Source organism: Glycine max, chromosome 15 (genome assembly GCF_000004515.6).
Source record: "Glycine max cultivar Williams 82 chromosome 15, Glycine_max_v4.0, whole genome shotgun sequence".
NCBI classification, from domain to species: domain Eukaryota; kingdom Viridiplantae; phylum Streptophyta; class Magnoliopsida; order Fabales; family Fabaceae; genus Glycine; species Glycine max.
In genome coordinates this window covers 51,371,686-51,423,436 of record NC_038251.2, presented here as the reverse complement: position 1 = coordinate 51,423,436, position 51,751 = coordinate 51,371,686, and the positions used below count along the sequence as shown (strand labels likewise).

General features: G+C 33.9%; 5 protein-coding genes across 9 annotated transcripts; 3 read left to right on the top strand and 2 right to left on the bottom strand.

Moving 5' to 3' along the window:
• Positions 1 to 3,546: 3,546 nt before the first annotated feature.
• On the bottom strand, positions 3,547 to 7,087 carry LOC100801951 (putative phosphoglycerate kinase). The gene is made up of 6 exons (NM_001360374.1): positions 6,457 to 7,087; positions 5,578 to 5,655; positions 5,191 to 5,451; positions 4,586 to 4,903; positions 4,260 to 4,418; positions 3,547 to 3,962 (listed from the first exon to the last, which is right to left on the bottom strand). The coding sequence occupies exons 1-6, from the start codon at positions 6,880 to 6,882 to the stop codon at positions 3,753 to 3,755; spliced, it is 1,452 nt and encodes a 483-aa protein (NP_001347303.1). The 5' UTR covers positions 6,883 to 7,087; the 3' UTR covers positions 3,547 to 3,752.
• Positions 7,088 to 18,258: 11,171 nt separating this feature from the next.
• Positions 18,259 to 29,219, top strand: LOC100800880 (uncharacterized). Its single transcript, XM_003546770.5, has 7 exons — positions 18,259 to 18,818; positions 20,979 to 21,038; positions 21,195 to 21,443; positions 21,591 to 21,667; positions 26,388 to 26,464; positions 28,790 to 28,922; positions 29,012 to 29,219. Exons 1-7 carry the CDS (start codon positions 18,410 to 18,412, stop codon positions 29,165 to 29,167), a joined length of 1,161 nt encoding a protein of 386 aa, XP_003546818.1. The 5' UTR covers positions 18,259 to 18,409; the 3' UTR covers positions 29,168 to 29,219.
• A 3,021-nt stretch (positions 29,220 to 32,240) lies between these two features.
• On the top strand, positions 32,241 to 38,191 carry LOC100804060 (DEAD-box ATP-dependent RNA helicase 36). The gene is made up of 7 exons (XM_003545886.5): positions 32,241 to 32,947; positions 34,483 to 34,805; positions 35,543 to 35,746; positions 35,833 to 35,914; positions 36,866 to 36,964; positions 37,093 to 37,275; positions 37,453 to 38,191. The coding sequence occupies exons 1-7, from the start codon at positions 32,300 to 32,302 to the stop codon at positions 37,687 to 37,689; spliced, it is 1,776 nt and encodes a 591-aa protein (XP_003545934.1). The 5' UTR covers positions 32,241 to 32,299; the 3' UTR covers positions 37,690 to 38,191.
• A 1,542-nt stretch (positions 38,192 to 39,733) lies between these two features.
• Positions 39,734 to 40,736, top strand: LOC100803525 (SKP1-like protein 14). Its single transcript, XM_003545885.5, has one exon. It carries the CDS (start codon positions 39,958 to 39,960, stop codon positions 40,507 to 40,509), a length of 552 nt encoding a protein of 183 aa, XP_003545933.1. The 5' UTR covers positions 39,734 to 39,957; the 3' UTR covers positions 40,510 to 40,736.
• Positions 40,737 to 44,421: 3,685 nt separating this feature from the next.
• On the bottom strand, positions 44,422 to 47,504 carry NF-YC13 (nuclear factor Y transcription factor). 5 transcript variants are annotated; one of them, NM_001254612.2, is made up of 2 exons: positions 47,331 to 47,454; positions 44,422 to 45,615 (listed from the first exon to the last, which is right to left on the bottom strand). In NM_001254612.2, exon 2 carries the CDS (start codon positions 45,561 to 45,563, stop codon positions 44,757 to 44,759), a length of 807 nt encoding a protein of 268 aa, NP_001241541.1. In that variant the 5' UTR covers positions 45,564 to 45,615; positions 47,331 to 47,454; the 3' UTR covers positions 44,422 to 44,756. The 5 variants fall into 5 exon arrangements, with proteins under 5 accessions (NP_001241541.1, XP_006597042.1, XP_006597043.1 ...); XM_006596979.4 differs by having other exon boundaries at positions 44,459 to 45,596; positions 47,331 to 47,504; XM_006596980.3 differs by having other exon boundaries at positions 44,459 to 45,589; positions 47,331 to 47,491.
• Positions 47,505 to 51,751: the final 4,247 nt, after the last annotated feature.

The window sequence follows — 51,751 nt, the reverse complement described above, 5'->3', positions numbered from 1 at the left end:
TGATTGCTTCTTCTTCTATATTCTGAGTCTATCATATATCATTTAAAAGGGGGTTAAAGTTTGTTAGTAAGAAAATTTTAAAAACTTAATTCACCCCCCTTTTAAGTTATTGAGACCACTTGTCCAACACTATCGATAATGGTTTTCGACAATGAGAAACGTGCCTAACATAAGAACAAACAAGAAATCGAGGTTGAGGTATGTGAAAAATGAATGTGAAGCAACAATTTTCTCTAACACTCACACTAGAATTATCTTCTTACCACGTGAACTTTATCTCTTTTAAAAAAAATCAAAAGCAAACTATCTTAATAGGTTTCCCTTTGAAACCACAATCGCTCCTTTTAAAAAGCATATATCTCAATGGCTGGAGAAACCTCTCACATTGTGGGTAACATTGTCTATTCTCCCATGCTAGAAGCTGTCGTACTTGAGAAGCGTGTATTCAAATGACCACTGTGTAAAAAGTTAACTTTTTCAAATTTTAATATATTAAACAAATTTGCTCAATGTTGCTAGTAATTTAAAACCTGCATAACGTGTGAGATTGGACCTTGGACAACGTTAATCTGTGTGAACTACTCTTGTGTAGTCCACCTCATTGGAAAGTGCAACAAATTTAAAAATGTTGGAGAGAGAATCCTGTTTCTGGAAGGAGAAAAAAAGAGAAAATTTGTTCAACCAATCCGGGTCACGGGTTGATCAGGTCACCGATTTTATTGAAAACCGATTGAGTCAATGTGGGCGAAACTGGTTAACATGCATTTTTTATCTAATTACTAGTTCAGACCAGTGTAAGAATCAGTTTCCAATCAAATCGATTCAACCGACTAATCTGATTTTTAATAACAATCACACTTCATGCCCTTAATATCAATTATAGAAGAATCCATATTATCATGATGGCACACCCATGAATGGCTAAAAGTCTAAAACCCACACAATAGTATGAAAAGAGAAAAAAGGACATCACAAAGCAAGGACTACGCACACATCCTCACATGCACACGCTCGGATACCCCCACATTCTCACACACCATTACCCACACCCACACACATGTACATGCAGATGCACCCACCCACACACTTATACACATTCACCCTCCAAGTGTGCATAATTACATGATATATGATCCACATATAATAATTTGTACAATATTATGTTTTATGCTTATTTCTTTATATCCTATTATTTAATAAATTTTAAATTTCAAATTTTTCTCTTTATTCTTTGTCTCTTTCTCTCTCTTAGTGGTACATTTTATTATATAATTTGTTGTAAGAACATGTTAGAACAAAGGAGAATGTGGATGAAAGTTTGAAAAAAAAGAGAAAAAAAAGGCTTTAAGTCCCACATCACTCAGGATAAACACTTGAATAGTGTTTCACTCCCTATATATAGAGAGCTCCTTTCTTCTTTTTTTCCTTGCCCCAGTTGAGAAGCATTTCCTCAACTCTTCTTTCTCCCTCCCATATTTCAGCCGATGCATTTCCGACAAATTTCTCCCTCTTTCTTTCTGTCGCTCTAAAATTTCGGTTGGCTATAATAGTGACTTTTTAAGTCATATTTTTTGGTTGACTATAAGAGTGACTTTTTAAGTCATATTTTCGGTTGACTATAATAGTGATTTTTAAAGTCATACTTTTCGGTTGGCTATTAGAGTGACTTTTCAAGTCATATTTTCGGTTGGCTGTTAGAGTAACTTTTCAAGTCATACAAGAAGGTTTAATTCTAGAAAAGGTTCCCTCAGTGCAGTGGAAATCTTATACAGTGATCTGGGCTATTTTATCCTGGGGACTTCGTGGTTGATAGTCTGCTTGCATATTTTTTGGCAGTGCTACGAAACGTCTTAAAGAAAGCGACATCGTCTGCGACTCAGCCAGTAATTTTTTCGGTTTGCCATAAGCTATTGTTACAACAATTTTAAGACGTTTCACATCTAATAATTGTTAGAACAAAGGAGAATGTGGATGAAAGTTTGAAAAAAAAAAAAAAAGCTTCAAGTCCCACATCACTCAGGATAAACACTTGAAGAGTGTTTCACTCCCTATATATTGAGAGCTCCTTTCTTCTTTTTTTCCTTGCCCCAGTTGAGAAACATTTCCTCAACTTTTCTTTCTCCCTCCCATATTTCAGCCGATGCATTTCCGGCAAATTTCTCCCTCTTTCTTTCTGTCACTCTAAAATTTCGGTTGGCTATAATAGTAACTTTTTAAGTCATATTTTTTGATTGGCTATAAGAGTGACTTTTTAAGTCATATTTTCGGTTGGCTGTTAGAGTGACTTTTCAAGTCATATTTTTGGGTGACTTTAGAGTGACTTTTCAAGTCATACAAGAAGGTGTAATTCTAGAAAAGGTTCCCTCAGTGCAGTGGAAATCTTATACAGTGATCTGGGATATTTTATCTTGGGGACTTTGTGGTTGATAGTCTGCTTGCATATTTTTTGGCAGTGCCACGAAACGTCTTAAAGAAAGCGACATTGTCCGCGACTCAGCCAGTAATTTTTTTGATTTGCCACATAAACTATTGTTACAACAGAACATTATATAATTTATTGTACAAACATCATTTCTGTAATTACATTGATTAGTAACAATTCTAACTTAAACATTTGAGTATTTGTTGTGGGTGTGCATCCTCATTCTGGCGGAGAGGATCACACCAAAGCTGGAGAGGAGTTAGTCCAAAGAAGATTTGAAAGTTTTCACTGTTTAAAATGTATCCCTGTTTGAGGTTGTCTTGTTTATTTGCAAATTGCAACATTAATTTTAAACAACCCAGCTGGGAGGTTTACGAATCCCAATTCCTCAACCACAAAAGAGGGTAGGCGTGCAATTCTGACGAAGAAATGGAAGCCTCACAACAGGTGCAGAAGAGAAGAATATTGAGCTACAGCTTGGACCGCCTGAAGATGGTGTAAAGCAAATAAAACTAAAAACTTCCTAAATAGTGACAGAAAATGATGCCACGCATGTCATATAGTAAATGAACAAAAGAACAATGTAGCCACAAAAAAAAAAGAATAAAATTTATCCTAAAAATATGAATCAGGAAAGGCATAGTTGTTTCCATGTACCAAATGCCACAAAATGCCATTAGATGTTACTGGACGGTTTTTATAGTGAGAAGTGTGCTTCTCTTTTCGTGGTTCCAATTATGTGTGGCAGGCCCATGGTTTGAAAAAGATAGGATGCTTCTTAATTTTGTGGCTTAGGATCTTCTACAGAATATCAAAGTAAGAGAACAATCGTTCAAGGCTGTGACATGAATGCCAGCCAAAGATTTATGCAGCTCGGTTTTTATTTTCTTCTAGAACTCATGGGATCCACTTCTTTTTCAATCATTCAATGCCTTTTTAGTCTGAAATCTTCCACTAAAAGGTCTAGATTCACGAGAATTCATTGGTGTCCACGTTTATTGACAAATTGTAAGTCATGTCATTGGATACAACCAGTGCCAACTCCAAAGGCTAAACTTGGTTCATAGGTTCATATTCAAGAATCAGGAGTTGACATAATATAAAAGCAAAGTGCAAAAAGCTTCTGGCAGCAACTAAAAGATTTATTCGAATTTATGGCTCTCAGCCAGGGTTTACAGTTACACGCAATTTATGTGTGAAGCCAATAATAACTCAAGCATGATAAAATTTACACTAACAGACTCCGAAGGGTCCTACAACATATGCTCTTTTACAAGATTGACAACACCGAAATCTGAGGATGGAAAAATTTTCCAAGCTGAAAATTGTCTTACACGGCAACTGGGACGGCTTCATCGAGAGCAAGGACTCCTGGAAGCTCTTTGCCTTCCAATAACTCCAAACTGGCACCACCACCAGTAGATATGTGGCTCATGACACTAGCAACTCCTACTTTCTCCACAGCTGCAACAGAATCTCCTCCTCCGATAATTGTGGTCACCCCCTTTCCACTGAGATCAGCCAGCTTCTTTGCAATAGCCTGAAAGAAGAGCACAAAATGCAAATTATGTACAGCACACACGTTTATCAGTCAAACAGAATAGAATATGCTGTAGTAACTGCGGATGAAATTTGAATCATCCCTCATCTGACACGTGTATAAATGAACAAGCATATAGTTTACAAGATGCACAATTGACATTAGGAAGGTTAACTCTTACTGCATATTTCTGAGTATGCATTGCTTTAGAGTGGACATTTTTTTATATTGACTGTCAACGTGGTTTAACATGAAACTTGAACTGAATTCCATATGTGGGTGTTCTTGCATACATACCTCTGTACCAACAGCAAACTTGTCAAACTCAAACACTCCCATTGGTCCATTCCATATGATGGTTTGGGTAGTATCCAATGCTTCACTGAATGATTTAACAGAATCTGGACCAATATCCAATCCCATCCAGCCATCAGGGATGGCAGATGCTGGCACGACCTGAAATGGTAAATGCAGAATCTAAGTTATTACTGTAAATGTTTCAGAATGAATGAAGACTTATATTACAAAGGATTGCCTTCCATATCATTAGCATTTCAAGTGGTTCATTCAACCGACCATGGCTTCAGACCAATATCATATCTAAAGGAGCTTAGAAAACAAACCTTGCTGTTTGCATCGGGGGCAAATTTGTCTGCAATCACCACATCACTTGGTAACAAGAGAGACACCCCCTTTTCCTTGGCTTTTGCAAGTAGTGATGTAGCAAGATCCAACTTATCTTCTTCTACAAGGGATGAACCCACTGAAAGACCTTGTGCCTTGTAAAATGTGAAGATCATTCCTCCACCAAGAAGAAGAATGTCAACTTTTTCCAAAAGTGACTCAATCACTCCAATTTTAGATGAGACCTTGGAACCACCAACAATGGCAGCAAATGGCCTTTTGGGGCTTGATACCGCCCCAACAAGGTAATCAAGTTCCTAAAACATGAAAAATGCATGTGAAAAATAGTTATTATGATATTGATTGATCAAATATGCATATAATTTCCTTAAAAAATGAAAAATGGCATTTCCTTGAAGAGTAATTGACATTTGACATGAACTTTTATTTCACACCAAGTGATCAAACTTGTTAATATTATAGGATGACTTGCAATAAAAGTGATAATAATGAAGTTCAGGAGCCTTATCGAGATAGTTTGCAGAACTTTTGAGTTAGCTGATGATAACAATGTAGTAAAAGAGAAGAGAAGAGATAAACACACCTTTTGCAAAAGAAAACCAGCAACAGATGGCTTCAGGTATTTAGTAACACCCTCTGTTGATGCATGTGCCCTGTGAGCAGTACCAAATGCATCATTCACAAACAGATCTGCCAGAGAGGCAAGCTTTTTTGCATGCTCGGGATCATTCTTTTCTTCCTCCTTGTAAAACCTCACATTTTCTAGAAGAAGAACACCTCCATCTGGAAGAGAAGCCACCAACTTTTCTACTTCTGGACCAATACTGTCTTCAGCCTTGACAACCTGCAAGTTATCCATATTAAAACACATAAAGACAAGTCAAGGACATAGTAATTAACCACCAAAAATCACAACACTCAAAATGTCTCTCTTCCTACATATTCATTGATGATCAACACATAAACATACCTGGATACCAATGAGCTCAGAAAGCCGGGGCACAAGAGGTGCCAAGCTGTATTTGGGAGTGACACCCTTCGGCCTCCCCTGGAAATTTCATCATAAGTTGCAAAAATTCAGCTTACAAGTTCAAACCATAATAGTTAATGCAAATCTACTCTTACATCCACATCAAGAGAGCCTATCGCTACATTGCCAAAACTATAACAAAACTAAATTGTTCCAACTGTCCAAACATTACTACATTTGACTACAAATCTCACAACTAAAATAAGAAATTGGATTGTTCTACATATAGCAGCACCCTTGTTGCCCCTGATTGATCCCTCCAAAGTAACCACCTTCATAGACACAGACCCAAAACCTTAATCTAAGCGAAGAAAATAAATTAAGTTGCTTAATCTACAAACCAAGTTGCTTAAAAAAAAAAAAGAATTTTTCCCCTTTCAAAATATATATATAAAAAAAAACTCTGAAGTAAATAAATTGTAGTCGCGGTTTCATCACAGTTATTGATATAGATGGAAATTGAGGGCAAATGCGGCTGCAATTGAGGTCGCGAAGACCCCAATATACAATATGGTCTAAAATACTAATTATGTTACAAATTTTGAACAGATACTCAGATACAAGTTGATTCCGGACTGAAGTTATGAACTCACTAACAAGTAAAATTCTTGTACCAATTTGTATAGAACTCTCGAGAAGCTAATGCATAATCTAGAAGTAGGACCCACCAAAATTGGTGATTTCCAACAAATTTCAACCAATCAGATAGAGCATTAGAAAGCGAGTGTCAAAGATAGTGTTGCTAGCATTCCTCGTGCATTATTACGAGGCCAATTCTAGAGATAAGAATGAGAATGCAGAAAAGAGTGAAAGACATACCAAGTGGCTGGAGAGAATAACTTTGGCGCCGTTTTGGATTAGGTGTTTGATGGTGGGAATGGCGGCGCGAATTCTGGTGTCGTCGGTGATGTTCTGGTTGTCGTCGAGCGGGACGTTGAGGTCGGCCCTGACGAAGACCTTCTTCCCCTTCAGGTCCGCCGCGCTCAGCTCCCCCACGCTCTTCTTCGCCATCGACACCACCCCCCTCGCGCCCTTTCCTCCTCTCACCGCCGCGACGCGCGCTGCGACATTCGCCGCGAGCAGCGGGTCCGCCGCGGCGAAGCCAAGGCGGCGCGCGAGCGGGCGCGAGCGGAGGGAGGAGGAGAGCTGCACGCGCGAGGGGGAGGCGGAGGTGGCGGAGGAGGAGGAGGCCGGGGTGGTGGAGTGGAGGAGAGAGAAAGTTGTGGGGGCTGCGGCTGAGGCCATTGTAGAGAGAGAGAGAGAGAGAGAGAGAGAGTGTATGGAGTTAACTGGAGTGGGTTTGGAGGTTTTTATTGTTTGGTGGAAGAGAGAGGTGATGAAAGGATGAGGACGTGGAGGACAACGCGGGAACGATTGGGTGTGGTGAGAGGATTTTGGATTTCTCTTATCGTTCAGGAGAGGTTCAAGATCTTCCTTGCTTTTCACTCATGTATTTCACCACCTATACGCCCAAACTTTCTCTTGCAATATATAAATTTATCAATCAAATTGTGAGTTTTGGTTTTTTTTTTAAAAAAAAAATAGGAAGGTAATCCTATTCAAGCCTTTTGAGACTATCATGGTAAAAAAAAAATTAAGTGTTTAATGTAGTTATATATCATGACTTGAACTCTAACTTTTACTTAAGCTAGAATAATCTCGTGTAAGGTGATTTATGCATTTGATAGTAGTTTTGATCAATTTGATTTATTTTATGTCTTGTTAATTTGATGTCCATTGTAAGGATTTTATTTTATTTTTAAAATTATTAATGTTATTTTGGATTTAACTGATAATGTAATGTAGTCAAATGACATTAACAGAAAAAAATAGTTAATGGTATCATATGATGATTATTTACTGTTTGAAATTACAAAAATAATGATTGAAATTATTAATGCATGCTTTTGTTAATGTCAAAAGTTAAATGATTTTTTTAAAAGTAATATATCTTGATAGTTGAAAGTTATGAAACTAATATTTTGAAGAAGTAGAATATTAATTAAGAAACAACTCATTTTCTCACATATGTTACTTTATTGGCATGGCGAAATGGAAATTATGATATATGCTTAAAAGGTCCAAATTATTAGGAGCTTGTATCACACCTTAATAGATTGCTCAACTAGAATACCTTGATTGCTTTTCTAGACCTATTATTTAAATCTTAGCTTTTTTTTCTTCTTATTTCTCGTCAACAATTTTTTCTTTGACTATCATACATTTGTCATCACATTCTTTCTTCCAATTCATGTAGTCTTTCTCTTTCTCATTTCTCTTCTTTTCAACAACTCTTTAGAATTTAGAAATTTCAATTGACTAAGACACTTCTCCAACTCTTTTCTTTTAGAATCATCAAGATTTCCAATAACATTTTTGATTACTTGTTCAAAAGATATAAAGGATTTGATCAACTCCATAGTTTGTTGTACCACTTGGTCAACTATGTTAGCCTTAAAACAATAGTCAAGGTGAAGAGGATGTTTCATTGCAACCTTAATATTAAAGTTAATCTCCTCATCATTCACTCTTATAGTGATTTGTCCTTTGGTTACATGTATGAGCATATGACTAGCAGTATGGAAGGACAATCAATATCCTTCATATCTAGGATTACAAAGTTAGTTAGAAAGACATATTTATCCTACTAATTAAGACATGCACTTCTCCAAATTTTTCCTTTCAACATCATCAAGATTTTCAATAGCATTTACAATCACTTGTTCAAAAGGTGTAAAGGATGTGATCAACTCCATAATTTGGTACACCACTTGGTCAACTATATCAGCCTTAATGCTCTATTTAGTTGCAGAGAAATGGGAGAGAAAAGGAAGGATGAAATTATTTTTATTATTTGGGATATACTTTTAAAAGTGGTGGGACTCTTTTGTACTACTTCTCACCTATTTTCACTCATCTCCTTATCTCTTCTTTATTTTGCTTCAATTAAACACCTTTCGTTTACACTTTATTTCTAACATATTTCAATTCACTTTTTATTTTATTTTCTTCTATCTTATTCTTTCCTTTCTACGAGACATGACATAAAAATAATAATCAAGGTGGAGAGGATGTTTCATTACATCCTTAATATTAAAGTTAAAATCCTCATCATTCACCCTCTCAATTATTTGTCATTTGGTTACATCAATGAGCATGTGATTGTAGTATGAAAGAATAGTTAGTATACCCTTCTATATCTAGGACAACAAAGTTAGTTGGAAGGACATATTTATCCTCCTTCAAAATGAGATATTCAATGATTTCATTAGATTGAAGTCTTCCTTCATTAAGTTTCATGAAAATTAAATACGACATGAGATTAATGTTAGCTCATAAGTCACACAAGGTTTTACACACCAAGATATTCCACAAAGCACAAGAAAGAGTACAACTCCTTGGATAAGAAAGCTTAGGAGTCAACTCTTTATACAACATTACAACTTTCCTTGAATTGGATTGTTACTCTATATTCTCCTCACAAATTTGTCTTGTGAGTTAAGAGTTTCTTCATGAACTTGGCATATATGGGCAATTTCTCCAAACTTTAGCAAAAGGAATCCAAATTTGGAGCTCCTTCATAATGTTCAAGAATTTATCATATTACATATCTTTCTTTTTGGTCTCCTTGAAATGAAGATAAGGAAGCTTAAAATATGTAGGCAATTCTTGCTTCTTAACTCCATGATAAAAAGGTTTATTGCTTTACTACTTAATTAGAGACTTTTTTCACTTATTTATTTCTCTCCATTCTTTATTTCTTTTTCAAATTTTTCATTTTCTTTCTACATTACATTATTCTCTCAATTCTAATTCTTTATTATTTCAATCTCTCATCTCCAAGACATCATAAACTACACTTCAGTTTCTTTTCTTTCACCAATAAGATTTTTTTTCTATGCCATTATCATTTGTCCACTCCTTGTAAAGATAGCCTTGCATTGCTCCTTAGTATATAGTTGAGAATCCCACATGAGTTTGTTCACTTTAGCTCTTGAAAAGTTGCCCTATGCTATGCTTATATAAAAACTTAAACACCAAAAAATGAAAAAGAAATGACCTTGTCATTAGGGCATCCGTATAATTCCTTCTGAACATTTATAAGAGTGTAAGTTGTTTACATTGTCATATCCATGCATTAGCATATAGGAGACCATCTTTGAGTTCCACCACTAGAAGAGAAAAACGAATCCATGGCTAAATTGTTAATCATAGACAAATTTTGAGACAATTACAAGAAAAAGTTTAAAACTTAGACATTGCTCATGAGGGAGAACACATGAAAGGATTGTTGTGCCCAAAACTCTTTTAATGTAACTTTTCATATTTTGTAAAAGCACTTTTCATTTCTTTAAATCTTAGCTTCATACAAAAATGTGCATCATGAATGTACAACTTATCAACAACCTAGCACGAAACAAAATGATGAGAAAAGGAAAGATAGATGAGAGGGCCAGAGTCTTAAAGAGCAGGGGATGCCTAATTCTAGAAATACTTCAATTGTTGTAAGAAGTTGTAAGAAAAATGATGGTTGCAACACATTATATAAAATGAGGTCATATGAGTTTCTTTATGGTAAATAAGGTGAGTCTTTTAAGTTATCGACCCTCTTTTGATATTTTTCTTTTTTCTTTTTTCAACATGAAAAAGTATTCCTCCCACATAATTAAAATATTATTTCTCACACATAATTAAAAGTCTTATGCATCATAAAATGATTGAATTTATATTGTTGATAACGTAAGCAAATTCTAAAGGAATTGATTTCACACACACAAACACAAGACTTTAATGAGGTTCAGTAAATGTGTCTCCTACATCCTCAGGAGCAAAGTGATCACCTTTTCTTATTCATCAACAATAGGATTACATTAGAATATATAATAAAACAATACGATATCTAACCATGTACAATATTTTAACTACGTACAATATCTAGAGCTGACAATTTGGCCTTTAGCCTAAGGTCGACCCTTCCTCTCAACCATATTATAATCATCCCATTTAAGAGGGGTCTTAAGAAAGCTCCATCTTAGTCATCCTGAAAAAAGTGGGTCAAGATCAAGGTCAACCCCATTCTCATTTGTTCTCTTTGTTTCTCATTAATGACGTAACACATACTTAGCAATGCCACTCACATTTCATTGTCTCGATCTTACACACGCACCCACCCCACTCTCTCGTTCTCTCTGTTCTTCTCAGAGATACACTCACACTTTGCATTCCAAAACCAAATTTGTAAAATTCTCAACACCTCATTTTTGCAATCATCCGACAAACCACGAAACCAAAAAATTATTCTTTTTTATTTTAATTTTTTATTATAGCTTGGAAATTAGACTTCAATTTTCTTTTGAATGACTACAATTATGGTTATATTCCTTGTTAGATTCATATCCAATTTCATAGCAGATTAATACCAAATTCTTATTCTTGGGTAGAAAAGGAGTACATTATTTCATATATTTGGAAGGATACATATGAAGTTGTGTATGCGCCATTAGTTTACCTAATAGATGAAAAACATTTATGGTAGGAATACATGGTGCAATGATGGTTTATCCTAAACCCAACCAACTACATCAAGCCAAATCACCACATATATGTAATCCATTGCATTTAGCCTACTACAAATGAAAAAAGGCATTTAACAATTGCCAATAAGAAGGGCTCTACAATGAGACAAAAGTTACCAACAAGAAGAGCTTAGTGGAAGCCATAACGGTTTTGGAGAATTTAAAATGTATTTTGGTCTATACTTTGTAATGTTATGATGGAGAACATTCAAAATGTAATTATGTTCAATGCTAGATTTTTTGGAGTACATTTACAATATATTTTGCAAATATGTTTAAAATCTATTTTGAAATACAATTGGAATGTATTTTTGAATGTGAAATGTTTCGAAGTTATAAATCAGTAATGCTTTTTTTTAGAATGTACTTAATAAATTATTTGTTGCCAATTCAAGCAAAATAAAAATGATTGTTGTTATATCTTTGTATTTGTGTGTGTGTGTGTACAACCTTTACCTATTTTATCTATCATTGCAAGAAAAATGAGAAATAAAACTATTTAATATCTATTTTGTCTATTTTCATATACATAAGATTTTAATAAAAAGGAAATTAACATCCTTACATATTTTGGGACTTCATTAACATAATCAATGACCAAATTTGATTATTAACATTACAAAAGATAATTTGATTATATTTACAAAAAATAATTAAGACATTTGATTAAATTCAAATCATCATTCACAGTTCAACGGTAAAAGTGCATAATGTAAATTACAACTTACATTAAAATTTAAAACAAAAACTACATAAACTTAATATCAAAGCTACAATTTCAATAATTGAGAATGCCTACTTTAAATGTATATTTCTTCAATCTCTACCTCCTACATAGCATAACAATGTGATAAAAATAGCATTCATAAGAAAAAAATTAGAGTCAGTGATTATGAACAACTCTTGCCATTTGTTTGGTAAATTTCATGAACATTAAAGATTGTTAATCTTTCTTTTTTTGTCTCACTATGATGACATTTTTTTCATGTTATTTCATATGAAAACCATTGAAACAAATTGCATTCAAACTCTTCATCATTACCACTATGTTTTTCATAAAGGAAAAAAATATGCATTATGTATGGAAAATTAAACATCAAAAGATGAAAAAGAAATGACTTTGTCGTTAGGACATCCATAAGAATGCAAGTTGTTTGCAAAATTTTCATACCCTCGCATTGGCATGTAGTATACCATCTTTGAGTTCCACCACTAGAAGAGAAAAACAAATTTATGACTAAATTATTAATCATTGACAAATTTTGATGCAACTATAAGAAAATGTTTGAAACTTAGACATTATTCATGACAGAGAGCACATGAAACTCTAATTTGACCTTTAAAATGAAAGAAAAGAAAGATCCACTAGCCATAATGGTCACAAAACACAAAACCAAATTTCATTTGACCCATCATCAACTTGTGTCATATATACACTTTGTTTAAAGGCAAATATCACAAGAAGTATGATTGAATTGTGATTTTAAAAATTTTCATAAGCCTTTTTCATAAATGAGATTATCGTCTGATATGGCTAAAAGATAAATAATGAGATTTTCACAAACAAATTCGATTAGACAATTTCCAACAGATTTTGTAAAAACACTTTTAGAAAATAAAATCAAATTAAAACCCTCTATCATTTAAACCGAAAGAGATACAACAAATCAGACACAAAAATGTTCATCTCTACCATTGAAATTACATCTGGTTCTTAGTAATTTGTCAAGTTTCACCAACTTCAACATAATTACAAATATTCTTCACGGTCACTTCTAACTCTTATAACAAAACTTATCCTTAAGCTTAAAACAACCCTAGTATTCTTTATTCTACTAAGCTACTAATGGATGATTTGTTGAAGTTGGTTTGCCCATTAACTAGTCTTAACGTCTTATACACATACAAATTAAGCATTTAATCTTTTCTCTCAAGATTTACAAGGTATTTTGCGAGCTTTACAACTTAACAGATTTCAAATATAAGCTCTTAGGTTCCTTTTTTCATGTCTTCAAAGCTTCTTGTATCTATAACCATTCTTCAAAAATTGTTCGTTGTCTCTAAACGATATTCTTTATTTCTTTTCATAATTGAACTTGCATTTGAAGAGGTGTTCGTTGGTGCATTAAATGTATGTCCAATCCATGTGAAATACTACTTCTTTTTATCTTTCTTGATCCACATTTCAACAAAGACAAAAACTTTTGCTCAAAAAAGGTATTGTCCACAACAGGTGTAACAAGTCTTTTAAGAATAAAAAAAAATATTGTTTTTTGGGTCTTTGATGATTCAACTACTTTGCTAGCCTTCGACAAATCCTAAGAATAATGTTTCAAACATTCTTTGCAAAACAAATCTCATATATAGAGCATTAATGAAATCTTTAATGCTTAATAAAGCTTAGCATATGTATGCTTTTGTTTGATTAATCAGATGTAGATACAATGCATTTGTCAGATGGCATATAAGACATAATTTTTAAACTTTATAATTATTTACATATAATCAAAATTATTGAGGATTTTGATTCATCTTATGAATTAACACTTTTAGCGTAATTTGATAGAAAGGGCAACATTGAAACAATTTAGAAAACCAAAAAAATCAAATTAGTAATTTATCTTAAATTCAATGTACGAATTATTTTGGTTGATTTGAATGCAATATCAAATCTAACAAAATTGAAACTACTCGTTTGTAATTTTGTTTGGTTCAATTTTGGATTTTTAATTTTATGACTTTAATTTTGTATTTAATTTGACAACTACTAAAATAAAGCATAATCTGAAAACTATTTTAATCATGTAAATATGTTTATAAAATTAATATTCTTAAAAGACATATTTATACAAACTAAAGCGATATAAAATACTTATAAATATAAAATAAAATCATTATTTATAGATATTTTTATAAATATTTACATACATATCTCTTAATATATATTTTATAAATATGTATTAACATACATGTCAAACTAAAAAATATTAAAAATTGTAAAATATAAAAAATTAAAAATTATAAACTTAATTATGGCATATGATACAAATTATTGCACTAATAATTAAATATATATCACATAATTATCCATAAATTTAATATTTTTGTCGACCATAATATTGATATAAAGTTGTTTTCACTAGGAGCAATAACAATTTTTTGTCGAGATCATGAGCACACACAATATGGGTATTGACCCATTAAGATTTAAACTCTAAATCACTTGATTAAGAGACGCAAATCACTATCACATGTGTTAATTGTTGTTGGTTATTTATTAAAATTATGTTACACTATATTTAAAAATAAAATAAAAATACATGTTCTTTTAGAGTTTAAAAATATGTTATTCTTAAATTCTTATATTAGACTAGTTATGCAACATAACTAAAAAGTGAAATAACTACAATCACACTAGAAGGAGAGTTGAATAGTGTGTTAATAAAAGATAATAACTTTTTAAAACTTTTAACACAAATATAGACAAATATGTATATGTATGATGAGTTGTCCACTGAAAAGAAAGTGTTTTAATAAGGTCAAGCTTGATCGTGTAGTGATTGAATAAGATAGAGTTTTTAAAACAATTTTTCAAGCAAATACTTGATATGAAAAGAATGACAAAAAGTGTTAAGAGAATGCTTCATAAACTGTCAAGGAGAGAAGTAGAAACACTTGGTTTATACTTATTCACTCAACCTGTTTTATGTCCAGTTCTCTTTTATAGAATAGTAAAGAGTTCCACAAATCAAAGCTTGATTACAAAACAAGTATTCTGACCTACCACTCTTGGCTATACAAATATTCTTAATACCACTTCTAACACTTTCTTAGACTTCCCCTGAATCTAAGAAACTCAAGTATTGTTTAACATTAAGTCACTCCTATCTTTCAAAAACAGTAGTTTGAATGAGTACAAGTATTCAATAATACTCAATGAGTGAATATACAGTAAAACTAAAATACAAGATAACTTTAATTAGCGAAGGATAAACAAATGAAAACTTAAATTGTCGTCTAGTGATTTCAACAAAGTTTTGTTCCAAAGATATTTTCATTTTTTCGTAATGATTTTGTCATTTTTTGGCCTAGAGACTGCCTTTTATAGACTTCAGTGAAAAACCCATTATGAGATTAGTGTCGATTCCTTGAAAAGACTATTTTTTCACATTGGGAGATAAGACTATGCGACATGCTCTGATTCACGAGAAAATGAGCAATAGTACAAATAACTGCATGTGCTTCTTGTACTTGGTGAAATCAACCATGAGGAATATTCTGTGTAGACCTTCTATTTTCTTCTATTTTTTCATTGCCTTACATTCAAATGTTAACAATTCAAATAAAGAGAGACAAACTTAAAATCCAAGAGAGAGAATATGTGCACTTTCCTTTTCGGCTATCATAGCTTTTTCAAACTGTGTTGATCATTTTGAACTAGTATGAGTCTCATACTGATTGGACGCATGTGGTAATAGTACACAATGTATAACACTGTTTGTTGTCACGAATGGACGCTTTTGGTTTTAGCGTGTTAGACACCAGTTAATATTTAACAAAGCATTAACCTCTTGAGTGTGGACGATACATGTAGATTATAGATAAGTCCTTTATAAGGTTGATCTTGCGTACTTGTTGTAAACTCATTAAAACATCAATAGTTTATACTTATTGTTAAGCATCAAAATCCAAGATAGATGTGAAAAGTGGTCGTCCAGACACAACAAATCAGGTAAATGATCAATTTTTGTATTTTACATTCACTGTCAATTTAGTCTATAATTTTGTAAATATATGACAATTTAGTCCTACCATAAAGTCTCTTTCGTTTCTGTTAATGTTGAGTGCATACGTGGCATGTCCTTGTTGATGTGTCAAATCCACAGTGTAGGAGACGTTCCACATCATCGCATAATTTTTTGGACTAAAATGATAGTGAAAACTTCTTCTCTTCTTTCACCTGTTTCCTATCTCCTTCTTTTCTTCACCATCAAAGGCTATGAGCAAAACTTCCAAGCGACACCGAAATAACAACAAACACACTAAAGGGGTGGGGGGGGGGGGAGTTGAATAATGTTTATATCAAAGAAAAAAAAATTCACAACTTTTAATGTTGATATAGATAGAAATGTATATGTTTGGCAAGTTGTTTATTGAAGTGAATACAAGTTTTAATAAAGACAGGCTTGATCGTCCAGTGACATAATAAAAGAGAGTCCTTAAAATAGTATTTCAAATAAATACTTGGTAATTAGGAAGTGATAGAGAATGCTAATAGAACACTTAATAAACCATTATCGAGAAAAGTAAAAACACTTGATTTATATTGGTTCACTCAACCTGAGTGACGTCCAGTTTTATTTTACTCAATAGTAAAATGTTCCACTAATCAAAACTTGATTACAAAACAAGTATTTTGACCTACCACTCCTGGCTTTACTATTCTTAATATCACTTCTGTCACTTTCTTAGACTCCCTCTAAATCTAAGAAACTAAGTATTATTTAACACTAAGTCACTCATGACTTTTACAAATAGTAGTTTGAATAAATACAAGTATTCAATAACACTCAAAGAGTAAATAAACAATAAATCTCAAATACAAGATAAATTTGCTTAGCAAAGAATAAACTAGTGAAAAATTTATATCAATTGTCCATCAATTTCAACAGAGTTTTGCTTTAGATATATTTGTGCTTTCTCGTCAGTTTTTTCTTCCTTTTTGCTTTTTGGGTAGAGATTGTCTTTTATAGACTTTAGTGAAAGATTCGTTACGCGATCAACATCGATTCCTTGAAAAGACCATTGTCTCACACTAGATGATAAGGTTACATGACATGCTTTGATTTGCGAGGAATTGAACGATAGTACAGACAACACTATGTGCTCCTTGCCCTCGTCGAAAGCAACCTTTAAAGGAATATTCTGTGAATACCTTCCATTTTCTTCTATTATGTCATTTCCTTAAATTCAAATGTTAGCAATTTAAAATAAAAAGAGACAAAATGAATTTGTATAAGATATAACACGTGTACTCCCTTTTTCTGGTTATTACAAACTTTTTGCTCAATGTTGATCATTTTAAAAGGTGTGAGTTTCTTACTAGCTGAACGCGAAAGATAACCAAAACACAATGTATAACATTGATTACCATATTGAGTGCACGCCTTTTGATTTTAGCGCGTTGGACATTGGATAAATACTAAATCGAGCAATTTCTTTCTAGAGTAAGGACGATACAAAATATTGTTAAGTCCTTTAACACTTGATCCTATTCACTTGTCAAAAACTCATTAGAACATCAGTAATTTATACTTATTGTTATTAATCAAAATCCAAGATAGATGAGAAAAGTGGTCGTTCAGACCTACCAAACACTCTGATACATCATCTTGTTGTGAATTACCGCCTCTGACATCATCATCAACACCACAACGATAAACGTCGGCATAGACAACCGAACAATGTGTTTCTTGTTTTATCCTTTCTTCTCCTTCTCCCACCATCGCAAGCCACCACAAAGGATTTTTGAATCCTTAATAAGGCATTTTGGTTTTCGATTTTGAAATTTCAAAGGATAGCAATTGTTCATATTGTTCATGGTTTCCATAAACAAGCCAATATATGATATAATCAATTATGAACAAACTAATATAATGTGAATGGTATCACAAGAGTTTCAATAGAATGTGAAGGATGTCGATGGTGCCACAAAGAAGAGGATGAAGAAGGAGAAGAAACAAGGAAAAAAAAGTGCTACCGCTAGAAATTGTTTTCAATATAGACACACGACAGGACGCCAAAAAGAGAATTATAAAAAGAGGATTATAAAGGAAATTAAAGAAGGAATTCTTGTATAGAAGACACATGTAATATTGTGTGCTAAGATAAAACTAACAATTTGATCTACACAATATTGGATGTGAAAATTACTTCCTCACTTTCACATGTCATGTTGTAAAAAAGTTAATGGAAACAAATTTCACTCAACGGTATGATTATCAATATATTTACACACTTATGGACCAAATAAAGAGACAAAATTGGTGATTTACCTCATTATAAAGTATGTTCTCCCTTGTAGCATTCATCTACCAAATCAACCAAAAAAGAACTTATAACGTCGATCCGTTGTATCTTCATTGAACGGTTCACAAACTAAATACACACACAGCTATTCACTGCTTCATTGTTTCATGGCACTTCCCAACGTTTTCCCAAACCTCCAAATTTCTCCTCACTTTCTCGCCCCCCCTCCGTTTTCCCTCGGATTTTCCCGTACTTTCCCCGCCGCGACTCGAGTACGCAGAAGAGCCTTCCGCGAATGGCGGGAGTACGAGGAGGCGGTGAAGCGGAAGGACCTCGCCGGAGCCCTGCGGTTCCTCAAGTCCCTCGAATCGGAACAGCCGCTCGTAAACGGCGGTTCTCCGTCGAGCGAGTCGACTCGGCTCCGGTTCGGCGAGTTGGAGCGGTTCGGGCCGCAGAGGGACTGGGAGGTTCTGGACACGTGTTTGAATGCTGATGACATGAAACTTGTCGCTAACGCTTACAGGTTCCTCAGAGATAGGGGTTTCTTGCCCAATTTCGGTAAATGCAGAAACATTGGTGAGTTTGATTCATCTTTTTCTCCTTCTTAATTTATGGTAATTTTAGTAATAATAGTAGTATATTGTGTTATAATTAAAATTGTTAACCAAATTACACTAACACTGACACTCCACAAGGTTTAACATTTACAACAACTCCATGTAAGGGTACATGGTGTAATGTGTTTCTTGGATAACAAATAAAAAGGGGAGTCGGTGTAATATATGTCTTTTAATTCATGTAGCACCATAAGAGATTCAGAGGTTTACATTAATAGGAAGGGTACATGCTATCATATAAATTAAGGAAAATCTGTGTAAGATTAAGAAAAAAAAAATAGCGTATTGAGGGTAATGTTGCTAAATCTTAAGGGGTGTGACTGAAATTTGTCTTAATAGAAATAGTTTTTTTTTCTCCCCATAATTTGTTCTGCTCAAAATAGATAGGCACATAGTGTAAGCCATTTTTGTACCCTTTTGTATAGAAAGGAGGCAATACATTAGCTGTGCTAACATTGGATTTCGATCATAATTTCAATCAGAGTTTTGTTAGTTATAAAACCAATCACCAGTTTTACCTAACAGATCTTTAACTGAGGAGGAGAGTTCATTCTAAGTATTATATCAGGGCCTCTGTGATCAAGTAGTTTCCTTGCTGCCTCCTTATTGAATTTCGGCACAAGGTAGAGTTGTGTGTTAGATAGAGCAATAATAACATATCAGCTAACAACCTAACATCATAATATCATATCAGCGTCTCCATGATCAAGTAGTTTTCTTGATTCCTTGTATTGAATTTCAGTACAAGGTAAAGTGACCTGTCAGATATAAACAATCACGAGCCTTTGTTTAACACTTTAACTCCTTAGACCTTGAGCTTTCAGGGGAGGTGATCCTGGACAATATTAAGTGAAATTTTAAAAGTACAAGACATAGTATTGTTTTGGATACATGTGATGTGAGTGCCTATTAGGGCTATTGTTGCAATTTTTACTCCTACTGTATTGTTGCCATCATGTACTGTCCGATTTCAATTTTTCATTTACAGTATTACTCCCTTTGGTCATTATTATAAGACACTTTGGACATCAATCACACATACCATTAAAAGTAATTAATTTAGTTTATTTTATTAATTTTTTTAAAAAATGTTACTAATATATTAATTATGCCCTTATTAATAATTATTAACTTGTTATGGGGGATGTGAAAACATCAAGTCCAAGAGTATTGTGCACCACTATCAATAAAAAAACACAAATACTTAAAATATTTAATAAGGACAACTAATGGAAAAAAAGATTAAATATACTTCATAGAAATTCTAAAATGCCTTATAAAAAGGATCACCAATTCCTTCTAAACTATGCCTTATACTAAGGACCAGAGGGAATATTATTTGTGGGGGGATTGTGGCTCATGGAGGCAAGCCAAAATTCTTCCGTAAAATTATGGCAGATGACATTGTGGACTTTGGCGGAAGCATGGCAGCTACATATATAAAGAACAATAAACTAGAAACATATACAATTCTCTGAAAGTTTCATAATTCACAAACTTAGGGATAATATTATAAGTTCTCTTGAAACTAGACAGTAGAAACTATCACAATTCACCATGGACATCACATGTATTGTGTCTTCCATAAGCCTCCACACTAACAACGTCACACCATTCTCCTTTCATGGTGTTTTTGTACAGATTCCACCATTCTGTAATGCCATGGCGCTGCCGTGGCTGCTATTTGATAATGCTGGTTCAAAGTACCATATATGTGTATTTTCCTTCAGCAGTTGTGCTTTTGTTGGAGTTTCTGGGATCTGTGGACTTGTATTTAGTAATGTAGCTGTCTGCTGTCATTCACACAGATGATGTATTCTGAGAAATTAATGATTTTTTTCTTAGCATGTGATGAAAGTCATAAGATTGAGTTTTGTGTTTCTATCTGTAAATCAAAGCTATCATTTCTGGCTAAATGCCTAAATGTGTGTGTTGTTGTTTTTTTTTTTTTTTTATAATAATTTTACCAAATTGATACTTTTTAGTGATTTAGTATGGACTTTTTCCTTGTCTATTATTTGTTTCCTATAATCATTCTGGTGAAGCTTTTTCATGCGCTAACTGGTATTTTTTTCCTTTATCTTTTCTCCCCCTTTTTCTGGTGTCCATCTTGTTGCAGTTTTGGAGGGACCGAGGAAAGTGACACCAGATGTCTTGAGCTCCTCTACTGGTTTGGAAGGTCTGAATATGAATTTCTGCACAATATTTCCCCCCTAGCTGTAAATTGCTAAAAGTGCCAGTTCAGTCATGTTATGTCAGAATGAATAACATTTGATACAATTCTATGTAGCTGAAAAATAGTTGTACTATATAATTTTTCCTTCCTTCTGTGCAGTGACTAAACTTGCTCCTAAGAAGTGGGGTCTTTCAGATGGTTCAAGCATTGTTTTGGTTGCTTTTCTTGGTGGGGTGTCCTTTCTTATATCACAAGGAATTGACCTCAGGCCCAACCTTGCAGTGATATTAGGTCTAGCTGCTGCAGATGCTATACTTCTGGGTGGTACCTGCTTAGCTCAAATCTCAAGTTACTGGCCACCATATAGGCGTCGGATTCTTGTTCATGAAGCTGGACATCTACTAACAGGTTAAATACTGTTGTTTATTTTAATGGATTTTGATGGTCACGTATGGGGGATATACATTTTGGATCATGTTTGATTAATTGATTGCCGATCTCTTTGTGCTGCCATATATATTACATCTTACAAGGTCCATCCTTATGACATTTCAGCTTACCTTATGGGTTGCCCAATTCGGGGGGTGATTTTAGACCCAATAGTTGCAATGCAAATGGGCATCCAAGGACAGGTATTCATGATATGACACTATTGGTTCTGATGGTTCCTATTTGTAGTCTCCAAATATGTTATTTCTATTTGACTATTTTACATTTGTTATTTTTGAGTGAGATACTTGGTATATTATAATTGAGTCATTATCTCTGTTCTCTGTACACTGCCCTCCTCCCCCTTCCTTTCTCTTCCTTCTCTCTCTGTCTCTCATACTGTTCTGTTCATTCTTCATCATCTAGCACATTGGGCAGTTATTCACACATTATATTAACTGACAGCAATATAGGTAGGTCTAAATTGGGGGTCTTTTTCTTAGAGCTCACTTAGGTGAAGTGAAGGCCATTGAACTTGACCAACCCAATCATCCCTAGAGGGAGAACAATACTTCTACTTGTTCTTTCATGGCACAATATTTTGAAGATTTTCCTATAAAATGTCTCTGTTGTCCAGCACTGCATCAGTACATTAAATGAAGACTAACAAAAGCGAATTTAACTATTGAGAAAGAACAATGGGGAAGACAGTTTCTTTTTCCTTTTAATCCTTCACTGCAGAGTATAATTGTTTGTGTGCTGAATATGACTGAATATTATCCATTTTTTTTTTTTGCTCAGCAAAAATAGATATATTATATATTAGAAGTACCAGATGTACTAAGGATACAAATGATTCCACATTGTGCAGCTGATTGCTAGTACATAACCAAACTGCAAACTCGTGGAATTATTACATAAATTCATTATCTTTCCTCCCACCTAATTCCTAAACGCTTCCTTGAGGTTAGAAGACCATTGATTGAAGTGAATTGCAAAATCCTTGTCCATGGTTTTAAGCCATGTCCAAAGAGTTAGAATTGCATCTTCCATCAAAAATGGCATTTTGGAATACTATTCTGTTTCTAAGCTTCCAAGTTGTCCATGTCATTGCGATCCACCAACATTTCCAACTTATAAGTTTCTTTCCGTCTGCAAAGTCGGGCACGTGCTGCAAGTAATGATCCCTAGGACTTTGAGGTACTGCTGTTGTTAAGCCCATCCAAGATAAAGACTCCCACCATAGGGGTAGGATATTGCGGCAGTTGAAGAATAAGTGAGCAGCCTCCTCCTCTACCTCTCCACATAATGGGCACATCAAGTCATTGACCACCACTTGTCGCCTTGTTAGATTCATCTTTGTAGGAAGTCTGTCCCTTATACATCTCCAAGCAAACACCTGTGCTTTAGCTGGAATTTTAAGCTTCCATAAGTCCACAAAGTCTGAATTCTGCTCAGCTGCCATATGTTCTCTCCATATCAAATCATAACCACTTTTTGTTGAGTAATATCCACTTTGATTTATCTTCCAGCTCCATTTGTCCTCCACATTTGGCTGTATCTGCTGGTGTGATAATTCCTCAATAAAATTGTCTGCCATTTGTACTTCACAATCAAAAAGTGCCCTCCTCCAAACTAAATTCCATTCCCATTCATTGTTGTTGTTGGTCCCCGTATGGCTGATGATTTGTTTCTGTTGGGATGATATCCTCTACAGCCTTGGATATTTGTCCATTAGTGGTACAGCATTGTGTGTCCAAGGGTCCTCCCAAAATCTGAACTTATCCCCACCCCCCACCTTCCACTCAGTTTCCTTTTTAAGTACCAAATTCTGTTGCTGTTGCAGATTTATCACCAAGTCCTTCCACCAAATGGAGTCATTCCTTCCTCTTGTGCCCTCCTCCAACGCCCTCCATCCTCCATATTTTGACAACAGTATTTTTGCCCATTGCTCCTCTTGCTTATGAAATAAATCCCAGTGCCATTTACCCAACAAAGCTGAATTAAATGTCCTCAGATCTTTAATACCAAGACCCCCTTTATCCTTTGGTTGGCAGACTGTCCTCCATTTAACCCAAGCTATCTTTCTCTGCTCCATCCCTCCTCCCCATAAGAATTGTCGCTGAATTGCCTCCAATCTAGCTATAATTTTTGACGGAACCCTGAAAAAGGAAAAGAAATAAATAGGAATCGCTGTTAGGGCTGCATTAATGAGTGTCACTCTCCCCCCAAAGGATATGTGTCTGTGTTTCCATGTAGCTAATCTTCTCTCACATTTTCTGATTATAGGGTCCCATAACCGACTACGCCTTGGATTGTCCCCAATGGGGATACCCAAGTAGGAAAAAGGAAAGGACAGTATTCTACAATTCAGGTATCGTGCCGCCTCAGCCTGCCACTGCTCAGACTTCCCTACTACCCCAAAACTACTCTTCGCAAAATTTATCTTTAGCCCAGATACAAGCTCAAAGCTTCTCAGAATGGATTTGATTGTCTTCACATTCTGCATTGAGGCATCGCCAAAGAAAATGGTGTCATCTGCATATTGGAGGATGTTAACTGGTATATTGTCTTCCCCCACCAAGAGGCTACTGTAAAAGCTCTTATCCAATGCTTCTCTCATGAGACCAGTTAAACCTTCAGCAACAATGTTAAAGAGGAGAGGTGCTAGTGGGTCACCTTGTCTTAGGCCTCTATGTGGTGTGAATTCTTTTGTAGGACTCCCGTTGACCAAAACAGAAATTGTGGCTGACCGGAGACATCCCTCTATCCAACTAATCCACTTAGAGCAGAATCCTAGCCTCCTCATCATGTAGGAAAGAAAGCCCCAAGAGACTGAATCATATGCTCTTTCATAATCCACTTTAAACACCAAACATGGCTTGTGGCACCTCTTTGCTTCCTCAAGTGCCTCATTAACTATCAGCACACTGTGTATAAGCTGTCTTCCTCTAATAAATGCAGATTGTTTCTCATCTATTATATGTGACATCACCTTCTTGAGTCTATTGGCAAGGAGTTTTGCCACAATCTTGTAAATACAGCCTATTAGTGATATAGGCCTATATTCATTAAGATTTTGTGGGTCCTTCACTTTTGGGATCAAAGTGATGAAGGAAGCATTGCTGCCCCTAGGGAACACCACATTTGCATGGAATTCATGAATGAACCGACTGAAATCTGGCTTGAGTACCTCCCAGAATTGTTTTATGAATTTGAAGTTTAGTCCATCCGGCCCAAGACTCTTTTCACTTCCACAATCCCAAACTGCCGCCCTTATTTCATCCGCATTAAATGGTCCCACCAGCAAATCATTTTGTATCTGATCAATACTCTTGAATCTCACTCCATTAAGAACTGGTCTGCATTGGTCCGGTTCGCTGAAATTTTTATTAAAGAAACTCCGGATCTCCTCTTTCACTATTGCAGGATCATCTACCCAAGATCCATCTACTAGTACTCCTTTGACTGCATTATTTGTACGTCTTGAGTTCGTTAGTAAATGAAAGTACCGTGAATTACAATCCCCTTCTTTGATCCATCTTACTCTGGCCTTTTGTCTCATCAGTGACTCATGGGAAAGTGCTGCTGCCCATAATTCCTCCTGAAGCATTTTACGAGTATTCATCTCTTGAGGTGTCAACTGTCTGCTGATACTTTCTTCTTCCAGCCTGTTCAATTGTGCCTCAACTTGCTGTACCTTCTTGAGAGAGTCACCATTCAGATCCCTATTCCACACCTTCAAGGCCTCCTTAAGTTTCTTTATTTTTACCTTGAGAGTGAAACCCCCCCAGCCCCTTGGTTGATTGCTGGTCCAACATTCTGTGACTGCCTTTATAAAACTCTTATCCTTCAGCCAACAATCGAAAACCCTAAAAGGTTTTGGCCCCCAGTCAATGACTTTAGCCCTGAGCATGATTGGGCAATGATCAGAAAAATTTCTATCTAAGGTGAACATGGTGCAGGTTGGCCATTTTTGAATCCAATTGAGGGATACTAGGAATCTGTCCAGTCGACTCATTGTGGCCCCATTTGGCTTGAACCACGTGAATTTTTTTCCCACTGAAGGTACTTCTTCCAATTCAACATCAGCTATCCACTGATTGAAATCATTGATGTTGGTAGCTTCCACTCCCCTGTAAGACACATCATCCCTTTCAGAATGATGCCTAATACTGTTGAAATCTCCCATGAAGCACCATAGACCTTCGGGATCTAGTTGTCTCAGTTGCTTAAGAGAATCCCACTGTATCCGCTTCTGTTGGCTGTCACACGGAGAATATATATTGACTACACTTGTTTTCTGGTTTTCTTTTAGCCAGACTCCTTCCAATAGGATAAATCCACTGCCCACTTCCTTTCTTTCCAGTTTGAATGCCTACTGACTCCAAACACAAAGTAAGCCACCAGCTGTATTTATTGCTGGTTGAAATTCCCAGCCAATATCTGAATCCCCCCATAATGCATGACATGTGGCCTTATCAATTTACTCCCTCTTAGTTTCTTGTATACAGATCATATCTACTTTTTGATTCCTGACTAGTCTCCTTATAGCCCCCCATTTGACCCCTCTCCTAAGCCCTCTGACATTATAAGATACTATATTCATATTCATTAATACCAATATTAGTATATCTTCTGTTGATTGTTGAAAATTGACTCCGCCGAAAGATTTGATTAATTCATAGGTGACTTCAGTGATCAAGCTGCAGTGTCATCAATTATGTATTACTTGTACTTGTTTACACTTTTATACTTAACAATTATTAAGTCTAGATTTTTATTTTCTGTTTTTCTACTTTAATCTTTATTTGCACAGTATGCTTCCTTATTTACTTGCAGTAAATAGGAAATCCTTAATCTTTAATTTTTTCCTTTAAGTATTTAACATAATTTTACTTGCAGTAAATTTGTATTTTTTAGGCAGGGACTCAGTTTTGGGACGAAAAAGTTGCCAATGACCTTGCTGAAGGCCGACTTGATGGTACAGCTTTTGACAGGTGTGTATAACATTATAGTTATAGTAACAGTTAAAGTGATACATTAGAAAGTTTTAGGGATTATGAAGATGAATTTTCTGAATAGCTCAAGTGAGTTACTCGGGTGGTCTAGTATTTATTTCTATGGCAAATTTTGTGTTTACAAGTATGATTCTAGTTCCTAAGTACATGCATGGTAATGGTATATTCTAGGTACAAGAATAGCTATGTACGTGACTCTGAAAATTAATTGCTACAAATTCCAAATTTCCAATAGTCATTTAACTACTAATTCCAACAAATTTACATCCACATGGCTAATTTAGAACCACCATCCCTTGACACCACTTCCCATCCTAAAAAAACCATTCCTTTGGCCTTTCTAGGTCCAACTCCAACACCAGGGCACATTTTAAAGTGTTTGCATATTTTGTAGCACCACAAAACAACTTTGTGACAACAGCATCATTTCCATATACTTAGGGCTTATTGAACACAGATAAGAGAAACTCCTCTCTACATTCCCATACCATATGATTTAGTCATGATTTATGGACCCTTATCAGCATGATTGTATTGGATGCAACTTTTTTTCCGCCCTAGTGTTACTTTTATTCAAGGAAAATATGTAGCAAGAGAATGTAAGATGTGTTTAGTTTGTTTTCTTTTTTATTGAGTTGATATTTCAAAAAAACAAAGTTAACACCATATTTTTCTTTAACTGTCTACTTCATTTTCTCATCCTTCATCACTAAAGCCCATTTCTTTGCCTCACTTTGTTGAGTTTGGTCCATGAGTGTTTGGAGAGAACCAACTTCAATGGTTGGGGCCTGGTCCATTAGGTAAAACAATTGACCTTGTTTATAATTCCAATTTTGCCCTAGTCTCCATCAGCTCAGGAAAAACACCCACTTTCATCCTCATCTGTCTCCAAAATTATATCAGCCACCATATGAGCACCAAAGTTTGACAGTTCCGGCAGTGGGTGCTTGGTCAGCATATGTAAGACCCCAAGCTTCATCACATTAATGACCCATTGGCTCTCGTGTCTGAATCCAAGTCAGGTGGTTCCTTTGGTGGTGGTGGGTCAACTGAAATGTCCAAGAATTAAACCGTTGGTGGTGGTGGGTCGACTGAAATGTCCAAGTTCTGGTTGGATTTGCTTAAGCACAGCCTTCTCAAAGGTCCACCTTGTTGCATTATGATTGCTTTCCTTCCAGGAAACCCACCATTTGAGAGCTTTTCCTCTTATTGCAAATGCACAAACCAATGATAGTTCCATCTCTTCTGGTAATCTGTTCTCAAAATACTGCTCTGCATTGACCAACCACCAATAGCCCTCCTTTCCATTGAATCCAGGAATCATTTCACGAACAGTTCCCCGTGGCTCTAACATTGGAGCTCTGATAATACCAATTGATAGAAACTGACTCAAATTATAGAAAGAAAAGCTTCAATTAACTGAAAAGAGTACAAATGATTCCCAGGGCTTTGAGTGGCTGCACTTTCCCACACCAACATAAATTCCCTCTCAAATCACATGAAAAAAAATCCCTCTCAACCCCTCTTCCTATTTACATACATCATGACCTACTTGACTCACTAAGGAACCCTCTAAATGACTAACTAACCTATCATAACTAGCTTCTAATAGAGGTTATCTAGCAGAGTTATTGAGCTGATGTAGTCTTTATACACACTGGCAATGATTACTATTTGGTGTTTGCAAGGATGATTCTAGTTCCTTAGTACATCATGGTGTATTCTAGGTACAAGAATAGCTATGTACATTAATCTGAAAACAAATTTGTACAATTCTAATTTCCAATAGGCATTTAACCACTAATTCCAACCGGGATATATGTTGAATCAACAACTGATAGAAGAATTACTTGTATAATTGAATGATGCACTGGTTAGGGTGGATTTACTTTGTGATAGATGTTTAGAGGAAATTAATCAAGAAATTTGAGTTCAATTGTTCTTGACACTTTAGTAGTACAGTTCTCTTTGCCATTGAATTCAGAAAGCACACTTTCCAATTTATCCTTGCTTTCAAAGTTTGATATCTCCTTTAGCCAAAGTAAAAGGAGGGATCTGCATAACTGTAAAAGTGAAGTTAAATGATTTCATTTCTAGCTCTAGTTTCTTTGGTTGTCAATTAATGACTCCTGTTTCAATTCTGGTCACTGATCAGTATTTCTGTAGTCATTTACAAACTTGCCTTTTGGCCTTCAAGTAGCTGTGTCTATTTTTGGACTGAGTCCCCTTCCCCAGTGCCCCTGTGTTTTTTTAAGCCTTACAAGTGATACTGATGCTTTAAGGAACCACTAACCATTGCTTTAGGTACTGCATGGTGCTTTTTGCTGGCATTGCAGCTGAAGCTCTTGTTTACGGTGAGGCAGAGGGTGGAGAAAATGATGAAAATCTATTTAGAGGCATCTGTCTTCTTCTTGATCCTCCATTGTCTACAGCTGAGGTCTTTTCACAACTGATGCATCTGGTTTGATGGTTTATATTTTATCTCTGATGCTAAAATTTAAACCTTGACATTCTTGCATTGAGCAGATGTCCAATCAAGCAAGATGGGCAGTTTTGCAATCTTATAATTTGCTCAAGTGGCATAGAGCTGCACACCGAGCTGCTGTTAAAGCATTGGAAAGCGGTGACAGTCTGAGTGTTGTAATTAGGAGTATCGAGGAGACAATGTATTTTAAAAAATGAGCCTCAGAAGCTTTCATGAAAGAAACATTCTCTTTTTTCAAGTTGCTTACAGGTTATCACTTCTTTTGGTTTTTGGGTAAAGGAATCATGAGTGTGCATCCTCTCTCTATTTTTTCTTTTTTGAATCTTTCAAGTAATTTGTTGTGTTCATTTTCTCTGGTGCAGGGTTCTCGCTATGTATCTGAAGTGAAGCTGCTTTTACTCATCTGTATGTACTATAGCATTATTATGCAGATGGGCCACATCCGTTACGCCTTGTCTACCATGATAGACAGCAATCAAAGGAATAATTTTTGTTTCAACAAGTGACCGTTTTGTTCCCAGAGGCTGGTGCCAACTTGCACAGGACATGGTTCAATAAGTCATAGTATGACGACTCACTGACTCAGTAGAGACAAAGTCATTGTGAGAATGGTGGGTTATCTTCAGAGTAATTCTGAGCGTTACACAAGGTTTTGTGTAATTTTCACCTGGATTATTACCCGTGGTAAATCAATCACGAGGCTTAGAAAATGGTTTGTAAATAAATTGTATAAATTATTTCTAGAAATGAGCCATTTTTGGATAACTCAGTTTTTATTTATTATTATTTTTTTAATTTTTTCTTCTCTGTTCTTAATGGGAACACCTGGTCCCAAATCCAAAGTTCCCAACCTTGCATTATTACCCTGTTGTTGAAAATATAACCACTGGTTCAAACTCATGCATAGTCGTTTGAAATAAAGCCATATGCTATCACTGTTTGAAAAGTATTGTACGTAAATTGCCTATAATAAATTTGGTATTTTACTAGTATGATGATGACGCGTTGAAAGATAATAGTGTGGGGTTAAATCCCATCGTGCATTGTTTCCTTTCATTTTTCATTACTCTTAGTATACGCTGCTGCGCGTAATATAATATATTACACATTAGGCGTAAAAATGTTTTTATTTTTCTATCGATACTTTTAAGTTTCTATGTATAAATATAAACATATTCATAATGTGAAAAATTAATTTAAGGCTTCACCAAGTTTCTCGTAGTAATTAGTTGAAAGCTAGAGATCTCACCCAAAAGAAAATCACACTAGCATGCTACTTTGTAACATTGACCCTCCCTTTACTTCTCACAGGATCCATTGCCACTGTAGTTTTTGGATTCATTCAACTTCTACAATCTAAATTTTTCATGAAGGACTCGAGGCCTCTTCATCACTTCCGTGGCATTCAGATACTCTCGACAACTGATGGCCTCCATTCATCCTAGTTACACTATGTGCTTACCATCCTTGAATGAGCTAACATGGTTGATTGTAAGCCAATGAGCACACCACTTGAAGCTAAGACTAAGATGACGTCCAATAGCACTCCCCTTGATGATCCAAGTTACTTTCATGGGCTTGTTGGAGCTTTACAATACCTCATCCTTACTCTTCCTGATCTTTCATACAGTATTAATTATGTGTCTCAATTTATGCATTCTCTTACTATTATGCATTTACAAATGGCTCATTGTATCTTACTATATGTCAAATGAACTATTGATTAAGGTCTCCACTTTACTTCAAACACCACACTTGATCTTTTTACCTTCTTTGATGCAGATTAGGCAGGTTGTCCTACCACTTGACGCTCTACCACTGGTTATTGTATCTATGTTGGCAGAAATCTTATCTCATGGTGTGCAAAGAAACAATCAACAATTTCTCGCTCCAACACTGAAGTTGAATATAAGGTCATGGCAAACAATGAAGTGGAACTCACATGGCTTACCTTTCTCTTGAAAGACATCAAGGGATACTTTTTCTAATGCCTATCCGTGTTTCAAACAAGTTTGTCTTATAGGAGGATACATGTTAGAAACAACAAATAAATAAAATTGGATACTAAGGCTGCTAGGAAAAATATGCGTATTCAATTTTTTTAACTTGTTTAAAAATTGTTCATGAATATTTATAATATGTGTCAATTTGTTGAGTAAATTTTTTTTATTTAATATAAACCACATTAAATATTAATTAATATTTAAAATGTAAAATACTTTACATTTATATTTAATGATATGATATGAAATTGTTTAATAAGTTTTGTATTTCATGTAACTATTAACACAGGCAAATAATTAAGTTATATATAAATTAAGCTATTTTTTTACATGATTGACCTGACAAATTAAACTCTTGATATTCTCTATTTTAGCCTTATTTGAATAGCTAAATTGTGAATTTTTTATAATTAATTAAGTCAATTGGTTAAATTGTGAGATATCAATTATGAATGTGTAAATTTAATTTCTTTTAGTGAGTTTAGTCCATTTCCATTATCTTTTTCCCCTCTTTCAAAGGACATATTCTTCTTCTTCTTCTTCTTGTTTTTTTTTTTGCTTTTTTTTATAAAAAATATCTATTATAATATTGCCTCTTTATCTAGAATATATTTTTAGGTAAAATTAATTTACATACTAAATTTTGTAAAATATTCTTATGAACTTTTATGAAATTTAAAAGGTTAAAATAACCCCTCTCGTGCACCCAAGACTCTCTTGCTAAAGGCTAGTCTTCAGTAATTTCTTTGTAAATTTTTTTTGACGCATAAAAGAGGGTTTAACTATATAATTAATCCCTTAATTGTAACTAAAAGTTTAGTTGAGCTTCAATTATTAAAAAAGGTTCAATTGGTTCAAAGGATAACTGTCTACTAATCATTAAATCATTACAATTGTATACTTTTCCTCTAGTATGTTAGTTTGATTGATAGAAGTTTTGTAGTGCTTTTAATAATTGTAGTGATTTTCTTATGTGGGGTGAAAAAAGATAAGTCATGAAAGCATGATTTCATTGTAGACTTATATAACCGAATAATGTCTATGTGGGAAGGATAATTTTGAAAATACATAAAAACCCACCCAGGTGGTTAGTGGGAATAATAACATTTTTGGTAGTGTGAATAATAATAACCCATTAGTAACACCCTTAAGCCCGAATGCGAGCACAGCTCGAAATAAAGCCCAACCATTGAGTGTGAGCCCAACCTCTCCCCCCCCCAAAAAAAAAAAATACAAAAGCTTCTCTCACATTCCAAATCGATATTGAATGGTATTTATTGAGAGAGAAAAAAGAGAGAAACGTAGTGATTTCAGAATTAGCACACAATGGACCAATCACAACTCTTACATGACCCAAATTTCCCTCTCTTCAAAACCCCTCGCAAAACCCCTTCTTCACCCGCCGTAACCACCACCGCCACTAGCAAACCCCCTTCAACCGCCGCAAACCCCACCTCCGACGGCGAGCGCATCGAAGACCACCCCGACGAAACCGCCACCGTCGCCGACACCGACACCGATGCCGACGCCGAGACGTTCGGCGACCTTGGGCTCGCGGAATGGGCGGTGAAGACGTGCCGGGAGCTCGGGATGCGGAGGCCGCGGGGCGTGCAGCGGCGGTGCATCCCGCGCGTGCTGGAGGGCCGGCACGTGCTTGGCGTCGATGAGACCGGGAGCGGGAAGACGGCGGCCTTCGCGCTCCCGATCCTGCACCGCCTCGCTGAGCACCCGTTCGGCGTCTTCGCCCTCGTCGTGACCCCCACGCGCGAGCTCGCCTTCCAGCTCGCCGAGCAGTTCCGCGCCCTCGGCTCCGCCGTGCACCTCCGCATCACGGTGGTCGTCGGGGGCATGGACATGCTCAGGCAGGCCAAGGAGCTCGCCGCGAGGCCGCACCTTGTCATCGCCACCCCGGGGAGGATCCACGCCCTGCTCCGCAATAACCCTGATATTCCTCCCGTTTTCTCCAGAACCAAGGTAATGAATAATTGGATTCGGGTGCGTTTGGATAAATAATTAATTAGTTTAATTGGATTTGCTTATTAAAATAAGCGATATTCTTTTTTAAGCAAAAACAGTTTAGACAAACCTACTAAGTGCAGGGTTACGGTAACCATTGCAAACAGACGTTGGAATCAAACGGAGCTTTGCAAAAGCATCCCACCCTTCCTTTTGTGTTCTGTTTGTGTTGAGCCATCGAATTTGGTCTTGGAATTTGTTCACAACAACTTAGAATACATGCTCTAAGAAACCAGAAAGCTGCTTATTTTAATACTTATTTTATTAAAATAAGCGTTTTTTTAACAAATAAGTTTAAACCCTAAAACAAACTGGCCCTTTATCTCATCTAAATCCTGAATAATCGTGATGAAGTTTATTTTTCGGTATTTTTTTGTTATTGCTGTTCCTCTTGCTATGAAGCGCGAATGTAGTGGATTATAGTTGAATTAAGTGGTGATTCGGGTGATGAGGTTGATTGATTGATGCTTTATGCATAATTCGGTTAGTTCATTTTAGAGTGAAAATGAAATAAACTTATAATGTGCTTTTCTTTACTTTTTTTTCCAGAGGTTTTGGAAAGAAATGCGATTGTTATCAATGAAAAGTTTTGTGAGTTATGAAGTGAAAATGGTTATTTTTTAAAATAATTCATTTTCAAACATGCACTTTGGTTTGGTCGGAGAACTTTTTGAATGAAATGGAGGAAAGTTATACTAGAAGTGTTTGAACTGTGAAGAAAATTTGGCAAATGTTAGATTGAAGATGATCATTTGGAAAATTATTTCTTAGGGTAAAGTTATTTATAATCTTTTATTTCATGAAACTCTTACTGTTAACCTTCTGAAATGTTGTATTGTTATGATATCCTTTGTTATGATTAAGACTGAAAAGATATATGCAGCTTTGGCTGAAGTTTCTATAAGATGACTCAATGAGTGCTGCTATAGGTTCTAAACTGTTATCTTCCCTCTTTTTCTCTCCAAATTGAGCCGAAAGGGTGATTAGCAAGTTTAAGTGAAGTATTTAAATTTAAGGGTTTGCAATACCTTTTCAAATTAGGAAGGAATTAATTTGCTGTTTTAATACAATTTTTTATTCTTATTGTTTACCCCTTTTACTGATAAACATTAACATAGGTTTTTACAGGAAATGTAACCATTTTTCATGTAATACTTGACAAACAGAAAAAGTACGCTCACGCTGTATGCAGGTATAGAGGAGTGAGGACAAAGAATCCTCCTAAATAAAATGTTGAAAAGAAAATGGCTTGGCAATCCAAAGTGGCCAAAAAGTGAAGCAGCTTTCCAACTATTGTCTTTGGATAAGAACTCCTCCAAACTAAATTTATAGAAAGATAAAAACAAGCTTCTATGTCTCAAAGATGTGACTAATCTATCCATTGATTAGAATCTTTCTGCATACAAAATTGCATGCTGTATGCTTAATCATTGCTTTTGCTTTGTGTTCATAATTCCTTTCTTTGAATTAATATTTGATCTATGCTTCTGCAGTTCCTTGTCTTGGATGAAGCAGATCGAGTCCTGGATGTTGGTTTTCAGGAGGAATTGAGATTTATCTTTCAGTGCTTACCAGAAAATCGACAAAACCTGTTCTTTTCTGCAACAACTACAAGTAATCTGCAAAAGTTGCGTGGGCGTTACCAAGATAAGATGTATGTCTATGAGGCTTATGAAGGCTTTAAAACAGTTGAAACACTTAAGCAACAGGCTATATTCATCCCTAAAAAGGTGAAGGATGTATATTTGATGCATATTTTGGATAAAATGGAAGATATGGGAATTCGGTCTGCCATCGTATTTATCTCAACATGCAGGTATCTTTCTAGATGACTTGTTGCTACTTTTAGCTAATATTTTACACAACCCTGCCTTCTTATTCATTTGTTTGATACTATAGTTTGCATTAGCTGGTTTCTGTCTTGACAATTGATATCTAATATCAAATTTTCACATTTGACTACTTTTCTTCAATAAATGATTAGGCTTTTTTTTATAAACTTTCCCCTTCCCATTCTCATTCCAATATTGGCACGGTGAAATTTGACTTTATTAGTTATTGCATTGTTGACAAATATGTGTTCATTGACTTTGTTGGCTATTCTGCTTTCTTTAGAAAGGTTATTTTATTTCTGAATTCTGACATCCCAAGTTTGGGAATATTGACAGCAATTGATTACTTTCATCTATTGTTCCTGTTGAAATGATAGGGTATAGATAAGAAATGAGGAAAAAATGAAGAATATAGACACAGAATAATAGGATATTAAATTTATATGGTGTATTCTGATGTGTCATAAAACAAAGATAAAGCACTAACACCTATTCATGCTTAGAATTAGGTTATGCACTGAACTTCTAACCCTAATCAAAGGGTCAATTCGTTAACTATAAAAGCAAAAGAAAATCCCTTTGAACAAGGATCCTAAAATTATAAAATCTCTAAAAGCTAAGTAGCACAATTATCTGTAAAATAACATAAATTACCCTACCCTACTATTGCCATTCTGTTCTAAATATTTTGTAGATGTTCCTAACAGTTCCCAAATTGCAGAGATTGTCATCGTTTGAGTTTAATGCTGGAAGTGCTTGATCAAGAAGCAGCAGCTCTATATTCATTCAAATCACAAGCTCAGAGGCTTGAAGCACTTCATCAATTTAAATCGGGAAAGGTTTCTATACTTCTTGCAACTGATGTTGCCAGCCGTGGTTTGGATATTCCTACAGTTGACCTTGTTATCAATTATGATGTTCCAAGGTTACTTTCTCTTGGGCCAATTTCTGTATTTTCCTAATTGACTTTTGAAGCATTTGATTAAATGAATTGCAACTATTCATCTGCAGGTTTCCACGAGATTATATTCATCGTGTAGGCCGTACAGCAAGAGCTGGTAGAGGGGGACTGGCTTTGAGCCTTGTCACCCAGGTTTGCATCTAAGAATTTTTGCTTGAAAGAAATTTTTTTAGATAAATTGTAAGGACTATTGCTCATTCAGCACAACATCTGAGTGCCAATGTGGTGGCTCTAGCTTATTTAACACTGTACTCTAGCTTCTGGGTAACAAACAACCTAGCATTAGCACATGTAATCACACAACCCTCTTCCTTTTCCCGAGCTTGAGACCAACTATGAGACCATAGATGGAGTTATATAATTCATCAGTTGAATTAATAAATTTTTGGATCTGTAAAAGTTATTAAAGGTGTCATCTCAGCTAAATTTGACGCCTCTTGTCAATCTGGAATGTGAATCTGGAATTTTGAATTTCATTTTGGTTGTGTTGCAAACTCTAAAAATTTAGTTGCCTGCTTATCTTGTGTGTAAGGCAGTGTCTTTGGATATCTTCATGTATAACCATTTTTAATGTGTGATAGCTCTATATTTTGTGTATGGTATAGTTTTGTATGGACTCTGAATATAAATAAATGCATTCTAATGGGTGGAATTAACACTCGAGCATATTCAGAAAATATTTGTTTCTCGTGCTAACAGATTCTTATCAGGACTAATGTCACAATTAGTAAAGTTCAATTGAGACTCCTTATTGTACAGGTTTCGGTTTAAGGTTACAATTCCTGGAGTTTTGATATATTTTTATGAAGATATTGGTAGGAATCACATATTGTACTAGTAGCCTAGGTTGCAAATAGGAATATAGCATCAGTTGGGTGTTACGAAGTACAAACTCTGTTGAAAGTTGTAACATAAAGTTGTCTATGTATATTGATGTGGTTTTGCTGTTTGCAGAGGCAGTGTCTGTGGTTATATCAATTGTGATATGGTGTTTCTTATTTTAAACGAGATCATTTTAGGATTATGATATTTGTATTGCATTAGTTTCCTAATTATTTCTCTGTTTAAATTTGGGATTTGCAGAATGATGTTGATCTTATTCATGAAATTGAAGCACTTATTGAGAAGCAACTTGAAATGATTGAATACAAAGAAAATGACGCGCTTTCTCTCATGAAAAAGGTATGTTTTTGTTGGGGCAACTTCTTGTTCTAGAGATTGAATTGCATATTTAATTTAGTTTGTTTTTCTTTTGTGTCTAAATAATTGTGGTCTTTTTCAATTGGCTTATTCACTGTGATGTACTGTAGGTTTTCAGTGCTAAGAATGTAGCAGAAATGAAGATGATAGATGATGGCTTTGAGGAGAAAGCTAAAGAGCGGAAAAAACAGAAGCTGAAAATGCTAGAAGAGAAAGGATTGTTAACTAAAAGAAGTAAAAAGAGAAAACGAAATAAAGAATTTGCAGAGGAAGGGAAAGAACAAAAGAAAGAGGTGGAAGCACTGCACTGCATAGCTTCTTTTTTTGTCCAGTGATTGACTTGCATAAATGGTTTTTATTTTTACTATGCCTTGATGATTATGGCTTTTTTCAATTATGAGCTATGTAAAGCTTCTTTTTAGTTTCCAAACTTTAAAAATCTCCAATTGACCTGTTTGCTGATTGTGTAGGTTTTAACTGCTAGGAATGTGGCGGAAATGAAGATGATGGATGAGGGTGGCATTGAGGAGAAAGCAGAAGAGGGGGGAAAACAAAAATTGCGAACAGAGAAAGGTTTGTCAAAGAAAAAAAAGTCAAAAGAAAGAAGAAAAGAATCTGCAGAGGAAGGGAAAAAACAGAGAAAAGAGGAAGTAGAACCATTAGCAGATATAGCAACTCCAAAGAAAAGGAGTAAGAAGAGACAGTAAATTAGTATATTTAAGGAATTAGTACTTAATAATTTCCGAGTACAGAAAGGATATTTTTGAAGAGAAGGGCAAAAAAAGTGGTTAAAATCAAAGCTGAAAGAGAAGTTAAAGTGGATGATGGATAGAAGCTAAAGCATAGTAGCGATTTGGTAAATGGTTTGTTATTGTATTCACGTCTTCCACGGATGGCAGATTTTGATTGTCGGAGTAGACGTGAGAGTAATACATTAAGTCTCAGGTTGAATACGTTGTGATAGTCAAATGGAGACAAGTGGATCGGGTTTTGAATCAGGAAATTCAAGGGATTATTTTCCCTTGGAATCTTATATAATGTCTTTTTTCATATGATTTTGATTGTATTGGATATATTTTGGCCTTTTTTTTATTGGGGAATGTTTAACCTTGAGGCCAAAATTGGACCAAATAACTGGATTTGAACCGTGCAAAAACATTCATTCCTAGCCATTGGAAATTGGAGAGGCAGAGAATCTTTGAATTTGCAGCCAATTAGTCAAACTGCTGATTTAGCATTGGAAAATTACATAGCTGAAAAAATTGACATATTTGTTAAGTGAATTATTGTATTATTATTCCCGGTTAGCAGTACCAATAAATTCTAAGATAGCCCAAGATATAGAGGAGATATTGCATGAAATGTTTTCGTAAGCTATTTAACGAATTTGGGAGAATGAGGTAATAGAAACATGGGCAATAGTGAAGTAATATAACCAAATAATTGAAGTATCGTAGGGTAAAGAAAGATAGTCATTATGAAGGGGAGTTACTTTATATATCTATTGTTAAAGCCCTATATATATATATAATGTTAAAGCCCCCAACTTTGTTTCATTTTGTTGTTTTTTCTATTGTTAACAGCTGTTTCATCTGGAAATCAAATTTGAAGTGAATCTGATGATAGTAATTGTAAGCAAAAACATTTCTTCAAAAGTGTGATATTCCTTTTTGTTGTTGGATGTTCATTTGTCCACACAGGGAATGCTTGATAGAAAAATATATGGGATTTGTAAAATGCAGAAATAATTTGTACTCTGTAAACATAGTCTGGTGGTGGTTAGAAGATGAATGCATACTATGCAAGTCTGCAACTTTTAGGTTAGAAGGACGTGAGAGATGGCACTGGCCACCCGGAGAGGAGAGAGAATGAGTGGGAGAAGAAAGATAAATGATTTTTTTTTAAAAAGAAACTCACTTAAAGTAAATCTTGAAATAGTCTTAGAAGATAACAAAATCTAAAGTCTTTAAAAAAAAATCTATGTATTGAAAATTCATAAAAAAAAATTGAAAACATGTTTATTATATTGAAAATAAGAATATAAAAAATATATAATTATTATTTATTATGTCACATGTTAACAATCCTTTTAAACAAATATCAAATCTGATTAGGTCTAGTTTAATTTATTGGATAAGACGTGTGAGTTGTTTTAAATTTATTGATACCTGTTATTTGATTTTTATGAATAAAAATCATTTAAAAAAATTAGCTAAAGGAATATTTGTTATTTAATAATATATTATATTAATATTAAATACCTTTAATAATTAATAATATTAAATCGCCTTACATTTTTTATTAACCAATAAATTAAATCCTCAATTTTTTGAGTAATCATAAGCATTTAATACCAAGATTCTTTAAAATATATTTACACAAAAGAAGGAAGAAAATATAGGAATTATCTTGAAGTAATCTTTAAAGATATTTTTTCTTATGTATTACTAAACATCTTTCCTGATTCAAAACAAAATTCTTATCATGATTAAATCAACGTTAATGATGTAACAAACAAAAACATTATCTAAAAAAAAAATTCAACAATAATGAACGAATAAATAGTATAACATATATTTACATTGTTATCTAATTATTATCTAACTGTATATGGATTATTTTATCATGCAATAATATCTAATAAATTTGTTTACTTTAGTAATTATTTTAAATAGCATATTGAAAAAAATTTCTTATTGATTGAGACTCATCTCTATTAATCTTTTAGTGATAACCTCCAATCCTATTTTATCTCACGTAAGAAGGAAAAAGATAATCACAAAAACAGAAAAACAAATCTCAAAAGGTTACTTTTATCAAATATCAAATCAAATAATAAAAAAAGAAAAAAAAATCCGTTGCCTCCCCATTCCTCTCCCTATAAAAGTACCCCCGGAACCCTAACCCTAACCCAAACCAAACTCAGATTCCTTCGTTACTTTCTCATTCCGTCTTGTTCTCTCTCAACAACAACAATGGGAGAAAAAGGAGAATCATCCAAATCGGCTATGCTGAAGCATGCAGAGGAAGAAGAATTGAATACAAAAAGATTGAAAACTGTGGAGGGGGAAGAATCCAATATGGTAGAAGAAACAGAAAACATTAAGCTGAAAACTTCAGATGAAATCATCTTCGAGGTGGAACCCTCGATCGTGAAGGAGATGGTGACGATACAGACCTTCATCGAGGACAACAACAACGAAACTTCCATCCCCATTCCGCTCCCCAACGTCACCAGTAATACTCTCCGTCGAATCCTCGAGTTCAAAGCTCGAGGATTCGACGAAGAGTTCGTGAAGACGTTGGGCATGGACGAGGTTTTCGAACTGATCCTCGCTGCCAACTACCTCAACATGAAAACCCTCCTGGATATCCTGACTAAGATCATTGCAGACTTCATCAAGAATAAGAGCGTGGAGTTTGTTAGGAAGTTCTTCAACATCGTCAACGATTTCACACCCGAGGAAGAGGCCAAGATTCGTGAAGAAAATGCCTGGGCCTTTGAGGGATTTGAGTGCGATGATTGAAGAATATTTCAAAGCCACTTAGGTTTGGTTTCTTGATAATTTGTTATTATTTTAAATTGCAATAATTCAGATCAAGTTCGAGTGATAGTCTTTGTGGTTTAGAGTCTTGTCCTCAACACCTCGATTCTGCTTTGTTTGCAGACGCAGTAGGCGTCACTTTTATTAGATTTCAGTTGTTTTCATTTGAATGATACAAAAAAATTGCAATTAAATTTTTTGAAATATAATTTTCGGGTTGAATTAGACCGAATGTCAATTTTTATTCATTATGTTTCATTCTTATTTTATCTTGATAAAGTTTTAAATGTTTCATATTGGTCTTTTATGTTTTCAATGTTATGAAACATAATTAACAAAAAAAAATGACATTAAGCCTGTAAACTTTCTTTTTTTTTTTTTTATCAAAATTCATCTGAATAACAAGAATATTTGTTGCTAATCTCTATAAATGTTTCATTAGCCGAAAACATATTAAGAATTTAATCAAAAGGCACATCACAGCTAATATACCTCTTAATTTTAATTTTAAATTTAATTTGATGTAACGGGCCAAAATAGTAGTTTTTGTTTGTCATCTCAAATCACTTTCCTTTCCTCTTTATTTCTATATTTGATATTTGATTTTTTAAGTTTATCTCTTTAAGTTTATTTTTTATCTTTATTTTTAAATTGAATTTAATATATATTTTTTTAAGAAATATCAATAGTTAAAATAAACATTAACTGTTTATTATAAATCTAAAATATAATTTGTTGTATGTAGAAAATATTTATTAATAATTTAAATTAGAATATAATATATACACTTAAATATAACTATTTATTAAAAAAATTATTTTGTGCATTGCAAGAAATAAAGTACTTATTTAAAAATAGTACTTTTATTCTCAAAATCTAATATAACTAAAAGAAGCTTTTCCGTTAGATAAAAAAATATTATAAAAAATAAGGATTATGATAGGCGGTTAAAGTAATATTAGGGTATTTGCGGACTAGTTTTAATCAAATTCAACTTCCAACCCAATCAAATTTGATCAGTTTGATTTAGTTTTCAATTTTTTTTTAAATTCAACCCAATTTATTTATGGGTTTGGTTTCGTTAACCAATGAGTTATTTATTTAAATTTGATCATTTTTATTTAAATTTGATCTTTTTTATTTTTTTCTTAAAACTATTATCTTAAATCATGATTTATCCAATACAATTAATACACTATTATCAAAGGTCTGAAAATAATAAAATTGATTCATTTAATATTATCAACATAATATTCTAAAATAAACTAATACAAATTAAAATAAAATATTATTCAAAAAGATTATTAATACCTTAACAAGTTCAAACACTTGGTCCCCCACACGATTATATAGCCAAAGAGAATACGTCATGCCTAAAATCATCCCAAGCGCTGCTAATGTGGCTACTAAGCTATTTCTTTGGAAAGCTCCTACTGAGATGGGAAATTCCCCGATAAATTTGCTAGTACAGGTGAACTCATATTGGCCAAAGTGGAAGAGAAGAAAATGGTAGAGAGATTCAATATGGTGCTCACTAACCCTCCGTAATATCTAACAAGTCGAGTCTTATGTTGGTCATATAGAACACCAACACATAGAAAAAGGGCTGAAGGAACATTGGTGGAATGCTACCTCTAATTCCTTGTATGTTCGATAGAGCTCGTATTTAAAGTCAAACCAAACAATTTTAATTGATCGGTTCAGTTTGATTTTGATTGAATCAATAAATCTAAATCCATAATTCAACCCATAGATAAACGATTTTGATTGGTTCTGTTCGGATGAGTTTGAGTCAATTTGGATTCGCGTGACCTTTACACCCTAGGTAATATATACAAATTTGTTATATTTTAGAATTATATATAATATCATTATTAATATTCTCTATCTATATCTATCTAACTATCTATCCATTAAAGGAAGTTTGAACTTTTGTGAATTAATGGATCGAGATTTTAACTTCATAATAGTCATTGATCTGAAGTTTACTTGAAATTATTACAATCATTGATGGAAACTTATACTTCACAATAATGGTTGATCTTAATCAATATTAATGCTTAAAAAATTATTTTACATAAACTATATATTTATTAAATGCAAAAAGAGAAAATAATTATCTTTTTTATATATATAAAATGTAACCTTAAATATAACCTCAAAATCATAATTATCTTTTTAACTATTATTTTAAGGATAAGGTTATTTAAAATTATCATTAATTTGATCTTCCTTTCATTAATTTTCACCATCTCCTTTGTTATCCCACTTTTCATAGCTTAGCGGTAACACTTTTTTTTTCTCCTTCAATAATCAGCTGTTGTAACGGCCAAGTTACATTCTTCTAGCCGTTTCATAATTTACATGTAATAAACATTTTTAATTAATTACAAATCAAGTCTTTTATTCAGTTTCGTACAACTAAATAAACATTTAAATCACCATCATACCTTTCTTCTATCTTATATATTCTTTCACAAATTTACATTATGAATTAATTAAAAATCATAATTGATATATGTAAATTATCATAAAAAATAATAAACTATTAAGTACATTTTAATTAAATTCCATATATAAATATGTATAATATGAAAATTTCTCCTTATTCTTCAATTATTTTAATTTTTATAGTGTCTATTGAAAATGACATTATTATAAATATATATCAACCAAATAATTCAAACCAATCTTTTTTTAGGGTACATAATTCAAACTAATATTATTTTTCATATAATTACCAATTATAATTTATTAACCAAACAATACATGATCATTTCATTCATTTGTTTGGGTTAACATGTACCTTTTAGTTAACACACTAATATTTCATCTATATCAATTATTAATTTTTTTAGTGGAATAAACTCATCATATCATTAAAAAAATCAACTGCTCAATGCAAGAAATAACATGATTAAAAGTATAAAAATTAGGATAAAATTGTCAACACTTGAGTTCATAACTTGGTCTGCCACTGTTTTACTATCTAGCTTAAACTGAATGTTTTCAAGCCCTATAGATTCCACGAAGCCGATAGAAGTCCCCACTCCCAAGCTTCTCCTCCATGTACATTTAGGCGTGGGTAAGCAGGTAAGTTTGCATTGGTAGCAGTTTAGGTCAATCTTTCATGTATTCTTATACAGACTTAATATGTTAATCTACTCACATATGTGGATCTCACGGGTCAAATAGACTGTCTGTGGGTCTAATATTTTTTTAAGAAAAAATTTCAATTTCAAAATAAATATATATTTTTCTCTTAAAAAAATAATCAATTACATTCAATTATATATATATATATATATATATATATATATATATATATATATATATTTATATTTACAAAAGTTTTATTAAATTTTTAATAAATACTCAATTACAAAAATTTTAATACGACTAAATAAATTTTTAACATAAATAAAAAAAAATTTGGATTCAACTTTTAAAATTAATTAGATTTTGGTTGAACTTAACCTGTAGTTACAGGTTTACGGACTAACCCGTATAGTCATGGATCTTATAAAAGGGCTATCTGCAATCAGTTCTATCAATAAGTCTTCCGAATAAAATCAATTATTAACTATAAAACTAATCTGGATATATTTATGTGGTTTTGAATCAAGAAAAAAGAACAGCTCGTTATTTTTCTTTTCCTGCTGTCAATTCTTTTTTTTTTTTTTTACAGTGACAGCATTTAACATCAATCACTATTCATGTTACCGGGAAAAAAAATTGAAAATGATCGGAACAATTTGTTCTTCCGGGGCTGTAGTGTGCAAGAACAGGGGAAGAATAAATATGGCACACTAATTCTTCTTCACACTCAACACGTAACGAGTGACAAGAAAAAACATCAACTAGTACTAAGCGGATGAGCATTAAATTCAGCCATTGCAATAGAATGAAATACTGAATAAAACCTACCTTCTGCAATAACAATACAAACTATTTCATCATTTCAGACCTCCTAATTAAGCAGCTACGCTGTTTACTTATGGACAGCTACAAACTAATTTAACTACCACACCAGTACCTCAAATAAACACAACCAAAAGTAACTCAGCATAAGAGCTCATACAATCATAAATGAGTGCAAGAAACCTCAAACAATCTTTGGCATTTTTCAATGCAAAACACTAAACTACAGCTGACTTAAAGGCATTAAGTAAATTTGTAATAATCATAAGGTGCATGCTACTTTCCGACCTAATTGAATTGCATTGTCATCATGAGTCTGTTTGTTGATGTTGGGGTGGCTGCTGTTGCTGGGGTTGTGTATGGGGCCATGGCATGAACGCCATGGGAGGTCGAGGCTGCTGTGTAGAATACAGCGTTGCTTGCTCAGCACCAACGGGCTTGCCCATGATCATCCCAGGAGGTCCTACAACAGGATGCTGTGGAGGGACATAGTAATATGGCATATCAGCTGGAGAATTCACCAATGGAATAGTAGCCTTGGTTATTCCAAGTCCTTCCTCTTTCAACTCATCTCTTGGGATAATATCAACCAAGAAATCAAAAACATCGTTTCTCGAAATAGCAGCTGCTATATCATTCTTTTGTAGAGTTCTCCTCTTGTTCTCTTCTGTGTGGATCCAAGATCTCAACGTCAACTCTAATATGAACATTTCACATGCTTTTGCAAATATGACTGGAGCTTCTGCAGAAATCATCCGGACATCTTCATCAGCTTTCATTATCTTTTTTATCCGAGCAAGAGGAAGACTGTGGTTTTTAAAGTCAATTGTTTGCTCAATTTCTTGCATTTGGTTTGACCAGAACATTTGAAGCTGCTGTTGTTGGTGTTGCTGCTGTTGGTGGTGGAAATGCTGTGCTTGCTGGTATGCAAGCTGGTGAGCAGAACTAGAGAAGGCAGCTGGAGCCTGAGTTGGGGAAGGAACAGCTACAGCAGGCGTGCCAGAAGCCACCATGGGAGCAGTCGGGTAGTGAGAAGAATAGGCCATTTGGCTAGCACCTGTGGCAACGCCCATCCCATGCTGATGTTGCTGCTGAGTCTGCTCTGATTTATCCATGATGACTTACTGCTTTAAGATTTAATCTACAAACTATAATCTCTTTACAGTTCTATAATAATAAACAAAAAAAACAGACAGAAAAACTCATATCATATGGTATTCAAACTTCAAGGATACTGGACTTTTACAGAGGCCAAAAAAATTATTAAAACAATGGATCACATAAGAAACCAATAATAGTCATGTAGCAGATTAGAGATTTGATATTTTCCTACTTTTAACAACCCACCCACAACCATGACATATGTTTTGTATATTCATATACAGAGGCATATCAGTATTAAGTGAAAACAGCAGTGTAGTACAAAGTAGGAACTTCTTTATCTAAATCACTGATTGCCAATGGTTAATAAAATCCAAATCTTTCTACCACTAATTTGTGGTAGGAAAGGTCTAAAAACTATGGAGATCAGCATACTTTATTGAACTACTCATATGAAGACATCTTGAAATGGATTAAAAAATAAACGAAATAAAAGGAGATTACCATGTAGATGTCAAAAATAAATTTAAGAAGGCACAACATAATGAGCAAGTTTACCTCCATAATGTTTGTAAACAAGTCAACCATAAATACATGAAGAACATAGGGACTAGTTAACCACATAATTTATGAAACAACCACAATAATACAAATAAATTACATGCTCACATCTTTCCATTCCTTAACAGATAACTAGAATCTTAGGCCAAAATCTATACCTTTAGCATTTAGCTAGCTATACAAAAGGGTTAAAAACATGGCATTCATAACACACAACAAAAGCCAACTAATAGAAATATGTGTACTCCAAATTAGTCATGAAGAGATCCAAGAATCCAACTTTAGAAGGCATATGAATAATAAAATACAGAGCAAAAACAAGTCCATATTGTCTCCAACAATGCTAACGTTGATGCGCCCATGACACAGCAAAAAAATACAGAGTTCCAATTGCAAGTAACAGAATTCAAAGTCCAACAAACCCACGAGCAGAAGTTGAAAGCATAGAAGATTGAAGAGAAAACAAGTCATTATTGTGTTTTCAGTTCACAGGGTTGCACACTATTAATCTTGAGAAGCAAGAAAAAAAGAAAACTCCAGTAAGTGCAAGAGACCAGACCACAAATCATTATGCATGCAGGGTTGGAAAATGCCCTTTATGGTATTTTACTTTTCACCTCAATTCACCAAACTTAAAGCAAAACCAAAAGCAGGATGTAAAAGCCTGCTCTGTTGCAGAACATCAAAATTTCAAAAGGATAGCAAACTTCTCTACTCTCCCCTGGATTAACACAAATAAACAGAGAAAACAAAGCATCTTGAAATTTATTCCCCTTTTTTTAAAACGAGTTGTAATTAGCAGTACAAGGTTGATATCAAAGAAGTTTCCTCACTTCCTCTCTCCCAACACAACACAACACAAATACTTCCTATCCTCCACAAAATTCAATGAAAAAAATAACCGCTCTCATGCATGCATAGAATGTAATCATAATCATTCATTCCCAACAAAACTAACACCCAGAAATTTTTACAATTAATACTATAATTTTTTTTTCAAGACAGATGATCAAAATTACAACAACGTTTAACTCTGCTCCATAGAGATCCACAAAGACCTAGACGATCAAAACAAGCATTTGAAACACTAAAAACACAAAATTGACACATAATAACAAACACAAACGCGAGAATAAAAAAAGAATCAACTTTCATTATTTCAGCGTTTCACGAAAATCAAACAAGGCAAACGAAGTGAATGGTGGGAGAGAAATTTTTACCCATGGAAATTGGGCGCGACTTCCTTTGCGATGGACGGTGGGTCAATGGGGGAGGAGAAAACCCTAAGAGAGAGAAACTGAGAAAGAGAGGTTTGGTTTGGTTTGGTTTGGTTTCAATTAAAAAGGGAGGGACAGTGAAGTTGAAGAGTGTGCGTTTGAAATTGAAGAGACTGTGTTGTGTTCTAGAGAGAGAGAGAGTGCGCTTCTGGGAGGATCTATCTCGGGTCGACACGTGGCGGGAGAGGAAAGTTCTGACATTCGAAAGAGAGTTTTCAGGGACACGTGGCGACAAGGTAGTTGTTGGCGCAGCATTTGTGTGGACGACTGTGACGTTTCGTGGTGTCGTTGACAGCGGCGCATGCGCGTGAGGGGTGGTTTGGGAATTAATGCAAAAGGTGAAGGGCTTTGTGGGGATTTGGGAGGAGCGCGTGGTTGCCGCGTGGAGGGAATTGCCGTCCGCGAGGGAGGGGAATGAACCTTTTTGTCTTTTGTTTGTCCTATGGAAGCTTGGACCTCATGTTATCCATTTGGTTGAATATTAAATTTTAAATGTGTTTAAATGTTTTTTTTTAATTCTTGTAATTTAATATTTTTTTATTTTTGTTTTTGTAAAAGGAATTATTTTTTTAATCTTATTTTTGTCCTCAAAATAGTTTAGATAGTATTTTATAGAGTGAAAAAATAATTATCTAAACTGTTTAAAGAACACAATAAAACAAATTTTGATTTGTATGACTAAAATTCAGTTAGATATTACTGAAAAAATTGCTACAAAATCTTAAATATTGAATTTGATATTCCATTTTTTAAAAATATTTTTCCCTTTTTTGTATGTATGTAGCTTACTAATATCTATAATTATATATAAATGTATAAGAAGTTTTTTTTAAATACATTTATATCCTATTTTATTCCTAACTATCACCCATTATTATTTGATTTTAAACTCTAATATTTCTCTCTTATTTTATTTTAAAAAATATAGAGGTACAGAAAATAAAAGTGTCAGATCAATTTCCTTACATATTTTTTTAATAGGATAAGTGTAGTATATTTTGTCCTAATTTTTATCAATCCTTTTCTTTTTCACATCATTGTTCAAGTCTTGAGTTGATCGACGGATGATCGGTAAGGTACATAGTACCCCAAACTCAACTGTGTGAGCATGAAGAGGCTTGAAGTCTTGGGTCGGTCGACAAACAATAGGTATCATAGAACATTGTAAGAGGGAGTGGTCGTGGGATGAAATCTAGTTGTTGGTGTTTCATATGGTTGCGACATTTGGGTTTTGAGTGGTTTCATTTAAAGCACTTGTGATCCTTTATGACGTTGCTTCGTTCCCCCACCACGTGTTAACTTTGTACTGTAGGGATTCCATTCAAAATATTCATGTAACTATGTCTCACATAGGGTTTACAAGATCTAGCCTAGAAGCATTCAACTGAGACAAGTGCAATATGCTTTCTCAACTCCGTCCCAAGAGTTCTTATTCGCGAGCCTCCCCCTTAGCTTAGTAACAATCATTCATGTTTTTAATTCCCCATTTAATTATTATTATGGTGTCTTGTAACAACATTCCTTAGATGATCATTATAGCCTCGATGGGGGTTACGCAAATGGGATAACGTTTCTATTGGGATATTGATCAAATGTTGATCAACAATAGGCATAAGGGAGAATTCTTGGGCCGTTTGGAGGACGACCAATATGGCACACAATCCTCTAGTCTCAAGTGTGGGAGCACGAAGAGGCTTGAAGTCTTGGGTCTATCAATGGATAACCAATACAATACACAGTCCTCGAACCTCGAGTGTATAAGCACAAAGAGACTTGAACTCTTGAGCCAATCGATGAATGACTAGTATGGTACAATATATATAAACATGAAAGAATTTTGAATGTAATGATTACTTGGCGTGAAAAATATGAAGAATAAGAAATGGAAGTGATATATGGTGATGGCTATCCTAATAATTTACATGCAACATGAGATTTAATATAAAAAAATTAAAGTACTTGTAAGGACCAAAATGACAATATGTTACTAAGTTCATGAACCAAAATGACGATGAGTAATTAAGTTCAACAACTAAAATGATAGTAAGTCAACTTTCATTTAGTCTAGTTGACTGGATTGCCATATGGATGAGATTATTTTTTTATCGCCACATGAATGACATGTGACAATTATTAGTTGTCACATGTAATCCACGTATGCACAAAACATGCCAAATAAGCAAGGGCATTAATGGTAACATACTTAAGCACAATAACTAAATTGATGCACATTTTAAACTTTCATTTGAAACTATTTAATATTTTTTGTTATTTCAAGAGCTTAAGTGTGATTACCTTGCTTTTAAAGACCCAAGTGACTATTTACTGTTAATAAATATGAAATTTTATCTAGTAGGTCAAAATAATCTATTGTAATAGATCATTTAAGGTGGTTCATCCTAACCCAAATCAAATAAATAATTAAGTTTTTTCCCCCAAAATTTTATATGTAGGTTGCTAATGTACTAAAAGAACTAGGTGAAAAAATTTCTAATATCAATGTACATAAAAATTACAAGTTGACCATCTGAGGTAAATTCAAGCGGTTGGTATGAGTAGAATTTTTAAAACAGATTTAAATTGTAGTAAATAATTTCTAACTAAGAGAAAAATAACTACATGAGCATCTCGTGATCCATTCTCAAGTAACAACTAGCAAGGAAGGAAATGTTATGATTAAAGTAGTTTATTGCAACTAATGTGGCAAGCAAGTCAAACTAGAAGTTTTTACATAATTTATTATGAAAAATATCCTATACGTGAGGCATGGAGTCATTTTCAGCCCAACTTTTGTGTCTCATTGTTTGTCTTGGCAAACCAAAAATAGACTTGTGGCAAACACACCAGACCAATAAGAGGTTGCACTACTTGGAAAACGATATCTTTACATGAAAATATTACACTTTGGTTGGGTTTATTTTAAGATATCAAAATTTATTTTCAGTAAAGTAAAATAGAAAATATCACATTTTTATGTTTAATATAAGATTTTGAAAAATATGTTTAGGTATTACATGGTTTCTTATTATATAAGATATTTGTACGTAGTGGTCATGATTTTTTTGGACATTGACTTAATTATTTGTTGTTCTTTGTATTTGGGTGTTAATGCATGCATTAGGCTAATATCTAATATGCCGATGTATATAAATTTTTTTACATTAATAAGATTTTTTCTTAATATATTATACTTATAAAAATTAATCTAATACAAACCGTTATTATAATTTTTTTTATGTGTGAATATGTATGGCTAGTCTGCAAATTGAAACATTGACTTCAATCAATAATTACAACAAGAAGATCGTGAGTATCACCATCCTTTGTCCCTAAATCTTGTTATTAATTTTATTCATCTCTCTTTTAATTATTTACTATTCTTTATCATCTTTTTTTTATAAGAATTAATTAACTGGTTTATTATTCAACAAAAAGTAAATTAACTGATTTATAAGAACTAAAAAATAAAATATTTAACTTAGTTAGTAACATTTAATTTATCTTAAATTTATATATTTTTTCAAAACTACTTTAACATTAATAGACATACTTTCGTTCTTTTTTTTTTCAAACAATTTTTATTGGTTTAAATTCTTTTAATCTTTTTCATGCTAAATATTTATTTCTTTACTTTTTATTAACTATGCATGATAGCAGCCAAAGTAAGGTTTCTAGAATGCTCTACATGTCAGGTAAAGTTAGATAAATGACTTATAATAAAAGAATATTTGTGTGAAAATTTAATACAAAAGATATTTTAAATTGATTCTTATTATTGTCCTTAGGATCCATTATCACCACCAATGACAAATTATGAACAGATTATGTAGAAACTACAATTTATGATTATGTATAATCACACAAACAAAATAAACATGAGACACGTAAAATTACGTTGTCTTCAAGGACTTATTTGCATAATATGCGTTAGTCTTTCATGATATAGTAAGTTCTTTCCAAGATTTATTTAGGGCAACAAAAAATAGCAAACTATTTTTAGGAGAAAACCCAAGAACTCACACTCAAAAGGAAGAAAGGGTCTCATCATCATTCTCTAAACTTTCTTCAATATAAATATCCATAGTAATTAATTGGAAATAATCATTAATTAATATAATTAAAATAGATAATAATTACAATTAAAACATGACATTAATTCACATTAAAATATGTAATTAAAATGATTAAATGATATATTAATCTTTTGAAATATGTAACAAAAAAATACAACAATCTTCAACATATTTTAAAAGGTTAAAGAAAAGATTTTAAGATGAAGATACAAAATTCATGGGTTCTATTTTTCTTGGATGTAATGTATCCGACCATGGTGTAGCAAGCTATTGAGTCAAACCTAGACTCAT

What these genes read in the sequence shown, in the direction of transcription:
- LOC100801951 (NM_001360374.1), bottom strand. Translation starts at nt 6,882, where the DNA reads ATGGCCTCAGCCGCAGCCCCCACAACTTTCTCTCTCCTCCACTCCACC. An exon ending in TTATTCTCTCCAGCCACTTG is followed by an intron (nt 5,656 to 6,456) that starts GTATGTCTTTCA and finishes TGAAATTTCCAG; the next exon opens with GGGAGGCCGAAGGGTGTCAC. An exon ending in AGTTTGCTGTTGGTACAGAG is followed by an intron (nt 3,963 to 4,259) that starts GTATGTATGCAA and finishes CTCTTCTTTCAG; the next exon opens with GCTATTGCAAAGAAGCTGGC.
- LOC100800880 (XM_003546770.5), top strand. Translation starts at nt 18,410, where the DNA reads ATGGCACTTCCCAACGTTTTCCCAAACCTCCAAATTTCTCCTCACTTT. An exon ending in CGGTAAATGCAGAAACATTG is followed by an intron (nt 18,819 to 20,978) that starts GTGAGTTTGATT and finishes ATCTTGTTGCAG; the next exon opens with TTTTGGAGGGACCGAGGAAA. An exon ending in AAATGGGCATCCAAGGACAG is followed by an intron (nt 21,668 to 26,387) that starts GTATTCATGATA and finishes TGTATTTTTTAG; the next exon opens with GCAGGGACTCAGTTTTGGGA.
- LOC100804060 (XM_003545886.5), top strand. Translation starts at nt 32,300, where the DNA reads ATGGACCAATCACAACTCTTACATGACCCAAATTTCCCTCTCTTCAAA. An exon ending in ATCAATTATGATGTTCCAAG is followed by an intron (nt 35,747 to 35,832) that starts GTTACTTTCTCT and finishes ATTCATCTGCAG; the next exon opens with GTTTCCACGAGATTATATTC. An exon ending in CTTTGAGCCTTGTCACCCAG is followed by an intron (nt 35,915 to 36,865) that starts GTTTGCATCTAA and finishes TGGGATTTGCAG; the next exon opens with AATGATGTTGATCTTATTCA.
- LOC100803525 (XM_003545885.5), top strand. Translation starts at nt 39,958, where the DNA reads ATGGGAGAAAAAGGAGAATCATCCAAATCGGCTATGCTGAAGCATGCA.
- NF-YC13 (XM_006596979.4), bottom strand. Translation starts at nt 45,563, where the DNA reads ATGGATAAATCAGAGCAGACTCAGCAGCAACATCAGCATGGGATGGGC.